The sequence below is a fragment of the Triturus cristatus genome, chromosome 1_2 (genome assembly GCF_964204655.1).
Source record: "Triturus cristatus chromosome 1_2, aTriCri1.1, whole genome shotgun sequence".
NCBI classification, from domain to species: domain Eukaryota; kingdom Metazoa; phylum Chordata; class Amphibia; order Caudata; family Salamandridae; genus Triturus; species Triturus cristatus.
This window is the reverse complement of record NC_140580.1, coordinates 337,865,020-337,937,108: the sequence shown is the minus strand read 5'-3', so window position 1 is coordinate 337,937,108 and position 72,089 is coordinate 337,865,020. Positions and strand designations below refer to the sequence as shown.

At 45.0% G+C, this 72,089-nt stretch overlaps 1 protein-coding gene across 1 annotated transcript; it reads right to left on the bottom strand.

Moving 5' to 3' along the window:
• Window positions 1-14,925: 14,925 nt before the first annotated feature.
• On the bottom strand, window positions 14,926-66,873 carry LOC146867277 (guanylin-like). The gene is made up of 3 exons (XM_085603945.1): window positions 66,587-66,873; window positions 40,641-40,794; window positions 14,926-15,390 (listed from the first exon to the last, which is right to left on the bottom strand). The coding sequence occupies exons 1-3, from the start codon at window positions 66,656-66,658 to the stop codon at window positions 15,314-15,316; spliced, it is 303 nt and encodes a 100-aa protein (XP_085460071.1). The 5' UTR covers window positions 66,659-66,873; the 3' UTR covers window positions 14,926-15,313.
• Window positions 66,874-72,089: the final 5,216 nt, after the last annotated feature.

The window sequence follows — 72,089 nt, the reverse complement described above, 5'->3', positions numbered from 1 at the left end:
TTACTATTCCCACTCCAGAGAATGCAATAGTAGGGAAAGTGTTGGATAGCGTAAGGGTAAAAATGACTCTTCCCACTTCAGACAGTGCAACAGTAGAGAAAAGGTTGGATAGCGTAGGGGTAAAAATTACTATTCCAACTCCAAAGAGTGCAACAGTAATACATTAATTAGCAATAACAACAAATAAAATACAATTATAAATTATTTATATTTACTATATTTAACTAATAACAATTAATTAATAATAATTACAAATAAATAAAAAATATCATTATTTATTTTATTTTAATTACATCCCACCCTATTCCCCTATAAACCCACAACCCACTACACATAAAAATTCACATAATTCATTTAATTATCAATTAATCACTTAATAAAATTAAATCACCAATTAATTACTAATTAACAATTAATTAATTAACAATAACAATAAATAGATATTAATAATAAACTAATTATAATGTATATAATTACCAATTCATAAAATATTTTTACAATTAATAATTATTTAACAATTAATTAATCAATTAATATAATTAATTACCAATTATTAATTAATTACATATTAATTAATCCTAAATACCAATTGAACAATACATATTAATTCATTAATTATAATTAAATTACTTCCCACCCTATTCCCCTATAAACCCACAACCCACTACACATAAACATTCACATAATTAATTTAATTATCAATTAATCACTTAATAAAATTCAATCACAAATTAATGACTAATTAACAATTAATTAATTAACAATAACAATAAATAAATATTAATATCAAACTAGTTATAATGTATATAATTAACCAATTAATAAATTATTTTACTATTAATAATTAATTACCAATTAATTAATCAATTAATATAATTAATTACCAATTATTAATTAATTACCAATTAATTAATCATAAATACCAATTAAACAATACATATTAATTCATTAATTATAATTAAATTACTTCCCACCCTATTCCCCTATAAACCCACAACCCGCTCTGATACTAAAACGCTAAATTAAATTTAAAATAATTATTAATCTCTAAACATTTATTTTTAAATGTATTAAAATACATTACAATAATGTTTAACATACAAATAAAATACATATTAAATTACATTACACTAAATAAATATCGATATTATTGACATCGAAATTTTTGCTTACGATATTACTTACATCGATATTAATTACTTCGATATTATTAACTTCGATATTACTTACCTTGGGATCGATATTCTGTCCATCGATATTCTTGACTTCGATATTCTGTACCTACGATATTAAAAACACGATATTATTGTAGGTCGAAATTTAAAACTCGATATTTTGGCTAAACACCGTCAGACTGAGAGGTGTAAAATATGCATTATTTTGAAGTAAGCCAACAAAATGAGATGGGAAAGAAGAGCAATATAAGCTGTAGGAAGTGTGCAATCTGTATAATGGAAGTGAGGGACATTCAGACTTGGGCCATACAAATGGGAACTTCTGCAGTCTAGACAAGATTGGTACACAGTGTTGACTGGACTCATGAAGAATGGAAGTTCAGTACTGATAGTCTGAACAGACAATGCACCCAGACGGGCCAGTGGCATGGTGTTCCACCTGAATCATTGTGAAGATTCAGTCATCGGACTTGGAAGTGTGTTGACCATTGTTCACATCTGAAAATGGTGAGCCTATTACAACGTGCACAACATTCTGGTTCATCTTCATGACACTGTGCATAGATGACACAAGACAGTGTGCCACACACCTCTCACCCTAGCTATGCCGACTACCTTGGTGAATCCTCAATTATAGTCAGTTGTGTGACCCAACAGTAGATAACCTTAGTTACAGGAGAAATGAACACAACCACTGTTATTTGTATGCAGGACTCATTCAATGACCACGCCAGTTTAAGATTTGACAAGGATGTCATTTGACCTGTGACATTGGAGCCAATGTTTCCCAATTTGATGTGCAGGGATTGCAGAATGGGTAACATGCCTAAATTCAAGTGTGTGTATCCTATTCCCATTGTGAGCTCTGAACTCCCTTGCAGGAGATGAGACAGGTATGTCATGACACAAGACCGTCAGGTGCAAAAGATGATACATCACCTGCTACATAGTGAAGTACTTGACATTGTGGTTGTGGCATTTGATGTTGATACACGCAATATTGCAGATACCATCATGTGTGAGGGAGCAATGGTTAACTTGCTGACTGACAAGTGCCATGTATATAAATGTATCAAAAGATGATAGCACAAGTCAGCATGATATTGTATTTAATACTGTGTTGATCTGTGATGTTACCTATGTGTCAAGTACATACAGATGACTTATGTGATTCTGTTTCAATTTTGTTCACAGCATCAGCACCGGCCAGTGTAGGAGGCAGTGCCACAGATGTACGGGGTGTAGTTCACCAGACTGGGTCCAGTGCGGAGTTGGACGTGGAGGGATCCACTGGTGGGAGGATGAGGGGAGCCACACTGAGGGGAGATCTGCAACAACATCTGCAGAGTCTGAAAAACAGTCAAGCTCCTGTGATGACACCTTGGTGGTGGAGGAGACAGGGGATGATTCCTCAATATCAGAGTCTACCACCACCACTACCATCTCCACCCTCACAGCTGCTCGCAGGCCCAGTGTCCTTGGCCAGTCCCATGGCAGGGGACCCATGTCCTTCATGCCAGCCACCTCCCCCACCCCTGTCTCCCCTGCTGCCCTCAGTGTGGAGGCCATCGTCATCCTGAGGCAGATCTCTGTGGGGCAGACAGCAGTGCTGAATGTCCTCCAGTTGCATACCAACCATCTTACACAAATGGTATCATTCCTGGAGGGCATTCACTCGGACATGTCTGCCCTATTCAGAACCAATCAGGCTCTGGCCTCCACAGTGACTCCAGGCGAACAAAGCAAACACAAAGAGATGATGAACGGAGTATTGAAACTTTTCAAACACTCACCCCCAGTCACAAATCTGGGTTGAATCCATCATCATTTTTTAGCACAATTTGCCACCCCAGTTCAGACACACCTCTATGCAAATCAGTCTTGAACCTGTGCCTCATGGGAACAGTCCAGCCCGAACTGCCGAGCCATGTCTTTCCTGGACCGTAAACGAGCATCCTGGGACCGGTTTTGGGCTAACAGCCCTCATCAGCCAGGTTAGCTTGAATCCAGTGGCAAAGTGAGCAAGGGACCCACGTCTGGGCATACCCTGCCAACTTAGGGCAAACAAAGCAAACACAAAGAGATGATGGACGGAGTGTTGAAACTTTTCAAACACTCACCTCCAGTCACAGATCTGGGTTGAATCCATCATCATTATTTAGCTATCTTTGCCACCCAAGTTCAGACACAGCTATATGCAAATCAGTCTTGACCCTGTGCCTCATGGGAACAGTCCAGCTCGAGCTGCCATGCCTTGTCTTCCATGGACCGGAAACAAGCATCCTGGGACTGGTTTCAGGCTAACAGCCAACATCAGCCAGGCTAGCTCGAATCCAGGGGTAAAGTGAGCAAGGGACCCACGTCTGGGCATACCCTGCCAACGTAGGGCGAACAAAGCAAACACAAAGAGATGATGGACGGAGTGTTGAAACTTTTTAAATGCTCACCCTCATTCACAGATCTGGGTTGAATCCATCATCATTCTTTAGCTCACTTTGCCACCCCAGTTCAGACACAGCTATGTGCAAATCAGTCTTGAGCCTGTGCCTCATGTGAACAGTCCAGCCCAAACAGCAATATCCCAGCTCCAGCAGTCCCTCCCCCTCCTGCCTCTTCCCCATCCACAGTCCCAACTACCCTCCCTGACCCAAGTGCACACATGCACACATCTCAGCAGCCACACGTAGCACACAAACACACAGGCACAAGTTAAAACCCACAGACATGCATACTTTGGAGACAGACAGCACACTCACCACCATGGACATCCCACCAGATGACACACACATCCACAGACACTCCACAGACCTTAGAACCATCTGCCTCCAAAACTTCCACCCTTTCCTCTCCTGTTCCCCCTCTGCCCAGAATCTCTTCCTATGTGACCATGGCCTCTTCCCTACTGACCCATCCAAACTCACTCCCAAGAAGAAGAGGCAACCCACCCCCCAGCCCTGACATCTAACTCTGCCACCCCCTCTAAAAAGACAAGCCCAACTCTCTGCAAATCCTCCCGGTCTCACAAGTCCAAAACCCCACCACCAACTACGACTACCCTAGCCCAGACCAGTACCTCCGGCCCAAAAAAACCCTCCCAAATAGTCTGAGTCCCTTCCTTTTGCTGTATCTTCCATTAAGGGTTATACCATCCCCAAAATGATAAAATCAATCCCATCCCACAGTCTATTGAGCCCTCACACTACAGCCGTACCCCCCCAGTCTGAGACTACCAGTGCAGTGGGCCCACTCCCCCCTCAGTCTGACCCAACCACGGCAGTGGACCCACACACCCCTCAATCTGAACCAACCACTGCAGTGGACCCAACACCCCCCATCTGACCCAACCACTGCAGTGGACCCACACACCCCTCCTGATCCCATCCCTCCTAAAACCCAACCCAGTCCTCCCTAGTTTTGTCCCTTTGGTGCCTGGCATGCCTCCCAGGGGAAGCAACCCCTTGCAGTTTCGGTGCAGGTAAGAGTCTATGGACAAGTTGTTCGGGCCCATTGGGCATATGAAAAATTATGGACTGGACATTGGCCTTCTGTTAACTTATGTTTCATCCTTTTCCTGCTGAATAAAGCCTGTTTCAAGTGTTTAATTGGTGATCTCTGTATCCCACAAATTGTTTTTTAGTTAACTGTGAATCATGCACGATTAGTAGTGTAAGTATACAATGATGTTAGTAAGGCATGTATTGCATATGGTCCATGGAGCATGTGCACTTTGACAGTATTTATTCAAGATTAAGTTGTCTACATTTGCTGGGTGTCATCATCCACATCAGTTTTGGCTATGAGTGTGGGATGAAGTCACAAAGCTTTACTTTTTATCATCACAATTGCACATAGATAATACTTTCATGTGTCAACATAGCACAAGTGTTTCAAAGTGCAACAGTTTAGGAGGAGCATTCTGCATATGTTTGTGATGCACAGTAAGACACCAGCCTCATCGATGCACCTGGGTACATATGGATTTTGACTCGATGGTAGTGACTTTGGGCACACCCATGTACACAGAGTAATGATACAATACATGTATGTGACTTGATAGTGGTGTACCCATGTCTGCGTCTTCTTTAGATCTGGTAGACTAGTGGCAATGACAACCTTGCCATAGGTGGGATGCCACTGTAGGCAACACCTTTCATGGCTGTGTAATCATCTGAGACATTTCCTGAGCACATGGTGAGTGTAAGATGAGCAGTATTCTCACAGTCTTCAGACCCTGTTGCCTTCAAGGACTCCACTTTCTTCAGGGATTCATGTTAGGCAAGGTGTGTGTAGTCTTAATAGTCCATTGCTTTCACATTTATATGTCAGTCATACCATCCTGCTTTTGTCTGGGGACATCACATATATGGTTTTTTTTGTCTGTCTAAGTTTAGATTTAATATTTACAACCACACACCAGTAGCAGTTGAGCATATAAATTGCGTGCATTTTTATCATTTGTGGATGACTGACAATGGGGTCCTTTTAAGCTATGATTGCTGCTGTTCCAGGTCACACAGAGCTGAACTAGGAATGCTGTTATGTCTGTTGGATTCCCGAGTGCTACATGTAGTAAGTCAAGTGGACAGTGAGTGTACAGATGTGATGTGTGTATGCCTACTGTGTAGATGATACAGGAGCCAGTGTCTCATCCATGCTCTAGTTGCCATACAGGGGAGGATGTGTTTCTTTGAATGTGAGGCATAGCTGAAGATGTGTTATTCAAGGTTAAGTTTGCATGTGCTGAGCTCGATTAAAGAAGGGTATAGGTGAGAGTGACTAGTCTTCCAATTTTGGAGATGGAGTAGAGAGTCATACGTCATGTTGGCAGAACAAATTTAGTGATCGTCAGTGAGTGTAAAGTATGAGTTAAGTTCATAGGCAGTTCTTGTGTAGAAGACATGAGGTATCCACATTCACACAATGTGAGTGGTTAAACATATGAGGGTGTGAATCAGAGTATGCAAGATTGTTAGACTGGTTAAATCCTGCACAAGGTGTGGTAGGAATAGGTAGATGTGATAGGAGTATGACCAGGTGGACAATGTTTGATTCTGGTAGGAGATGTGAGCTGTGGTCTCTGTCACTACGGTGAGAGATGACTGTAGCAGGTCATTTTCATTGAGTGAAAATTGTTGTTACTGTGCATAAGTCAATGGTGGTATGGAGCATAGAAGTCATATGTGGAATTGACAGGGCCACAGTGAGAAAAGGTTAAACTTGTCATTTGTTACAAATTGCATAAGTGTATGTCAAGGGTATACACCAGTTGTGAAAATTAGGGTACTAAACGGTGACATATGAGGTGTTGTATAGTTGATGTATGTTGTGTTTGAATCTGTGGATGCATTGGTTTTTTAAATGACTATCTGTAGAACTTAAGCAGAGTAGGGTGGGTGTATGTTTATATACAAATGGCTAAGGACATATTCATTGAGCAATGTAAGTGTCTTGTAAGATGTGGTGAGGAGTTAAATGAGCATGTCAGAGTGGGCTGTGATGCTGCACGTTGTGATGTGAGTACAGTTCAATACATTACTGAGGGTGCAACTGGTGATGAGAGATTGGTCCATTCAACATACTACTTTTGATGTCTGCTGAGGAGGTGATGAGTACAGTACATGGTGCACATGTCATGTATGTGATAGGTGATGAAGAGTTGTTCAGTGAATGTAGGTATGGATGTAAGAAGGGCATGGCAAGTGTGAGATATTTCTAATCAGTTTGGAAGAGTTTGAGTACAATGCTTGAGCTTGTGGGGCAGACATACTTTTCCGTTTAGATGCACCAGAGGGTGCTTATGACATGCTTGTGTGTGTCTGATAGTTTTGAGAGATAAGCATGTACTTTGAGGTGGATGTGAGGGGGTCATAGCCAAGTGGAGATCATGCAGGCCATGAGGTAATGTTGAAATGAACACACATGTAGATTATGTGTATGTAAGTAGGCAAAAATAGTAGCCAGAGTAAATAGGAAGATGTGGAATGTGTTTGCTGCAGCTCGTTGTCTGCCACTGAATGCTCATGACTGATTGTTGTAAAGTCCGCTCTGAGTACAGTGGCATATGCAAAACATATTGTCCTCAAAGGACAATTTGCCTCCATCTAGCCTTGCCTTGTCTGAGTTGTGTGTGGGCAGCTGTGTGGAGTTACCCTTTGTAGGTAATTGTAGTCACTGATTGCTCATTCTTGCCCTTGCTTACTACCTTTTAATGGAGCTGGTAATTGCTTGTATTGTAATGTCATGATGATGGAACATTGGATGACAGTACATTGCTTAGAGGGCTATAGCCCCCTCAAGTGGGAAGTCAATGATGTGTGTTGTTGTGCCACCTGGTATTCAGACTACTCCAGAAACGCATTCCCACACTTCCCAGTAGACTACAAATGCATGGTTATTATTGGCATACTAACTTTGAATGTTCAAGGTATGGGGACACCAAGGGAGTTGGACTAATTGTGATGATATATCTGGTTGTGCTGATGAAAACACATTGCACTATATGCAAACACACATGTGACACTAGAACATTACTCCCAGTTCCAATGAGTGTTTTCATTGTCAATATTTTGCAACCTCAAATCTGGTTTGGCAAGGGTTGCCCTTGTGTGTGTCCATGGGGGCTCCCATTTAGCACATCAAACTAGAGCATAATGGCAAAATGTCTTTGTGGAAGGTCTCCTTGATGTTTTTATAGATTTGGAGACAGTGTTTTAGCGCCAAATGTAGACAGAACAGACTTCATTCTGCACATATCCCTCGTCCTCACAAGATGTACCCCTATCCCCTGGCTTGAGGATGGCTATGTCAATTGTGTTTGGGAGCCACAGAATTAGCCACCCTCCCTGGCATTCTCACCAGTACTGGCAGCTCATTTTACCCAATAGGCTGTAAACTAGACCCTACAAAATTGTTGGGGGGTCCTACGTCCTGAGACTCATGCATAGTCCTACTACTCTGCAGGACACAATATGCACATTCATCATGGGATATTTATTTACAGCACACACTACAGCCTGAGGACGTTGATGCAGAATTGCTGTGAGTGACATTCTCCAAAGATGACAGTGTACACATACAGATTGGGAGTTGTGTGCAGCGCCCACAGTTCACACCTGGTGACTGTATCCCACATTGTTGTTGGTGTATGCTTCTTTCCAAACCAAGATGGACAGAACCACTTCTAGGTTGTTGTATTGGGAGGTACTGAAATCAGTACAGAGTGGCAGGGGCTGTGTAGTAGTGTGTTGTCTGGGCCAATATAATCTGGGATTTAATGTACATAGAGGCATCACAATGTCATACTTTTAAGTGCACATTGGAGTTCTGTTTTCCTGCAATGTTTCAGTTTGTGTTGTGGTTGACTCATGCATTGACTCTGTGATACATACATATTTGTGGTTATGGCAATTCCTGTTCCACCGTCAAAAGTGTGTTTCTAATATCATTTTGCCAGGCTAAGTGTACCTGCTTGATGATGACATTCCCTCATTGGACAGCCACAACATGCTAGGGACCCATGTTCGGATTGGGATCAGAATGATGTTTAGGCACTCTGAAAGTAATTGGCAAACATTTTGTGATCATGTGTTTCATTGTAGGCTCTGTGCTTTTACCTGTCAAGGGAGGTTTCACAAAGGCACACTGCTGCTGATCAAGATGATGGTGTTTAAGTTAGACTGTCCTAATGAAACTTGCCTCCCTGTAAGGCCCCTACATACAACCTCCCTGCACCTGCCATGACTTGAAAGTGATGGACGGGTGGGGGAGATGACACTGTTTCACTCAAGGCATGCAAGGCAGTGCGCAAAGGTGAGTATGCTCCAAAGGCTGTCCCCCAGCCTCAATTTACAGCACAGCTGGTGAGCGGAAAACATACTTGCTCCACATTGCAGTGGCCTGGTGGGGACTGGTGAAGTAAGTCAGTCCCTTGGTGTGTTTTGCAGAGGCCCCCAAACCGTGGCCCACGGGTGACCATGGTGCCCTGGACCATCAACCAAGGTCCAATTTCACACATAGCCAATCCAAGCCTATGCAGAACACTTTCTGATAAAAGTCAACACCCATGGGACTCTATGGGCTTCAGCCCCCACTATCGTTTTTTTCAGCCCAAGCTGAGGCAGCTTCCATACACACACAGTCCTGGAGCTGCTGTGTGAGGCTGGTCTGTCATGTTTGTGCCTCAGCAGCTGAGTATTTCTCATGTTTTTAAGGGACCATTTACTAGAAGATGAGGATTTATTAGTTTTTCAACAGTCTCTAGAGCACCAGCATCTCCACTCTGCCCATTCCTCAAAGTTGCCAGTTACTTTTGCTGCCACAGTGGGAATGCATTTCTGGCAAAATGACCTTTGGGTATTTTTTTTAGTTAATTCCTGCAGCATGTACTCCACCTGTAGGTATTGAGGCACTTTGCATGAGCACTAGTTGCATTGTTCAGACACACATTGCTTGGGGTATTAGCCCCCAAAAATCCCAGATGTGCCTCAACATTGCTGGGGTATTAGCCCCTCAGCCCCAGGTTAGCGTCTACATTGCTGGGGGCATTAACCCCCACACCCATGTTTGCCTCTACAGTGCTTGGAGTATTAGCCCCCAAGCCCCAGGTTTTAATCAACATTGCTGGGGGTATTTACCCCCAAACCCTTGTTTGCCTGTACATTGCTTGGGGCATTAGCCCCCCAGCCCCCCTTTGGGTCAGAATTGCTGGGGGTATTAACTCCCCCAAACCCATTTTTGCCTCTACATTGCTTGGGGTATTGGCCCCCCAGCTCCCCTTTTGTTCAGAATTGCTTGGGGGATTAGCATCCCAGCTCCAGGTTTGTCTCTACATTGCTGGGGGTATTTACCCCTAAACCCATGTTTGCCTCTACATTGCTTGAGATATTAGTCCCCCCTTTGGGTCTGAATTGCTCGAGGTATTAGCCCCCCAGCCCCAGGTTTGCCTCTACATTACTTGGGGTATTAGCCCCCCAATCCCCCTATGGGTCAGAATTACTGGAAGTATTAGCCCCCCAGAACATTGCCTCTACATTGATGGAGGTACCCCCCTTCAATTTGGCTGTATTTGTGCCCTGCTTTCTCTTGTATAGTCTTTCATGGGGTAGTTGCGTTATTGTGTAGGGGTAGGTGTCGGACTTACCGTCTACGATGACCGCGCTGGTTGTAGTTGTAGTAGTGATCGTAGATGTAGAGTATATGGATGACATGCACGATGGGATACATGGCTGCACCGTCTTGTTCGCAGGAATCTTGTTAGGTTGAGAATCGGACCTGAAATACTCACCTTCAGGATGCTCTGAAGTATTGATTGTGGCAACCGATTTGGCGCATGGGAAGTATGCATCGTACTTGTCTGGTTGGATTCGGTCTGGGAAATAGCTTCAGACGACTCCATTCTGCGTTTCCAGAGGCTTCTCGTTTGGAAAATGAAGACAGATTCAGAGTGACCGGGACGTTCGGTAAGTAAAGGGTTTCGGGCATCGTACAGTGTCGTTTGGTATAACCGGATCCATGTACGAATCGGTTGGAAGGTCTGACTCCGGACGGCTCTGGGATGGTCTTCCTGAAGACATCGGAATCGGCCCCTGATTAGTTATAGTTAGGTCAGCATTTCCGTAGGAAATGTTTTTTGTGATGTTAATAACTTTGGCCCAGTTAGACGAATCTCCACAAAATGTTTCAAAAAGGTTCTACTTTTAGATTATTTTGTTCTTAGAAAGTTTCGGGGTTACCGTCAAGCGAGGACAAAGAAAAAATCGGGGACCTAAAATGCAAAATCCCCATGCATTTTCCACTGATTTCATCAAGAAGCACTACTTCAAAAATTGCTGATTGGAATTACACTAAATTCGGCAGGAAGTTAGATTTTGGTACACAGTTTGAGTTTTTATGATTTTGTGTAGATCTATTCAGTAGTTTTGAGTAATGAAGGCTCACAAATATATGTATAACTGCACAATTGGGTTCGAGATACTCTCACAAGAGTCCCTCAAACCCAATTTAAAAAAACAGAGCATTCTTATTGGCTCAGGGAGCTTTTCTCCTTTGGGCCATCTCACTCCTGCAGTTGCCAGTCTCTCATGGGAGCAAGCGCTCTGATAGGCTGCCAGTAACATGAGACATTGCTGGCAGCCATCACAAAACTCGGGGACTTACTCCCCTGTCCTGAACTTGTATTAAAAAATTATATAAGGGGGCTGGGTGGGGATACCCTGCTCCCTTAAGCCCCATGGGGGGGACACAGAGTGATCCTCCCTGGGGCAAAAAAAAAAAAAGAAACCAGTAATATTTGTCGTGATCCTGCTGGACTCCCGTGGGATTGAAGCAAAAAAAAATGGCAGCACAGGACTGCATTCTTAAATTAAGACCAAATATCAGCCCCGAGATCGATTTAATTTGGGGAGGGGGCATTCGACCTCCCTTCCCAAGCTGTTTTTGGCCCTGGGGAGCCTATCTTGCAGTGCCCAATTTATCAATATGGGGAGGGGGCGTGCAGCCACCCTACCCGAGCCATATTTGGCCCAGAGACCTCATCCCTCGGAGGCCAATTTATTAATTTAGGGGCACTGCCCCACTTCAGGAGCTGTATTCGGCCTTTGGGATCAAATCACCTAGGACCGTCACTTTTATAAAAAGGGAGGGGGCTGTGTGGCCCCCTCCCTAAGCCTTTAATAGCCCTTGGCCCTGGGGATCCCATCCCCTAGGGCCGGCTTACTTGCTGTGTTCCAGGGAGCCCACCCTGGGACACAGCACTTTCCCTGCCTGCACTGGCACAGACAGGGAAACATGCGTGCTCCCGGCTGGGGGGAACATTTTTAGAACTCCCACCAAAAGGGAGCAAAAACAAAGTCTTTAAAATTGCTCCCACCGGCTGGGAGCAGACTTGAGATCTGTTCCTCTGCCTGCACTGATGCGAGCAGGGAAACAGATCAACATATTGCTCCTGGCTGGAGGAAGAAGCATAACTAGCTGCTCCTTATGTGCAGGAGCAATGCCGGCTCCCGCAGCATGCGGGGAGCTGGCTGGGGCAGCAGTACCCCGGGGCACCCCGACATCTCCTAATGTGTGCTTAGGGGTTGCTTGGGGTGGGCACTGGTCACCCATGTGTTTTAAAAGAAGACACTGGGGGATGGGGTCCTTGGGGCCAAATAGGCTCAGAGAGGGGGGCTGCAGAATTCCCCTCCCTTTTTAAATACAGAAGGCCCTGGAGGATGGGTTCTCGTGGGTCGAATGAGGCTTGGGGAGGGGGGCCACACATCCCCCTCCTCTTTAAAATACCTAAGGCCCTAGGGAATGGAGTCCCCAGTGCCTAATGAGGCTTGGAGAGGGAGGCCACATGACCCCTTTCACTTTAAAATACATAATGCCCTGGGGTCCCCAGGGCTTAATGAGGGTTGGGGAGTGGGCCATGTGCTCCCCCTCCCCTTTAAAATATATACAGCCCTGGGGATAGGGTCCCCAGAGCCTAACGAGGCTCAGGTAGGGAGATCATGAAACACCCTTTAAAATAAATAAGGCCCTGACAGATCGTGTCCCCAGGGACAAATGAGGCTGGGGGGCACACGACTAACTATAACTTGCCTTCTCACCATGCACTGCTTATGATCTCACATATTACATCACTCATGACATGTTCTATGACATCATTTTTAGGTCTAGCCTAGAGTCAGCGCGCAAGCGCTGCTGTAGTTAAGTACATGAGGGAAGCCCTGCCCACTCCCTGCCCATATTTTTAATTGGCTTGTGTCTTTGTCCTTTGTAAATGCTGCCTTCAGATTTGTTTATAGGCTTATTAGTCCCTCCTCATTACGGCCATGTCATAATTTGTATCCTCCCTTGGCTACTGGCCCCTTTACTTCGAGTGTTACATGGTACTTGTTTTTTAGACTGTCAATACTATTTTCTTTAATGATGTTTTCCTACTGCCTTCTCTACTCCCCCTCGCTCCCGTTGTCTGTGCCTTCTCAACCTTCCGCCCACACTCCCGTTGTTTGTTCCTTCTCGCCCCCTTCTCCCCACTACCCCCATCCGCACTCCCGTTGTCCGTGACTTCTCTCACCCTCCCCCACCCACACTCCCATTGTCCATGCCTTCTCCCCCCTCCCGTTGTCCATGCCTTCCCCGTCTTCCATCCCGTTGTCCGTGATGACTACCATTTGCAATGCAATAGGACTCGGTTTTACGCACGACCTATTGCATTGCAAACGTAGTCATCACGGACACTCTCCTTATCACGCGGCGCATCATTTTTGGCTGCTGCACTGCATGGGAAGTTGGTAAATATACCACTTAATGTCTACTAATACTATTGGAAACTTTTTCTGTCTTACTAAAAGAATTGTGTGGAACATACTGGACACAAGTCATCAATTGTCATCTACACACAGAGTTACTCTTCAATACAAACATTTACAACATGTTCAATATCTCTACATACCTATGATGCATTAGGAGCACATGCGTTTTGTAAACACTTACACTCATTAGCTGGACACACCCTGTACAAAGTTAGTTAGAAAAGTAATATGTAGCTACCCTCCACTATGTAAAATATGAAACAAACTAACACGCTCATTGGATGATTTCATCAGTGACATTATGTCATCAATGATGTAATTTGAGATGTCATAAATGATGTCATAGAACATGTCACGAATGATGTAACATAAGAGGCTATAAGAAGTTTATTGCAGGGTCCCAAGTTGTAGTTAGCTCTGCTAACTATAACTGGTGAATTTCTGTGTTTTGTTTAGTATTAATGTTGTCACTGACTTTAACCTTTAGTTTTTTCAGTGAACTTCTAAGGTTCTTTTTTTAAAAACAAAACAGATCTATTTAACGTACCTAAATATAATGTCACTTTAACCTTTGTTTTTTCAGTGAAAATATATATAGATATATATAGAGAGATTTATACTCATGTTTATATGCATACACACTTGTGTTTGTAGTTACTGCTAGTTGTTGACTATATTCTTCAGGGAATGGTATTGGTTACAAAATCTGCTACATGTGGGCTTTTGGTTGCAGTTTGACAAGGAGAGATATGTATAAAGCTTAGAATGTCCATCTATAACTGTCCCCTCCTTTTCAGAATGTGTGGTGAGTCCACAGTCAAACCACTGTGAACAGTTTTTTAGTGACTGAAGTTTTATAAAGCATGGTTTAAACTTTTGAAAGTGTTGATCCAGGGCTGTTGAAATGATTGAGTTAAAAATGAGCGATAATAAGGGTGAGAGGATAATCCCTTTACTGGGAATCCTTGTCTTTGAAAAAGTCCTTAAGATTCAGTAACTTAAGTACTTGGATTACATATTTTGGGAAGGGCATAAATCGACAACAATTTTTTTTCTTCAGAAAATCAGACGATCCTACGTGGAATTTCATCCTGAGTTTATTTTTGATTTAATGTGAAATTGTCACCGTAAAAAGAAGCCTGTGAGTCCCATGACATATATCAAAGAATCAGTGGTTTATGAATGTGCATTAGCCACTTGGCAGAAAGTGATCGATTCAAATTATGTTGCAGTTCTTTGGGAACTGATTATGGGCACTTGTTTTCCTGGGAGACTACAAGTCCCATTGTTCTCCACTTGACCAGCTGTGTCCCTTGAAACTACCAATAAGCACTGCATCTACTAAAACCTCTGGAAATATTTGATGACAGTTAAGGAAAATCTGATACTCGGGTAACCATTAGGTGTAGGGATTAAAGACATATACAATTGTAAAATGGTGTAAAACAAGTATATTCAAAGTGAAAGACAATTTATTGTAGATTTGTTAAAATCATTATATTCATACAATGAAATAATGAACAATCACTATGTCATGGATCATACATACAATAAAACAACCATAATAAAACTAAAATACTGTATTACATTCAGTTGTTTGCTGCTAGATGCAAGCATTTGTCAACTCTGTTTAAAATCTGCTGTTCACTAGTATTCAAGCTAAAAGTTACAGTGCTGCAAAGACCTGAGATATTCATTAACGTTCCTTTTAGATGTGACGTGTTTCTTTCTAAAGCACAATCAATTAATTGATAAGATCAAGCCTACTTTCATATTTGGGCAATTTAAAATATTTTTATAAATTCTAACAAATTTGTTCAGCAACAAAGATCCTCAAGCAGTTCAGTTGGTGCTCCAACAGCCAAAGCAGGCAGCGTATGCACAGACTTCACACTTGTCTGGATGACTAGCCACTTGTGCTGTTAACAAAGAAAACACATTTTATGAGATGATAGTCACAATTCAATTCAATATGCTTTATTCGATTTTTTACAAAAGATCATAAAAGCAGAAACAATAAAAACCAGTATGTATCCTCATACACATTTCATATATAATAAAAACACACGTATTTATAAATGATTATAAACAGTGATCTAATCAAACTGAAATCTTATACTGAATCCTAAAAACGTTCATTTTTAAAACATGATATAAATTTAAAAAATGTAAAAATTGCTAAAACAATAGTTCAGGTTGGCATTGCCTAAAATCCAATATCTTTAAAATTGGTAAAGTCCATCTCTTTCCTTGTACTAAGTAACATTTACAAAAAAGCACCACGTGAATTGTAGATTGGACTGACACGTCATCACATGGACACTTACATAGCATTTTTGCCCAATCGTTCATTGTAGGAAAAGATGTTATACGGTGGAAGATACCAAACCTAAATTGGGGCAGGATAAATCTATCCTGTATATCTCCCATGTTTTTTAGGTATGGTTGCATGTCATATGTAGTAAGTGTCAGTTGATTGGACTGGACTGTTGGACTCCCTATTTCTGCAGAGAATCTGCAGGACTCTAAAAGAGTGATACACTTTTAAAATCTTTTCTAGTAACCTTGAGTGTAGAACTTGGCTCCTCAAAGTATTCCGGGTGTCCTAAATCATGCATAAAATCTTTTATATATTTCAATCATGGAATGTTGGAAGCCCAGTCAAGTTTAATACAATCTCTTTTAATCTCCCTGTTGAGATTGGTTTTCGTGTTAGTCCATATTCTGTGCCGTAAGAGGACTGGTTGGATTTTTATTAAATCGGTTATGTATGGTAACCCCAATTGTGCATGACCAATATAATTGGAGGAACTATCCAGGACTGCTAGGAGACATCTTAGAAAAGGGTTTTCCACCATCTGTAGGAGATGGGCATTAGCATAACCCCATATACCTGCCCCATATATAGCTGTGGTAACACATTTTTCCCTATATATGTCTATCAGTTCATCAGGGGGTCTTTCTCCCGGTTTCCATGCAAAACTCGATAGGGCTGCTGTAGATTTAAAGAATGAGAGCTTCCTGGCTTTAACTGCCTGGGACCATGTTGCCTTATGATCAAAAAGAATTACTAAGTAGGGAAATGTCTTTGTGGAGTCTATTATTGTTATTGGTTTTTCTATATATATATGTCTCTGCACTTAGTCCTTCCTCTTCCACACTTAATAATAAATGTCTTTGCTATATTTACTCGGAGATCCAGCTTCTGCATAAAAATGGTGAAAGAGGTTAACACCCATTGAAGCCCCAATTGTGTGCGTGATATAAAAACTGCGTCATCGGCAAAGAGAAGGGCCGGTATAGAGCGTCTGTCAATTTGTGGCAAGTCCTAGCACTGATCCACCAATGCTTGTCCTAATCTGTTGGTGTAGAGCGTAAATAAAAATGGGGCCAGGACGCAGCCCTATCTTACCCCCTTCTCCACGCTAAATGTAGGCGTGCATTCACCTTTTACCCCATAATGTACCCTAGTTCTCATATTTGCGTAAAGCTGTCTAAAAAAATGTAAAAGTGGGGGTTCCACACCCATATTGACTAGTATGATCCACAACTTATCGTGTTCCACGCAGTCGAATGCTGCAGTTAGGTCAACAAAGGCCAGATATAATCTGCCCTGCTTTGGCCACTGCAAACTTTGCGATTAACAAGTTTAGGTTTAATCCCTGCTCGACCGTACGCAGGCCTTCCTGGAAACTAAACTGCAACTCTGATATTATATTATTGTCCTCAGCCCAATCCTGGAGTCTGTTAGATACTATGCGGCCTACCACCTTAACCAGGGAACCAAGAAGTGATATTGGCCGGTAACAAGCCAGGTTTTGCTGATCCCCTTTCTTAAAGATCTGAACCAGGTGTGATTTCGACCATGTTGTAATGAACCCTGAGGAGCAACAAGCCTCTATCACTTGGGTCAACAACGAGACCCATAGTGGCAACTTGGCTTTAAATAGGTCTATAGGCACACCGTCCGGTCCGAGTGCCTTAACTCCCTTACTAGACTTAATTGCTGTGATTACTTCCTCTAAGTTGAACCCCGCACTAACTGGGTTTGATCAATGACTGGCTTATCTGGTGTGGCTTTTTAAATGCCTGTAAAGTGTTTTACCCATTCATCTTCCCCAATGGCGATTTCTATAGTGGGCGCATCATGAAATGACAGGAATGGAGCGTTGACCTCCCTCCAAATGGCCATATTATCTCTGGCCGTTGATGCTTCATGTAGCGCTGTCCATTCTTTCCTCTTTACATCCACCTTACTCTCTATGAAGGCCTGTTTATATTCCAATCCACATTCTTTTATCTCACTGCTGTCTCTTGGTGTCTTATGTACGGTGGAGAAGTGTGGCTCAATGATTAGACCGGCAGACCCTGATGCAGAGGTCTAGCCCGGGACCAGGGTTCAATTCCCCACCTCGGCGGGTCTTGGGCTCAAAAATTCCACGGACCTGATAATTCTCGCCTCGGTGCCATTCCAATCATGGAGTCCCACTCTGCAACTCTGGGCAATAGCTTGCTTAATCTCCACAACGGCCCCCACAACGCTAAGGATGCCTGGCCTCCACCTTGGGGGTGCCCAGGAGTGGACGCCTCACAGGGAAAGCCAGGATGGGTTTCACAGCGGTATTCGTACAAGCGCCTTGAGACCCTTGCGGGTGAGTAGTGCGCTATACAAGTATCAATTTTATGTATAACATGTTTCAGCTTAGTGTATGCTTTCATACATCTAGCGTTAAACCAAGCTTGGGGTTTTTTGTGCTCCTTTTTATTTTTTCATTGTTAGTCCCTCGTTAACTCCTCTAGTAATCATTGTGAAGGCTTCTAAAATTTCCAAATCATAGGATGCCTCATCAAGACAAACTGCAAAGGCTGGTTGATATTTTCTCACTATTTTTCTAGTGACTTCTGATGGGTCCACCTTCAACCACCGTAGGGCATAACCATTAATTTTATTGACCGTAATATCTTGTACTAGGTGTGTAGTACCCCTAGTGCTTATCGACTTTATTGGCATTTGGATAGCTACACTCAGGGAAAAATGATCGCTTAAAGCATTTTTTAAGAGTTTTGAAACCTTTGAGTCTAGTTAGATGTCTATTTGAAATGGTTATGTAATCAATAATTGATTTAGAACCTCTCCATTAAAGGTGAAATCAAAAGACACCAAGGGGGTACATAAATCATTTGCAAAACCTAAGTCAAATCTAGACATGATCTCATTTAAATAATCCCCATAGTGTGAGTGTGGGAAGTGGGTGTAAGGCTCATTATCGTCAGATACTATATCACAATGTTTCCTCCCGTTGAGAGCACACAACCCAATATTAAAATCTCCACCCCAGAGTACTAATGTATATTTTACCATTATGAAGATCAGCACTCATTTTCCCTAAGACCCCCAAAATTTGGCCAGGCAAAGCATTATGTTAGAAATTAATCACAACTGTGCAATGATGTTTACCTGTTTCAATAATAATTAGTTGGTAATGGGTATCAGAGATTGCCAGAGTTAATCAATCCGTGTTCATATAATTAAATACATACGTAGTTAGTCTTCCTTTAGATCTCCCATGTACTGATGGTATTGCTGCGATATGGTAGGTCTTGTACCCATTAACATGCATAGGGTCTTCTGCTCAAGTCTCCTGGAGACAAAGGGTCCGATTTACAGAACCAGTCTGAGACAAAATCCTAAACTTACTACTCATGGTACTCAAAGAATGTACTTACGACTGTCCTAAATTTATGTCCGCACTCAGGCCGGAATTTCCGCACTCGGAGCGGAAGCTCCGCACCCAGAGTGGAAGCTCCACACCCTGAGCGGAATTTCCACCATCGGGCCGCAATCTCCACTTCCGGGCCGGAATACCCACAATATGGTGTTAATTGACTATATCTGATGCATTGTGGGTATTACGGCCCAGAAGCGGAGATTCCGGCCCGATGGTGGGAGTTTCCCTCCGGGTGTGGAAATTTTGGCCCGAGCGCGGACGTAAACTTGGGAAAGTCGTAAGTGTATTCTGTCAATACCATGAGTAGTAAGTTTAGGATTTTGTCTCAGACTGGTTCTGTGAATGGGGCCCAAAGAATATTAAATTTCTCTACCAAGCCTAGCCAGAGGGGATCTGTTATTTTCCTCTGTAAGCCCGCGACATTCCAGATTAATACTCTTGCTTGTTCATCTTTACTGTTACTTATTTCCACCAGCCATTAGAAGGGGTGGCGAGGTAATAAGTCGAGGTTGCAAGTTTAAGTCTATTTCTCCATCAACAGGATTGCTCCTTGAGATATTATGTGATGAGGAAATAACATTCTAGGTGGTGTGTCTAGTTTTATACCCTTGTGTGAAGTCATCTCTGTCTCAAATCTACTCTCTTGTGGATCTAGGCCTATATCTAGCATATGTGCGTTGGATAAAACTCCCCCAATGTCAGTCCTACTCAGTCAGTCTACTTCGTCAAGTACTGGGAGACCGTGAAATCGGTTACTGACGGGGATATTATAGGCATACTGTGTGTTTTCACCTATCTCCCCATACCCATTTCTGGGTCTTGTGCTTAGGTTAACTTGGGAATGATAGAAAAAACCCAACTGCAAAAGGTTAATACCGTTACTAGTAATTGTTTGGCTACCCGATCTTCTAAGACAGTGATTTAAAAGATAATACCACACAGTCACCATGCAAAATTTTAGGTTCTCTGCCAATTCAGCTAAGTCTTCTCACCATATTGAAATCTGAAAAGAGTGGCTGGGATAGGCCTGTTTTCATACCTATCCAATGCAGTGCCTTATTTCCTAAGGTATTCCAAGATTCTGTTTCATGATCCGCTAACCTCTGTACATTTGCAAGACCTACTGTGTAGGGAGTGGCTGCTGGAGGGAGATCCAAGCAATCCCAATTGGACAAATGTCTATTTTGGTGCTCACAAGGTTTAGGTTTAGGCTGTTTGTTATTATTTGGAGGTGGAATACTAAGAAGTTGTGGTCTTACCCCCCTGTGTCATGTCAAGTTGGGTAGATTGCACAGTGAGCATTATGATTTCTACTTGCGCTTGACCTCGGCATATCCTTTATTACAATGTCATTCTCTAATGTAGTTCTCTAACTTAGGGGCCACCTGAGGGTCTATTGTTGTCTCTATATTGCTGGGCTTAATTGCCCCCCTTTGCTTATGGGATTATAGCGGGCTTGGCTAAGTAACTACACTGGCCATTCTTCTGAGGATATTTTTTAATAGCTCCTCGATCGAAGCTACTCTGGTCATTAAGGTATCTAGCACATCCCGAAAGAATCTGCCCAGTTCTTCCACTGTTGTCAGTAATTTGGTAGGTTCTAATTGTGGGTTTTGAAGTTGCTTTTTCCGGCAGGATTTTGCTATGGGACCAGTGGCTGACGTAGCTGCTGTTGTAACATGCTTTATATTTTTACTTGTTATTTTCTTTTTGGAAGCAAAACTCAAGGTTTCTGGGGCGTATCGCTGGTGGCTGGGTGTCACACTCCGGATTGCAAACAATAATATGATCTGGCACGTTTTAAACACATCAGTTCCGGTCTTGTGTTGCCTTATGGGACTCTATGGTTGTTATCCCATCTATCGCTTCCACCCAGCTCATTGAAGCTACTGCCCCCAGCCCGCCTGAGTTTATTGATTCGTCCACGACCGTAATTTGTTTCTCTATTGCTCCCATCACCCCAGTGAGGTATTTCATCAATGTTAGAGAAGGGGCCCCTAATACTTTTTTCTTTGGGAGGGATTGACTATTTATCGCCTTCCTTTGCACATCGCACCCACAAATGAACCAAGAATGAATGAAAGGTGCAGTGTATAATCAATTGGGGATGAAATAGGAACCACAAAACGTCTCAAGTTTGTGAAGAGTCTACGTAATTGTTACGTGCTTGCTGCCGGAAGCTATTGCTGTGTAACTCCCGGAAAAGAAGAAGAGCATACAGTCTCGGTCTTAGTGAAAAACAAAATATGCCAAAGTTTTAAAATAACTTACAGAGATCCCAGCAGTTTTACCCAGTCAATTGTAAACGCAAGATCCATGGGGGTGGCCCTGCCCTGCCTCTTCCTGCCAATGACGGGCAAGGACGGGCCCGCCCTTGGCCCGGGCAGCGGGGCTCCTGTGCTGGTAATAAGCACCTCCTGGTGCGAAAAGGATGACGTGTCCTGGATGCGGCCGTTCCCTGTGGTGCCTGGGGTTTGAAGTCCTCGCCCGGTTCTGCAGAATGGAGTCCAGCGCAGTGTGCTCCTGTGCTGGTAATAAGCGCCCCCTGGTGAGAAAAAGATGACACAACCTGGATGTGGCCATTTCCTGTGGTGCCTGGGGGCTGAAGTCTGCGCCAGTCGCTGCAGAATGGAGTCCCACGCAGCGGGTCTCCTGTGCTGGTAATAAGCTCCTCCTTGTGCGTAAAGGATGACACGGCCTGGATGCGGCCGTTCCCTGTGGTACTTGGGGGATGAAGTGCTTGCCCGGCTCCTGAGGAGGTGTCCGATAACAAAAAGTCAATTGGAGGTTGCGGGACGCGGTTGGTGAACAAGCTGCAGTCTGTTCAATTATGGGGGATGGCTCCTGGGTATTGGGGGAGATACCCCAGTTGTGAGCGGTGACCTTCCGTCTTGGCGTTGGTGCTGTCATGCTGTGATCCACGTAATTGGCGAGCCTGGGAAGTGTAGACTCAAGGAGGGTCAAAGTACCCTGACGTGAGATGATAGTCACATTACACTCTTTCTGCAGGTGCCAATAACAAAACCTACATTTTATAGCCACTAAACTAGCATATGATTAATTACAATCTAAAAAGTATCTTCAAAGTTATTAAAAGTAAACATTACTATTTTCCACATGCAAAACTTTGATTTGAAAGAGTAAAAACGTCTCATAAAAACATATTGTTTGAATGAAGCCAACACAATAAAATACAGAATAATTATGCCAATTTTCAATATATTAATTGGTTGGCATCTACAACAGCTTAATACAAATATTCAAACATATTAAAAAAATATAACAAACACTGTGAAGACTTGGGCAATAGCATTTGTACAACCTCAAATTACACAAATTGTGTTATTGCTATTGGTCATTTGCCTAGCACGCCTCTGTCACAAGTGTGGTTTTCCAGTGCTGCCGCACTGGCAAATTAGTTGCAAGATGGAGTAAACATAACTTGTGTGAGAGGTTGCACTCAGGGCATGCATGCTTCTTAGGGACTGGTAGCAAGTTAGAACATAGTTGCAAGGGTGGAAGAACGTATTGGTGGAATAAGAAATTTTGGAATTTCAGGTGTGCATATGACTCTAAGCAGTTTGCTGAAGATGAAGATTGGTTCAATGCTTATACGTGGAGAGTTCATCAAGAGTTTGAGGATTCTAAATCGTGTATTTTTCATACGGTATTACGCTCTTACAATACGTCTGACAGTTAGGAGATTTTAGGATTCATGGAAGGATATAGTTTCGGAGTAGCAAGGGTTTTTTAGGGTTCAGGGATGGGTAGTGTTTAGAGGTAGTAAGGGGCTTTAGAATTCAGGGAGGGGTTGTGTTATGGGGTATCAAGGGTTTTTAGTGTTCGATTAATGGTTGCATTAAGGAGTATTACATTTTTTTAGATTTCATGAACGGGTAGCATTGAGAGGTAGGAGTGGTTTTTAAGATTCAGCGAAGGATAGCGTTAAGGGATAGTATGGGGTTTTTGTGTTCAAGGATAGGTAGCATTAAGGGGTATAAGGACTTTTTGGGGCTCATGAAATGGTAGAGTAAGTAGGATTTCAAGTCTACTGGAGACAAAAAATACAAAGTCAACCAGAATTTCAGGAGCTCACACTTGTCCGCAGTTTTTATTGTAGTTCTGATGTGTAGTAACCACAACTTTGCACGGAGGCAGACATGATGGAGGGTGTGTCATCCTCCTGGAAATTCTGCAGCAAACAGTACACATTACCCTTTACTCCCACCAGATATGTAAGGTGAACACGGAACATTTGTAAGCAACTATGTCACAAGGGAATGAGTCTGCCCCACTATCAATGTTGCTGGAACACTTTTTTTGTTTCACTGGGGCTGTGTAGGGAACTCATTAGTCATTCAAAAAAATGCAAGCATTGATCTAGTATTCTGAAGAGCGTTAGGAAAAACATCAGAGCTTGCTAAACCCTACTATGGTGTGGGGATCGTAATTACCACAACCAACCCCAAATGGTGACCAAAGAGCGCCCTCCAATGGAATGTCTTCACAAGCCTCATATTTCAACACTTTTATTTCTATCTGGCCCTCCAGTGAAGGGCCTGGCAGAAAATGTGAAACACCTGCCAAATGGTCTGCTGAACAATCTGCCTGGGTAGAGCAAAATTTCTTTCTGTAAAACTTTTCTGTTTGGCTCTAATTTAAGAGGATAGAAATAAGTCATTCACACATTAAGGTTGTCATTATTTCCATGATGCAATTTCTATAACCATTAACAGAAAAAAATAAATGCTGTCTGGTGTATTGTCTTGTGAGTTAAAAAAGACGAAACCCCTATGGCACCTGATGAACTCCGTAGAGCTATGATATAATGGCTAGAGTGTATTGCAGTGTAGGTTGTTTTTTAATGTTGAGTTCACAGTTACACGCAGATAAATAAAGACGTGTAATACCAAGCTCCGTGTGTGGCATAGTCTTTGGAGGGTAGCCAAGCTGGGAACAGGCTACAAATGGCGATGAGATAGGGGATATGTAACCCGAAGATTAACACTGCTCCCTTAGAGAGTTTGCTGTGGTCCAGGCAAAATATTCTTGGCTGCCATGTGTGCCATCGTTTTAGTATAGAATCAAAGCTTAATGCATGTGGAGTTAAAGCGCAATTCCAGGCACTGTGAAATAGTTTAAAACTAAACCATTTACAGAGAATCTACATGTTGGTGGTCGAAAACCTGTTGGTCAAGCCATACATAAAGGTACCGCACTACTACGCAACATAGAGCCACACCAAGTAGGGAGTGATCACGCTGCAATTGTAAGTGCTGCCAAGCAGAGATCAATCTGGTATCAAAAAGTGCAAAGTGACAGCCAAGCACAAGATAACACTGTGATTACAAGTGCTGTAAGGCAGAGATCAAACAGGTGTAAGCAAGTGCACAGAGACGTCGAAAGCGAAGCTCCTTAAATGCAAGAAACAGTTGTCTGCTTACTAGAAATAATTAAAGAGAGTCTTCATACCGCAGCACTGGACACAGCAGCCCCAAGGAGAAGTTCCCAGGGTTGTGCTTAAAATGCCGCCAAAACCCGAAGAGGTGCACCACCAAAACTGTTGGGGCTCAGAACAAGTCCACAGGTCTTTGAAGAATGGAAAGTCAAGAACGACGAATGGAACAGCGCAAGTCCTCAATGGCAGGGAAGAAAGAACTGAAGTCTCTCGTCAGTGTCAATGATGACCCCGAAGCTAGTACATCGCAAGGCCCCAGAGATGGTTTGCATGAACAAGATCACCACATCGTGACAGAGAAAACATTACTCTCAACTTCAGTAAGTTCCACAAATGGTTGGAATGCTGCTGCCTTCTTGAAACTACCATCATCCATCAATACTGCCAAAAAAGCGAAATATTGGCAACCAAAGGACTACGTGGATAGAGACATTTGAAGATTTCATTGAGGTACTTAAAGAGACTGATAACAAAAAGATTTTCCAATATACCTCAAAAATCTTGCTGGTGATGGTATAAAGGAAGTTATAAAGAAAATGCAACAAATTGATGAAGAAATCACATACCGTCAGATTAAAGAAACCTTGAATCTCAAGTTCAATCCAATGTCCATTGTTGACTATGAAACATATATTGTCAGTCAAGAATTACAGAAAGTTGGCAAAACCATTGATGAATTTGTAGAAAGACACTCACCAAACACTGTAAGTTCAATTAATTTAATGACGAATAAGCCATACGGCTTAGGGTCATTGATGAATACTTGTCCGATTCATTCAGACGGCGAGTGCTGAGAGAAACTTTGAGACTGGAACAAGTGTTAATGGCTGCTAGAGCTGAAGAGCATACCAATCAAAGCCACTGACATGGAGGCCAGAGATGCCCAGAATGAATCAGTCATGAGTGTAAAAATTAAGCCAAAGCAAAAGACCGAAGGACACAAGGTAATGGCTACATGTAAAAAGAAGTTATGTTTTAGATGTGGGTTTTCATTTCCACATCAAGACAAATGTCCAACTCTTGGATAGATATGTAAAGGCTTTGGGAAGGAGAACCATTTTGTGATGGTTTGCAAAGCACAGGGACAAACAAGTGCATCATGTGTGAAGACTAAGTGCCCATCAGAACGTTTCAGAAGCAACATTCAACGCGCACCCACAAAGCCCAATGGTGATGCCAGGTATGACAAATTAACGCTGAACTTAGTTGAGTGTCATCTAAATCATCCTCAAACAGTTCTTTTTTATCAGTATCAAGTGAAAGTGAAGAAGATGATTGTGCCATGCCAATGTTAACCTCAGAAAATCATGTACATGTTGGATAGGTCACACATGAAGAAAAATACCACTCAAAGAAAAGTCGACATGCCAAAGCACCAAAATCATTCAAACATTGTGTGAAAATTACACTGAAAGTAAATGGTTGTTCGATAACTGTCATCATCGACAGTGATGCGACGATAAACATTATGACTGAGGAGAAATATAATGAATTGCATCCCTTACCACAATTTATGCCATTGAAAACCAAAGAGTATACATCGCTTGCATCGACACCCTTAAAAAGTCAAGGTTCATTTTTTGCGACAGTGAAACACAAGAAAACAAATGCGCAAACACCCATCCATGTGCTTCAGAGGGCAGCGTCAAATGCCTGGATACTCAGTTTCAGTTCAACTGCTGATATGGGACTGATTTCCGTGAACTACAACATGAATGCTCACCATAAAATAGTAAGTCATTTCCCTTTATTGTTTCATGGTTTGGGGAAGCTTAAGACTATGAAAGTAAAGTTGCATATTAGTATTTTTTTACAGATAAGAAACCTTCCCTACTCTTGAACCATCCATCCTCCTGCTCCCTGCTTAAAAAGTTACTGAGAAGAAGGGAACATCTAATGCAACAGGCATCAGTGTTATAATCATCATTCACTTTTAAAGGATACGAGTGAGACTTACAAGTACCTCCCCTGTGAAGTCGATTTCAACAATCTTAATGACCTAGTACATCCCAAACCCATCCCCTTGTCCTTCATCAGAACTTGCCACTTTCAAATTTATGGCCCATGCGTAGGAGCCTCTATATTAGCTTCTCCATGCCAATCAACGTCCTTAGCTTTCCTGCCCAGTCTTGGACAGATGGAATGGTTGGGGACCTCCATCTTAACGCTAGTAATTGCTTTATAGCTAAAAGCCCTTTGCAGATAAGTCTCCAGTGCACATGGGCCATTTGTTTGCAATTGCTGAGTTGATGATCCAGAATGATAGTTGTGCGGTCAGGCCATAGTGGGTATCCAATTACCCCTTTAATATGACCAAAGATCTCTTTCCATAACAGTGTTAACCTTGGACATGACCACCACACATGCAATACATCACCATCTTCACCTCAACATCTCTAACACAGAGTCTGAGACTAACGCTTCATGTAAAACCAATCCAGATCGGGTGTCACCTCAGCTAAGAGGGCATAGATATTGAAAATAAGATATCTGGGTCCAACATAGATGGTAAACAATTTTTTGCAACATGTTAAAGGCCTATTGATTGTTAGTTTGCTCTTGGGTGAGAGAACCCAGTGACACAACTGGAAGTAGTGCATACAGTCTTTTTCATGGACCCTAAAGTCACTTTTACATTGGTTGAATTCTTTGATGGTTCCCCCTGAAAAAGGTTGTGCAGCATCATACAACCATCATTAGCTCACCTCGAACAGTCATCCTTTATGGTACCCAGAAAAAAATCCAAGTTTACCTGCAAGGGGGAAAATAGTAAGCTTATGAATTCTGATGAGGGCATCCCAGACATCTAATGTCGATTTGAGAATTTCAGAGAAGTGGCAAACCAAAGGCTTTGCATATTTTTGGAGCCACGGTATCGGCCAGGTTGCCCGGCCATTACTGCAGTGTCCATGTGTACTCAACCATGTTCATTTTCACATAACGACCATTCAACAGGAATTCTGAGCTGCCTGATAACTTCAAATGTCTAGAAGACCCAGCCCCCCTCGCCCCCCAAAACATCTTCGAAGCTCTTATTACATTCCTGGAAACTCATGGTCCTTTCCCACCCCAGATAAAGTGATCATTTGAATTCTGTAGGACCTTTATTTCATTCTCTTGGAACTTAACGGGGAGCGTCTGTATGATGTAAACCCTCAGGTACCTAAGTATTTCATGTGTGCGCCATTGAAGTGGAAGCATGTTCACCAGTTTAGCTTTAATCTCCAATGGCAAGAACACTCTGAGCATTTCCAATTTTCTAGGTTCACCTTAAAACCTGAAACCCTATTGTAGGCCTAGTGAAGTTCTATCACCTTGGGAATTGAGCGTGGTGTCTCTGTCAGCATCAGGGGGATATCGTCAATGAATAAATGTACAATGAGTTGAACACCCTCTAAAGGAATACCCACAGTATCCAAATGCTGTCCGATATCTGCAGCCAGTGGTTCAATAGTGACCACAAAAGGCGCCTGAAACAGTGGACAGCCCTGTCTCATTCCGCTGGACAGAGATGTTACTCCCGACCTACCCCTGTTGTCACAAACCCATGACATCGGGAATTTATAACTGCTGCAGTGCTATTCTGTACATTGTACGTGATGCACGGCCTATTACCTCCAAAACTTTAATGAGAAAAACCCAGTTGACCCTGATGAAGACCTTTTCGGTGTCCATTGATAAAATCACCATGGGAGTAGTTTGGTAGTTGGCCTTCTCTATAAGAAGTAACACATTTCTGATGTTGTCTGCCCGCTGCCTTTGCAGGACAAATCCTCACTGGGCTGGGTCGATTAGGTACAGTAAGTGGGTCCTGAGTCTATTTGCCAGAATATTTGTAAAGAATTTTGTGTTAGAGTTTAACAGGGCAATGGGCTGGTAGGAGCAACATTTGTCAGCAGATTTACCAGGATTGTGTATCAGGTTAATATTTACTTCGGCCATCAATCGGAATACTGTTTGGGAGGATAGAAAAGAGTTAATTAGGGAAACCAATTGGGGGGCCACCACATCTTTGAAATGCTTATAAAACCAATTTGTAAGTCTTTCTGGAACAGGGGACTTGTCTGGGTGATGGTGTGAAATTGCAGCAGGGACCTCTTTCTCCGTTATTAATTCCTCTAGCTTATCTATAATAGTTTCCGCGGCCTGCTCCATCAAAGAAAGACTATGCTTCAACAGAAAGTAATGGATCCTTCTGATACAAGGCCACAAAAAGTTCCCTGGAGGCTATCATCAGATTCACTACTATAAGGGTGACATCCCTGCTTACCTGAAAGGAGGGAATCTCCCTAGAGGCCGTCTGAGCTCCGAGTCTTCTCACCAGTAGCGAGCCGGTCTTGTTGCCCTGTCATAAAATTTCTGGTGGTGGCAAAGCAAAGCTTTTTTGGATTTCTCTGAGACAAGAAGATCAATTTTCCATTTAAGGGAAATAAACTCAAGAAATCCTCCAGGGAGCCCAATTGTCTATGGTGGTTCAAGGCTTACTCAAACACTGTTTCCAGGGATACTGTTCAGTCCCATAGATCTGGTGTTGCCGCATTCTTTCAACAATACACTGTCCTCTAAAGATTGTGTTAAAACCTCCCATACTACATTAGGGTGAATCACTGCTGCATTTTTTCCAAAATATAGTGCTTCCAGGAATACTAAAGTGTTCGATCTGGTTTCCCAGGCCATGCAACCCTCTGTTCAATTTCCTAAATGAAACCCCATCTGATTTGAAAACATGAAAAGAGTCAGAATCAAAACATAAGAATAATCTATTGAAAAAGCTAATGGCTATTCAGGTAAATATATTTCACATAAATCAGACTTGGTTAAGGTCAAAGCAAATCAGCTTGTATGGATGATTGCAGACATTGGGGCTGATTGAGAAAGGTAGTTTACAGTTTCGAGTGAGGTCAGACTTTTGAGTAAGTTTTTTATTTTTCATTATTCACAAGCTCTGAGACTATGTTACTACTAAATAAAAAAAAAACACCAGTAAGTCCAGCGCTACATATGGCCAGCAACTGGTTCTAAAACACCCTTCCATAGACAATAATTGAAGTAGGGTCTTAAAATAATTGGTGCGACGCGGAAGAGTAAAGCAATCTAGATTCTACCAGTGAAGCTACTCCCTTGGCGTAGATGTGCCAACAGGGAAGCATCTTCTCCCTCTAAGCCGATGGGGGCCCTATAAAGCAACATTGTAAGGTTTTGCTTCAATGGTCAGGTAGGAGAGCCTTATGCCTCTTTCGGGCCCACATACCCCTAGGAATAAAAAAGGGTAGACATTGCCTCCGAAGGCAGACGCAGCAAGGAAAACATGCATCAGGCGGCCGGCCTTAAATATGGCTGGCCTCTCCTCACCTCAAAGGTGGCGACCTTGTGTCAGGTGTCAATGACTGACTTCCGCAGAGCCAGGAAAGGCATCATCTCTTGTTAATCTTGAGTTCTCCAAACTCCAAATGTGGTGGGGAGGCCACAGTTTGGTGGAGCAGAAGCCACCCTGATTTACTGAAGTGCCACCCGCTCCACATATTCTGTGTGCAAGTATGCATATGTATTTGTATTTATGAATCACAAACGTATCTAACGGAGAACAACTAAGCATTGTACATGATAGTGGTATTAGGAGCTAAAAGGAGTTTGTGTACATCTCTCACCGATCCCCTCAGTGGTCATACCCCATACCATCATTTTGGGCGGCTGTGAACTGCCATTCACCCAAGATTCTTGTGAATTCTCTTTTCAGGACATTTCCATGTAATCTCATGATGAAACAAACACTCATCCTATTGACTTCTTACCATATTTGTCACAGTATGAATTATCATCAGTACGTTTTTTTACAATTAAGAATATTTAGATTAATTTAAACCTTTTGGGATGAAACCATCTAAGTAATTGATCCACACGCACTTCTGGTGAAGTAACCACAGTGCAGAAGAGGAGTAGCACAGGCGTACAGTTTGTGGCAGAGGAGCAGGCTCTAATAAATGAGTAGTCGACAGACACAGGCGCAGCAGCAATCAAAGCCGAGGTAAGCACAAGCAGCAGAACAGTCAAGGCAGGCGCGTAGCTAGGGGGGGGCGGTGGGGGCGGTCCGCCCCAGGCGGCACTATTTTTGGGGCGGCAGCCACGCGGCACTGGTGGCCCGTTGCGGCGGCCTTTATAATTTATTTGGGGACACTGACACTACTGTTAGAGTAGCGTCAGTCAGTGTCCCCAAATAAATTATAAATGCCGCCGCAACGGGCCACCAGTGCCGCGCGCGCGGCCCTCTTTGAAATGCAAGCGCATGCGCATCGCCACCACCTAGCATAGGCCCGTGACGTCGAAGGACACGAGCGCTTCTGCTACTGCTAGGTTGACACGATCCGGGCGGAGGTGGTGGCAGGCCGACGGCGACGGAGCTGCAGGCAGAGAGGAGATACAATACAAATCTGCGAGTCTAGGTAAAGCGATGTACCGCCCTAGGCTCGAAGCAGTTAATTGTTCGGGGACGACGGGACGTGGACTACAGGCAGGGCAGAGACCAGAGGACCCTCCACGGCACTTTCTGAGAACACCGGGCGCAAGTAAGTGATGTTAGATGAAGGGGAGAGGATGTGGTCCGTCGGCCGGACTAAACTGCCGCCTTTGGTCATCACATTGGTTGATTGTAAATGCCGCGTTTTTAGAAAATAAATAATATGACAACATTGAAAGGTAGCTGACAATCGATTTATGAAATGCCGCAAATGGCCACAATGCTCCACTGTTCGTTTTGCTAGATGCGCTGCAAAGTACAGAGCCAGAGGTGTGCTCACTAGAACACAAGTGGCCGATTACATCCTGCAGGTGCTGGAAACTAGAGTTCGAGCCTCGAGGTCACCACACCAGGTGCTGCTGGCTTCCTGGGGGCGCCGTGTTTGTAAGTTTATTGCTTTTGAAGCACCTGCTGCAGCGTTTCTCTTTCTCCCCCCCTGTCCCCCAATTACCAGGCCTCACATAAATGTCAAGATAACTCGTGTGATTAATTACCTTCCTGGCGAGAGATCCGCATTTTGTATAGTTGAGGTTTTGATTTAGGTGGTTAGTGCAGAGGGTTAATATGCCTGCTGCAAATAACGTGTACCAAGTAGATTACAGAGTGGGTATGATGTAAACAGATCAGCAGGTTACTGCTTTCAAAAGAGACATCCTTTTGTTACTTGCAATTTATAACTTAAAGTCCTAATATAGAACAGTGAGATATTAACTTTCATCCTGGAACTGCATACAGACTGCAAAGTATACATTATTAGAACATTAATTAATGTTGCAAAAAGGGTTAATTTGGCTTGAAATCGATTCTTATTATTAAAGAAAACTCCCAACTATGCGGTTTCATTTTCGCCTCGGAGTTTGTACTTCTCCACACCAAGATCTCTTAAACTATACTACCTATCAGTATGGATGACATGTGACTCCTACACTTTTAGTCCTTTGGCTTATGTAACATTTCCTACACTGATTTACACGCGTATGATTGATTGTCTCTGTGTAATGTGTGTGTGATGCAAAGTGCTCGGACAGCCTACACTGGTATGAGTGGCGCTATAACTAATTCAGTGCATCTGAGAGAGTGTGGTTATGGAGACTTGGTCACTGTTAAAGGGTGCTAGCGAGAGATACCTCTGGTGGTGGAGGTGGTCATTGGGGCGGCGCCAACAAACATTGTCGCACAGGGCGCCACCAGCACATAAGCCGGCCCTGGCTCTAATACCTTCGGGTCGAGTTTGCGCTATATAAATATGCCAAAAAAAAAAAAATACGTTTTGTGAGTTCTGCTATAAGCACAGTTGCTCCAATGTGCTTCCGTGTTCACACTCCACTGAGTGGGGGTGAAGGAGGGTGTGTTTGTGATATGTTTATAGCTTCTTTAGTTTCTTGAATTAAACTTGCCATGGGTTTATGGTGAACCCGTGTGTCAGTGTTGAGCTGTGATATCTAGCAACCATATGCATGACGTTACACATTCTGCAGTAAACATGTGGTAGGTGCATAACATCTTGAAATAGTTTTTCACGTGTGATGCACTGGACAGTCCATGAACTGATTGGCTACAGACCGCCACTGTTTCACAGCCTAGCTAATGCATGCAGCAGATGACCCGAGGCCTGGTGATTGTGTGCGAGCAGGTGATTGCTTGGAAGTGAGATCACAGAGAGCCATCACTGGGTCAGATCTGTGGAAGTTCTGCATGCTTTCACAGATACACAGCACCAAGTGACAATGGCTGTCTCTTCAAAGCACCAGCCATAGTCTGTGCCTACCTGCTCCACAGGGTTGTATGTGATTTCATAGGAAAACGGTTAAATGCCACCTAAACTGACTGTTGGAAACTTTCGGGAGGAATTGCATTCACCATTTCATAGAAACCGATGAATAGATTTAGCATGCTTATTGTTTAAGGTGTAAATCAAACCCTTCAGGATGTCATGATTGCAAAAAAAATCACAATATCAACACTTTTGTAAAAATGCCTCGCATTTTACAAAAGTGCCTGTGAAATTTTGATAATGCTTAAACTTTTGCCCTCCCCACCGCCCACTCGTGAGGTTGGATCACTGCATTGCTAAAATGTTTTAGTGGCGCAGGCCCTGCGCCTTCTGCAGCAAAGCAACTCTTTCTCTCCTCTTCAGCGCGAATATCCAAAACCAGCCTTACCCCAGCTAATTTAGCAGCAGAAGTAGGCTCCAGCCCCTGAAGGTGGGGCTAATATGTGCGTTCTCTCTTTTTAGTAATATAAAACCTGCGGGACTGTGAAACTGAATAGCTCCTCCACACTTCTTTCTGGACTGATTAGTTATGTTTCAAAATGTGCACACACTGCACTACGATGCGGAAGGAGTGGGTGGAGGAGTGGTAATACGTCCGCAGCCAGCAAGAAGGCCCAGCAAGTTAAGACCTCTAGTTTTACCTACAGGTCAGAAGTTTGAATCGCAGTAAAGTGGATCTTAGCCTTTCATCCTTTCAAGGTTGATAACCAGAGCACTCTGTAAGTAATTATAGAATATGTTATTTAATTTGAAAAAAAATCCAATTTACTGTTATTGTAGTAATGCTTCAGGTGCCAATAACTCTTATTTATTTGAAGTTTTTGAAAAGTGCTCTTACAATTGTCCTTTCTCACATTCTCCATGTATCCAAGGCTGACATTCAGTTCTCCAGTGTGCAGCATTGAAGTAACAATTACCATGCAGCACTGTACCCTGCCTTCTCATCACACCTCATTCCACCCTGGCCCACTCCTTCCTGTCCCACCCTATACCACAACCCTACCCTGTCCCATCAAACCAAACCCCCACCATGCCCATCTCATCCCTTACCCTCACATCTCATTTCTTCCCTCACATCTCACCCCACCCCATCCCATTTGCATCAAATCCCACCTCACCATCTTCTCAATCCATCCCATCCGAACGCTAAAAGATCAAACCCCAACCCCACCTACCCTCTCCTCATCTCATCACATCACCTCGCATCATAGCCCATCCCAAAGACCACCCCTTCCCTTTTACTTTCCCATCCCCTATCCCATTGCATTCCATCCCACCATTCTCCCATCACATTCCATCCATTACACTTCAGTCACCATTGCATCTCCCTTCCCCACCCTCCCTTTTCCCATTTCATCCCATCTTCTCACGCCCCATCTCACTCACCTGATTCCAGGAGCGTAGCTAAGAGGGGGGCGGTCCGCCCCAGGCGGCACTATTTTTGGGGTGGCGGTCGCGCAGCACTGGTGGCCCGTTGCGGCGGTCTTTATAATTTATTTGGGGAATCTGACACTACTGTTACAGTAGTGTCAGTGTCCCCAAATAAATTATAAAGGCCACTGCAATGGGCCACCAGTGCCACTCGCGCGACCATGTTTGAAGTACGAGCGCATGCGCACCGCCACCTGTTGCTTGCAACTGCTGCCTGCAGCGTACGCACGCCGCCACCACCACCTAGCATAGGCCCGTGACGTCGCACGAGCTTCTGCAAGGTTGACTGCACGCTGGGCGGAGGCGTCCGGGTTCATTGTGCGCGCCGCCTGGGGTCTGGTCCGGGTCGGGACACAAAATAGTGCTTGCACTTCCTGTGGCCGGCGCTGTGCAGCGGAGCTTGGGGTGCCTTGGCTTGGGGTCTCCTGGTGCTTGCGAGGACGGGACATTTAAACCTGGAGCACTGTTTGTGGAATGTAGCGTGAGGGGAGCTTCATTCAAACAGGTAAGCCCCGGCGCAGTTCTTGTCTATTAGGTTCCTCTTGTGAGAGAAATGGGGACAGAGACAGGAAACGTTTATCCTTGCACACAAAGGCTTTCTTCGTTACTTTTTAATATAATTATGTGAAATGGTGACAGGCTGTGCCCTTACAGCCCTAGATGATGCAGACTTGATACATACAACAGTGTATTCCTGGTGTACCTACATAGAAGTTTGATTCAAACTGTTTGAACGTCAATATTCAAGCTTAATTTGGGAAATGTTATTAAAAAAATAATGGAAACACAATTGTAAGCAGCTAAATATAAAACAAAATTGACAAGGACAGTCATTTTGATTTCTTTTTTTTTTTAAGTGGAACGGTCTCTTAAAGCTTCGCTAATTCACACACAGCATAGGGACAGTATGGACAGCTGGTATGCAACGTTTCCAAACACACAGAGAAGAGGTTTAGCATGTGTAGCAGCAGTTCTGTTATGTTGACCTGCCAGATATGGTTCAGAGTTAGCCAATTACTTGGCCTCGGCACTTTATGCAGACATCAGTCTGCGTTTGTGATTCATCCGTCAGAGGTTTTCCAGTAGAGGAACTGAATCACATTAATGTGAGTGGCTGGCTTGGAAGACATTGGTTATCCTCATAGAGCTGTTCTATAAATGGAGTTGGGGGGGAGGAGAGACTCTTGACACTTTCCAGCCTAACCTGTGTTAATGTTGAGTGTGTTTGGGGGTTCTGCATGGTGGTTCACAGTGGAGGTTAGGGCCTTGAATCCTTCCCCCTAATTAGTGTCAGCTATGGTAGTGTTGTTTGAACATAATGCCATGTGCCCTTCTAAATGACACAGGTGGTTGATGTAAGAGTCATTCTAGTGCAATATTTGTGGATTTTATGTTTCTCCTTTGGTATGCATTGTTCCTCATCTAGGTTCAAATTCAAACATTCTACCCTAGATTCTTATTTGCCTGTATCCTTGTAGTTGGAACTGGCCTGTCTCTTGCTTTCATTGTCTCTGTTGTCTTGTTCTAGCCTTCCATTTCTACTCTGCCTGATGTTTCCCAGCCTAAAGCCGCTCAATATTGAGGTCTGTCTGTCTCCAAGTATTGCGTCTCCCGGTTCCTTTGTTTTACCTGTCCCACTAAAGTATGAGAGTCTCTCTTTCTCCAAACGCCATCCTGAAAGCATTAGTTCCCGAACCCCTCTTGTTCACTGGTTCCCTGTTCCCTAGTTGCTTAGACACCGTGCGGACAGATTGTCAGAAGGACAATCACCTATCCAGGGATAGCTCAGCTGGTATTAAGGCATAGTTTTGCTCCCTGTAACTTGTTTGGGAATGCTCTGTTGTCTGGTGAGAGTAGCTCTGCTGACAAAAACCTTAAAGGATAGATTTGCTGTTTGTACTGAGTAAGAAATTAACCAGAAGAGCAAGGCAATGATCAGATGAATGGTACTAATCAGCTGCCTTTGACATGTGATGATAGCTGTGGTCACTGTGGCACGTAAGTAGTACTTTTGCTATCTGTGACATATGAGTGATACTTGTACTATAAGCGCTGAGTGTGGAATAAGTCTTCATCTGAGCAAGTGGTGTCTGTGCTGTTAGCGCCAGTTAGACATGTGGGCTATTGCACCTGTCTCTGGGTAAATGTCAGTCTGTACCCTGCCCTTATGTTGATGTCTTCTTGTAATTCTCCTCAGGAAACAGCAGGGATAAACTGACCTCTCTGCTTCCATTCTCTCATTGATACATTTACCTGCGAGCACAGGCAAGCCTTTCATCTCTCTCTTCCTAAATAATGCATTCATCTGTAGAGCCTAGAGTTCTAGAGAGAGTTGAATGTTGTGTGAGCTATTTACCTTAAGCATTTTGGCTTGTGAGAGGAAAGGAACACAAAAGATTGAGATACAAGATACAAGAGAAGAACCTGGTATTCTCTGATCCCAGGGCACCAGGGTCTAGGTTACGAGAGCTCCAGTTGTGATTGCAGGTTGCCAGTGTGATTGCTCCAGTTAGTCAGCAGTTGTCTAGGCGCATCCAGGTCTGTGTCCACTAAGGTTATGAACCTTTTGAAATGCGTAAGGGATCTGATGAAGGGCTTTATTCCCGGATGTCTGTGAGTAGAGCGATACCAGTAGTAGCAAGCTACCACTGTCCAATGATTGAGCCGTGGACATTTTGAAACACACATGCGTAAAAGCACACATAACTTACTTCATATCCGGACTTCTTTTAAGTGGTTATTTTTCTCCAGACCTTGGTTCTGCCATGCCTACATTCGGGTCTGGGAGGCAGCTGAAGACGTGTGTTACAGGGACGTGTGTTACACAGCCTTGGCGTTCCATACTAGACACGTTATTATGATTCTACTGTTCTTGCGGACTTTTAACACTTGGTTACCATGAAAGTAATGTGAAAACAAAATTGCAGAAAAATGTAATGTTTCTTGTTTCTTCTGATTATTCACGGAGTCCCTGGATAGGGTTGAACATATTCCCATGGCCCCTACAGCTGTGTTTAAGGATTGTGATGACAATGTGTCTCCACTCCCTGTATTTTAGCTTTGGGCCCCCTGGGTAGGCTGTGCACCATGTGTGTGCTGAGGCTGCTCTGAAGGAGAGATGCACTATTACAAGCTGGCTTTGGGTCCCAGGGAGTTGGTTGCTGCTGCTTAGAAGTAATGACAGGGCGTGATCCCTGGTTGTTGCCATTGGGCCACCAGAGCGGGCTTTGTATCTGGTCTGTGTTGGCAAGGTTGTGGAGCTGACTGACCCCTTTGTGCTGAGTTTAGTTCTAAGGGCACACAGTGAGTCATTCCCTGTGAATAATTAATTTGCTGTTTTTGAAAGATAACGAATTACAGGCTTCGACACTGTTAAGTTGGCTCTGGGTCCTCAGAGCACATCACGTTTGTGCACGTCCCCACTGCTTTAATGGGGGGGGGCCATGATGTTTGGACATTTATTGTCAGCTGTAAATGACGGATCCCCGAACAGTGTCATGTATGTGCATGTTTACATTGTGCTGAGGTGATTACCAGGTAATCGTTCACGCAGCTTTCTGATAGATGTCGCATGTGGTTTTTCTGAGTCCCCAGATAGATCATGCAGTCTGTGTGTCCTCCTTTGTACTGCCGGTCACTGGTGCATTCAACTGTGTAGCCTTGGACTGTGTCATGTATGTGCATGTAACTTGCATGATCGAGGTAACTATTAGCGGCGATACTACGTGTCTCTCGGACCTCTTTCAAGTGCGTGCTGTCCTTTCTTCCCCCCCCCCTCCGCCCCCCCCACCGGGGCGGCAATCTGAGGGATAGCCCCGGGCGCCACAAGCTCTAGCTACGCCACTGAGTCAAGGAACACAGGCAGAGAAGCAGACATGAACCATCAGTAGAGAGCAAGCTGAGGAGCTGCCGCTGGATATTAATAGAAGCAAAAAGGTAGCAAGCAGCCTGACTGCATCTGGCAAACAACCAGCGGCCACATAGAGCAGCAAAAAGAAGCCAGGAAGACCGATAGCAGCAAAGAACCAAGTAGCAGGCACTGACTGCAGTTGTGAGCTCATGAAAGGCACTCTGCGCACATAGGCAGCAGACTAACCAATAATTTGTGCCAGCAGCGTGAGAGGCAGCAAGGGACCATGGTCTGTGCACATTTAAACATTCTGGGTCTGTAGGATATTTCTGTTGACTCACGAGTAGGGTGACCAACCGTCCGTAAATTTCACGGACCGTCCGTGATTTGGACCTCATGTCCGTTGTCCGTGAGGATCCTTTAACGGACGCCTTTTGGCCGTAATTTTGGGCATTGCAGGGAACAGCACTGTTCCCCTGTATGAAGCCTCAGCTCCATGATAGGGCCGCCTCGCACTCCTCCTCGGGGCACAAGAGCAGCCCCACCCTGCCCTTTGTCTTTCTGTATGTGGCTGATTACCACATACAGAATGACAATGGGCCAGTCTGGGCCTCCCCCGGCCTCTGTCTAGGGCAGGGCATTCTGTCAGAAGGAAGAAATGTGCAAAAACGCCAATGCTGCTACGAGAGAATCCAGTTCAAGAAAAGAAGCTGTTGAAAGAAGTTAAAAAGAAGGGGCTAGAGTTCTTTCACAGTCTCATCATTTTAGAACTGATGAATTTTCAATATTATATTCAAGGAAGCTATGTTTGCTGCTTTTTTATTTTATACAACTAACAACCATTGACAAAGTCAATAGTTCTGGCTTGTTGCAGGTGTAACGTTACTTGTTGCGTTACATATCTGGATACAATGACGAGCCAAATACCAGTCGGGCGGTACACTATTCTAAGCACAGATTTTTAGCTTAGGTGTTTTAAGTCACACCTTTAATTACATCGAACACCCCCTTTGGGGAGACCCCCCAGTTTTTTCATCCCACTTAAAGCCCTGGAAACAACACCATGTCACAGTCACCTCATGGCCTGGGACTGTGCATCATGCATGACTCATGTCTTCAACTTTTTCAGATTGCCTATGTGCATGGGCATAGAGAACCTCACCCCCATCCCTTGCTGTAGGAACTACAGCAAGGGTGGAATTCTTGATGGGCCTCTTCTGTCTACAACTCTGCAGACAAAGGCTCAGCTCATAATTAATATGAAAAGGTGGGCGAGTGAGTACGTGAAGGGATGGGTGGATGGCTGGATAGATTAGTGAAATGGTGAATTGATGAATGTAAGGGTGAATGGATGGATACTGAGAGAAAGGATGGATAGATGAGTGAGTGGAAGGATGGATGAGAGAAAAGGTAAATAGATGGATGTATGGGTGGAGGAGTAGATGAATGGGTAAATGGGTGGATGGATGAGTGAAAGGATGGATGGATGAGTGAAAGGGTGGATGATGGGCGAGTTAATGGGTGGGTGGATGAGTGAAATGATGGATGGATTGATGAATTGATAAGTGAAAGGGTGAATGGATGGACGGATGAGTGAAAGCATGGATGTAAGGATGGATGAGTGAGTGAAAGGGAGGGTAGATGGACAAAAGGATGGATAGATGAGTGAAGGATTGAAAGGGAGGATGGATGAGAGAAAGGTTGTATGAGTAATATGGTCAATGGATGGATTCATGACTGGATGAGTAGATGGATGGGTGGAAGGATGGCTAAGTGAAAGGGTCGATGGAGAGAAACGGTAGGATGGATGGATGACTGAAAGGGTGAATGGGTGGAAGGATGAGTGACTGGGTGGATGGATGAGTAAGTGACTGGATGGATGGGTGGAAGAGTGGATGGATGAGTGTACCGATGGATAAGGTGAAAGGGTGGATGGATGGATAATGCATGGATGAGTGAAAGGGTGGATGGAGGGATGGATGAGTGAAATGATGGAAGGAAGGATACATGATGGATGGGTTTGCAAATGGTTGAATATGTTTGGATATGGATGAGCTTAATTATATACTATTGTGCGACCTCCTCTGATGCGTCTGCAAAACTTTTGGCCCAAATTCTTGTCCTTAATTTTGACCTCCTGTCCTGAATTATTGTCCTGAATGTTGACCCTTTGTCCTGAATTTTTACACTCACCGTCCTGAATTTGCACATATGCCAGTTGGCGGCCCTACTCACGAGGAGGACATGGTTGGGATGGAGCACCTTTTTATTGCTCATAAACACCCCACCCCACCCTGACAAAAATGTAATCATTTCACAGAAAACCACTGAACAAGTAGTTCACCTGGATCACTCTAGACCAGATCACTCTCACGCAAAGCTCAGACCCAGCTTATACACTAAATTATCTTACTTAGTACTTTATAGGCTTCTCCAGGGTTGGTGTCACACACGTCTTTGAGCTTCGCAGGAAGGCCTTTGCACCAAGCGCCATAGTTTCTTGGACTTATCCTGGGTGTGTATTTCAATTCCATCACCTCATCCAGGGTAAAGGAGCGCCCTCCAACCTGCATGTAATAAGAAACCATGAAGTACGCGATGCAAACTGGCTGAGGTTTTTAAAATCATGCTTCAGCAAACCCAGCAAAACTCCCGCCCTCCACCATTGCAACTTATAAAGTAGAGTCCTCCGATGATGTAGTCAACGACTTTGCCTTGGGCTCCATTATACTCATGGAGTTTATGGGGCCGATGGGAAAAATGTCCCATATTCAGATTACAGGACATTTTTCTCACTTTGCACTATTATTAAAACATCCCCAATATTTTCGGGGATTGCAGTGCATTTACTCCAGCAGCACCGGGCATCTCCTGGTAATTCTCGGCGATGTTTCTAACAACCATTTGCTGCTGAAGAAAGCTGAGGGAATTAACAACGGAAGAAATGTTTTATTTTCCAAACCTAGGTGTCCAGGCTGACGCATTGGGAACACAGTAGCTGGGAGAGGAATTACCAGGGCAGCCTTAACGATTTATTTACCAGCCAACTTTAAAATCGGGAAATTATTTCTTTCCTAAATGTTCTTGATAAATCAGTTGCTCCGACTGTGTAAAAAGACCCACAATGTCCTAAATATATGGGTGGAAATTAGACTGAGGCGTTTATTAAATGAAAAAGATAATTCTTCCTTCTTTGTTTGAACGTGCACAAGTTAACATTACAGAACATACATACACATAAATTGTCTCCTTTTTGTGCACGAGGTGTCCTTAGAACAACATAAATTTAAGAGTCAGTGAGTATTTAGTGGTTATTACAGCAATTTACATTGAAAGGTCATATGATCCTGAAACGCAATTAAACGGAGCGAGCGCAGCCAGTTTAACGCAGAAGGATCGTGACTTCGAAACAGAGGGGCTGTCCTGTCCAAAACTCTTGCATATAAGGGTGGAAGGAAGGTCTTTCTCCACTCCATCTCATGGCCGCTCATCCATCTATCTATCTATCTATCTATCTATCTATCTATCTATCTATCTATCTATCTATCTATCTATCTATCTATCTATCTATCTATCTATCTATCTATCTATCTATCTATCTATCTATCTATCTATCTATCTATCTATCTATCTATCTATCTATCTATCTATCTATCTATCTATCTATCTATCTATCTATCTGTCATCATTACTGTTAGACCTGGCATCATTGGCATGAGTCTCTCCTCTTTTTTTTCTGTTTGCCTCCTCTATTTACGATGTTTTTGCTGGATTATTGCTTTGGGCACTGTGCCACTGCTGATCAGTGCCACAGTGCAAGTGCTCCCTATGTTAAATTGTTACATTGATTGGTGTTACCATGATTGGCTTGGTTGACTTACTGTTCAGACCCTAGTCTAGTGCACTGCGTGTGCCAAGGGCGTGTAAGTTAACTGCTGCTGGTGGGCTTGCAGCACTGGTTGTGCCACCCACAGAAGCAGCGTGTAAAATGTGTCTCAGGCCTGCCACCGCAGCGCCTGCGTGCAGTCCCTGACTGCCATGTCGACTTGGTAAGGAAACCTACTTACCAGTCTCTAAACCTTCACTTTGCCACATTTCAGACACCTCTATGGTAGGCCCTAGGGCAGGGTGCATTGTTGGTAAAAGGTAGGTCATGCCCTGATGTGTGTGGCATGACCTAATAGTGAATTACAGCCATTTTCGTTTTTCACTATTGAAGGGCTACCTGCCTCCAATAGGCCAGACTGGGCAGACTGATTATTAACTCCATTATAATCTATCTGACTCAGGGAGCATGGTAGCAAGTCGAGTTTAGTATCCCTGAACTCAGAATTTCATAACACACCCTTTAGGATGGATGGTTTTTAAATTCTATGTTTGAAAATAGCACTTTTAGAAAGTGGCTATTTTCTTGTCCAACTATCTACCGGTCTCTGCTGGTTTGGTGTGTGTGTCAGGGGCTGGGTGGCTCCAGAGGTCTGAATGAGTCAGTGTGGGGTGAATGGGGCGTTTACACATAGAGTGAGGGAAGAGTAGCCTGCCCTGCCTGACACAATACTGGCTCCGCCTCCTGCTGGGCGACTGATAGCCCTGCTCCTGTCAGTGACAATACTGGCTCCGCCTCCTGCTGGGCGGCTGAGGACTCTGCCCTGCTCAGTGAATAGGCCAGGTGCCACTGCCTGGCAACACCCCCAACAAACCTGAGCTGGTGGGAATCTCCCTGCTTGGACAAAGGGAACAAAGGGAAAAAGGGGTATAAGAGAAGGACCCCTGAACCAAGAACTCAGATCACTTCTGACAAGGAAACCTGTACCAAGGACAAGAAGCCTGCTGATCTAAGGACTTGCCTCCCCTTTCTGCCAGAGTGCTGTTTTGCTGTGGAGGAACCTGAAAGCTGCTTCTTTATTTTTGCCAAGGAACAAGGAGAGAGGAACTTGGTGTGTACTCTCTGAACACTTGCTAGGAAATCTCCAAGGGCTGGAAGAGTGCCAGTCTCCTGCTGAAGTCACAGGGCCAAAGGACTTCACCATCTACTGAATTGCTGAATTGCTGGAAAGTGTTGTTTCCAGTACACAAGGGAAAATCTGCAGTCTCGACGCCAGCAGCAACGCCAGTGAGCAGTGGGTATCGGCCCCGGCTCCAAGTGACCCCGTCTCGACGCCGGTATCGACGCCAGTGAGGAGTGAGTATCGGCTCTGCCTCCAAGCGACCCCGTCCCGACGCCGCTGCTGATCGCATCGACTCGACGCCCTTCTCGACGCCGTGAGCGCTGCTCCGGCCCGACATCCCTCGACGCCGCTGCGGATTGACCCGACTCCGAGGCACGATCGACGCCGACCCCGACGCCGACATCTCGACGCCGTGGATCATCGTTTTCTTCGTTTCTCAAGGTACTGTACTTGTGGGGTCTGTTGCAACTCCAGGCTCGACGTAGCGCTCCTCGCGGTCGACGCCGAACCTTGGGAATCTTGTAGACTCGACGTCGTGTGACTCCTGTGGGGGTTACATTGTTGCCAAAGAACTGTGCTCAGAAGAATACTTTGCTAAAGAACTATTTGCCAAGAAGAAACCTTACTTGAACTATTATTTTTCCTTCCAAAGAGTATTTATTAAGACTGTGGTATATTTTTGTCGTTATTTGGTCTTGTGCTAAGCCTTATATAAAAATACTATTTTTATAATAACTTCTGTGTCGTGTCCATCTGTAGTGTATTCACTTTATTACTGTATGTGGTCATAAATGCTTAACACACTGCCTCTGAGATAAGCCTGTCTGCTCTGCCAAGCTACCAAGGGGGTAGCAGGGGTTATCTGAGTGTGTAATCCCCTTCCCCTGACTAGAGTTGGTTGGTCCCTATTTGTCAGAAGTGTATACCTCTGCCAACTAGAGACCGCCGGTTCTAACATTGGTGGTCAGCGGTGAGGATTGAACTTTGCATTTATGACTCATGTGCAGTGATTAGTGTACGCTACATAGTGAAAGCAGACCATAACGCAGCCACAATCTGTTTTTGGTAGGATATTCTATTTTTGTTCTCCGCTTTCCTGGAGCTTATTTTTTTAAACACTGCCAGTTTTGACCATGGAGAATGCCGGAGCTGCTACACCTGTGGAGAATGTTGTGGGGGAATTCGATAAGGAGAAGATAGATTCCTACACGCTAAAAGATCTAAAAGGATTTTGCAAGCAGTTTAAAGTTCCTACCACAGGTGTCTCAAAGAAAGAGGGCTTCCTCAAAGCGCTTAAGGCCTGGTTAGAGGCCAGAAATCCCTCTGATCCGGTGGTGGTACCGGAAGAGGAAGAAGAAGAGGAAGAGGAAGAGCCCACAGGTGGGCCAGTGTCATCTCCAGGCAGTAGTGCGTCCTCTAGGAGCCTTTCCCCCGAAGAATTAGAAGACAGGGAGAAGGAGAGGGGGTACAAGTTAGAAATGGCAAAACTTAAATTAGGAGGGCAGTTGGAATTAGAGAATGCAAGAAGCAAGAGAGAAGCTGAAATGGAGAGCAAAAGATTAGATTTTGAGAGAGAGAAATTAGCGTTTGAACGTGAGAAGATGGTGAGGGAGATGGAGCTTAAAACTAAGAGTTTAGAGTTGAATCCCTCTGGTGGCAGCACTCCATCTGTGCCTGCAGAAAGTAGGTTTTATTTTCCTAAAGATGTGATCAAAGATTACAGTAAGAATGAAGATATTAGCCAATGGTTTAAAGCATATGAGTTAGCGTTATTGGCCCACCGGGTCCCTGAGAAGGATTGGGGAACGGGGTTGTGGAGCCGCTTTACAAACGAGGGGAGAGATACCTTGTTGAGCCTTCCTGCTGAGGATAGGATGTCTTATACTCATATGAAAGATGCTTTAATGCTGAGATATGGCTTAGCTCCAGAAAAGTACAGACAAACCTTTAGAGAATGTAAGAAGTTGCCTGGTACTACGTGGGTTGAATATGTGTCTTTTTTCTGCAGAACCATGGATGGTTGGATAAAGGGTAGCAAGGTTGATAGTTATGATGCTCTTTATGATTTGTTTGCTTGGGAGCACTTGTCTAATAACTGTTTTCCAGAGCTACGCCAGCACCTTGTTGATAGCAAGATATCTAACCCTAGAAAACTTGCTGAGGAGGCGGACCGCTGGGTCAGTACCAGGGTCCACAAGGGTCCAGTGGGAGACTCAGCCAAAGGTGGGTAGGGTCCCCAGCAGAAGAGTGGGGGGGACAGGGGTAAACAGAGGGAGTTTCAGAAAGGGCCCCAAAGTAGTCCCCAAGGGAACCAAGGGAAGGGTTCCCAGCCTCTCCCTGTAAAGAAGCCAGAGGCCCCGACAGGTAAACCTGTTCACAGGGGCCCCATGACCTGCTATGCCTGTAAGCAGGTGGGACACCGTTATTATGATCCCCAGTGTCCCATGAAGGATTCGAATGCACCGCCGCGTGCACCCCCTCGGCAGGTAGCGAGTGTAGCCCTGGGAGGGGAGGAGATGGGTGCCCCCGGTGGGTGGGGTCCCGCAGAAATGTCCCTGGTCTCTTTAGGAGACGTGGAAATGGTCCCTCCAACCCCTCTGCCTAGTAACACTAAGAAATATAGGCAGTGGGTGACCATTAATGGCCATAGGGTGGAAGCTCTCAGAGACACCGGAGCGAGTGTGACAGCTGTCAAGTGTCACTTGGTGTCCAGAGAGCAGGTGGTCCCGCATGCATTCTACCCCGTTGTAGCTGCTGACAACTCACAGAGTCAGTGTGAGGTAGCTCAAGTTCCTTTTGAGTGGGGGGGGGTCTCAGGTACTCTTCAGGTTGCTGTGAGGCCCGCCATGCCTGTTGATTGTCTCTTGGGCAATGATTTGGAGGACTCCCCTTGGGCTCAGGTGGAGAGAAAATCGCATCTGGAAATGTTGGGTCTGCCTGAGTGGGTGTGTGCGACCACCCGGTCCATGTCAGTCAGTAAGGGTGTTGATGGGGCCCTGGAGCCTGAAAGTATGGCCCAGGTCCCAACCGTGAAGAGAAGAGGCAGGGGGCGCGGGAAACCGTCCCCCATCGTTCCCGCGGTCCAGGAGGGAGCAGACCCTGAGGGGGATGCCCTGGAACCGACAGGAGAACAAGTGGCCGAACTGGGAGACCTGCCCGAGCTGACCCATTGGCAGCAGGATGGTGGTCCCTCCAGGGAGGAATTTCGTGCTGAGCAGAAAGTGTGCCCTTCTCTTGTGGGTATGAGGCAGCAGGCCTCAGCCCAAACGACAGGTGATCAGTCAGGATCACATTGGGTCTACTGGGAGAACGACCTCCTGTATAGCGAGCCTAAGGCTGCTGAACCTGGGTCAGCCCGTGTGCTGGTGGTACCCCAGCGCTTCAGAGCCTTCCTACTGGGGTTGGCTCATGACGTTCCGTTAGCTGGACATCTGGGGCAGGACAAGACCTATGACAGGCTTGTCACCCATTTTTATTGGCCCCAGATGAGAAGGGATTCAGATATCCATTGTAGGACCTGTCAAACTTGCCAGGCAAGTGGGAAAAGTGGGCGGAAGCAGAAGGCTCCCCTCCAACCTTTTCCCGTCGTCAGTACCCCCTTTGAGCGAGTGGGAATTGACATTGTGGGGCCACTGGACCCCAAGACAGCCATGGGCAACAGGTTTATCCTGGTCTTGGTGGACCATGCCACCCGGTACCCGGAAGCCATCCCTCTCCGAACAGTGACGGCCCCCGTGGTGGGACGGGCACTGATGGGTGTTTTCTCCCACATGGGGTTCCCCAGAGAGGTGGTGTCAGACCGGGGCACCAACTTCATTTCGAATTATATGAAGTCTCTGTGGAAGGAGTGTGGGGTAACCTACAAGTTTACCACTCCTTACCACCCTCAAGGTAATGGGCTGGTTGAGAGATTCAACCGGACCCTAAAAGGCATGATCATGGGTCTTGAAGAACCAATGAGGCGTAAATGGGACGTCCTCTTGCCATGCCTGCTGTTTGCTTACCGTGAGGTGCCACAGAAGTCTCTAGGGTTCAGCCCCTTTGAGCTTTTGTATGGTCACCCGGTAAGAGGACCTTTGAGTCTGGTCAAAGAAGGCTGGGAGCAATCTCCCAGGAAACCTCCCCAGGATGTATATAGTTACATGCTGGCCTTTAGGAACCAGACTCGGCGCTTCAGAGATCTTGCTCAGGCAAATCTGGAGGCCAGCCAGGAAGAGATGAAGCGGTGGTACGATCAGAATGCCACTCTGGTTGAGCTTCAACCTGGTCAGAAAGTTTGGGTCATGGCCCCTGTGGAACCTTGTGCGCTCAAGGACAGGTGGACTGGACCATTTGAGGTTGTGGAGAAAAAGAGCGATGTCACCTACTTGGTGGACTTGAAGTCTCCCAGGAACCCCTTAAGGGTCCTGCATGTCAACCGGTTAAAGCCCCACTTAGAAAGGTCCGAAGTGGGCATGCTCCTTGCCACAGATGCTGGGATGGAGGAGGAGAGTGAGCCTCTTCCTGACCTCCTGTGTGCAAAAGAAAAAGATGGGTCAGTGGATGGTGTTGTCCTCTCTGACACACTGACCCCTGAGCAGCAGCAAGATTGTCGCCATCTGTTGGTACAATTCCCTGATCTGTTCTCCTTAATCCCTGGTGTCACTCAGTGGTGTGTCCATGATGTGGACACTGGGGACAGCACTCCTGTGAGGCACAAGGCCTACAGGGTGACTGAAAAGGTCAGAGCATATATCAAGGAGGAGGTCTCCAAGATGTTTGCCTTAGGGGTGGTTGAGTCCTCTAGCAGTCCTTGGGCCAGCCCAGTGGTCTTGGTCCCAAAGGCTGCAGCGCCTGGTGCTTCACCAGAACTTTGGTTCTGTGTGGATTACCGAGGACTCAATTCGGTCACCAAGACTGACGCGCACCCCATCCCCAGAGCTGATGAGCTCATCGATCGGTTGGGGGCTGCCCGGTACCTTAGTACGTTTGATCTAACGTCTGGGTACTGGCAGATCGCCTTGACTGATGGGGCAAAAGAGAGGTCTGCATTCTCCACACCAGATGGGCACTACCAAGTTCCGTGTGATGCCCTTTGGGATGAAGAATGCCCCTGCCACATTCCAGAGGTTGGTTAACCAGGTATTGGCCGGGCTGGAAGATTTCAGCGCCGCCTACCTGGACGATATAGCAGTGTTCAGCGCCAGCTGGGAGGAACACTTGCGCCACCTCCAGGAAGTGTTGTTGGCCCTGCGCAGAGCAGGCCTCACAATCAAGGCTAGTAAGTGCCAGATTGGGCAGGGTTCAGTGGTGTACTTGGGGCACCAAGTAGGGAGTGGCAAGGTGGCCCCCCTGCAACCCAAGATAGATACTATCCTGGCTTGGGAACCGCCCAAAACCCAGACTCAGGTGAGAGCCTTCTTGGGTCTCACGGGTTACTACAGGAGGTTTGTCAAGGGGTATGGCAACATTGTGCACCCCTTGACCTCGCTGACTTCCAGGAAGCAGCCGAGACTTGTGATCTGGACTGACGCCTGTCAGAACGCCTTTGACACCCTGAAAACTGCAATGTGTACAGCACCGGTCCTCCAGGCACCCGACTTTTCAAAAGAATTCATTGTCCAGACAGACGCTTCAGAGCATGGTGTGGGGGCTGTTCTAGCACAGATGAATGAGGAGGGCCGAGACTTACCTGTAGCCTTCATCAGCCGGAGGTTACTTCCCAGGGAACAAAGGTGGAGTGCGATAGAGCGTGAGGCATTTGCTGTGGTCTGGGCGCTGAAGAAGCTAAGACCCTACCTGTTTGGGACTCACTTCCGGGTTCAGACAGACCACAGGCCCCTCAGATGGTTAATGCAGATGAGGGGTGAGAACCCAAAGCTGTTGAGGTGGTCCATTTCCCTACAGGGGATGGACTTTACGGTGGAACACCGCCCTGGTACAGATCACGCCAATGCTGATGGTCTGTCCAGATTTTTCCGCCTTAGTGATGAGGACTCCCTGGGTGAAGGGTAGTTCTCCCCACATTTCAGCTGGAGGGGACACGTGTTAGACCTGGCATCATTGGCATGAGTCTCTCCTCCATTTTTTTCTGTTTGCCTCCTCTGTTTACGATGTTTTTGCTGGATTATTGCTTTGGGCACTGTGCCACTGCTGATCAGTGCCACAGTGCAAGTGCTCCCTATGTTAAATTGTTACATTGATTGGTGTTACCATGATTGGCTTGGTTGACTTACTGTTCAGACCCTAGTCTAGTGCACTGCGTGTGCCAAGGGCGTGTAAGTTAACTGCTGCTGGTGGGCTTGCAGCACTGGTTGTGCCACCCACAGAAGCAGCGTGTAAAATGTGTCTCAGGCCTGCCACCGCAGCGCCTGCGTGCAGTCCCTGACTGCCATGTCGACTTGGTAAGGAAACCTACTTACCAGTCTCTAAACCTTCACTTTGCCACATTTCAGACACCTCTATGGTAGGCCCTAGGGCAGGGTGCATTGTTGGTAAAAGGTAGGTCATGCCCTGATGTGTGTGGCATGACCTAATAGTGAATTACAGCCATTTTCGTTTTTCACTATTGAAGGGCTACCTGCCTCCAATAGGCCAGACTGGGCAGACTGATTATTAACTCCATTATAATCTATCTGACTCAGGGAGCATGGTAGCAAGTCGAGTTTAGTATCCCTGAACTCAGAATTTAATAACACACCCTTTAGGATGGATGGTTTTTAAATTCTATGTTTGAAAATAGCACTTTTAGAAAGTGGCTATTTTCTTGTCCAACTATCTACCGGTCTCTGCTGGTTTGGTGTGTGTGTCAGGGGCTGGGTGGCTCCAGAGGTCTGAATGAGTCAGTGTGGGGTGAATGGGGCGTTTACACATAGAGTGAGGGAAGAGTAGCCTGCCCTGCCTGACACAATACTGGCTCCGCCTCCTGCTGGGCGACTGATAGCCCTGCTCCTGCCAGTGACAATACTGGCTCCGCCTCCTGCTGGGCGGCTGAGGACTCTGCCCTGCTCAGTGAATAGGCCAGGTGCCTCTGCCTGGCAACACCCCCAACAAACCTGAGCTGGTGGGAATCTCCCTGCTTGGACAAAGGGAACAAAGGGAAAAAGGGGTATAAGAGAAGGACCCCTGAACCAAGAACTCAGATCACTTCTGACAAGGAAACCTGTACCAAGGACAAGAAGCCTGCTGATCTAAGGACTTGCCTCCCCTTTCTGCCAGAGTGCTGTTTTGCTGTGGAGGAACCTGAAAGCTGCTTCTTTATTTTTGCCAAGGAACAAGGAGAGAGGAACTTGGTGTGTACTCTCTGAACACTTGCTAGGAAATCTCCAAGGGCTGGAAGAGTGCCAGTCTCCTGCTGAAGTCACAGGGCCAAAGGACTTCACCATCTACTGAATTGCTGAATTGCTGGAAAGTGTTGTTTCCAGTACACAAGGGAAAATCTGCAGTCTCGACGCCAGCAGCAACGCCAGTGAGCAGTGGGTATCGGCCCCGGCTCCAAGTGACCCCGTCTCGACGCCGGTATCGACGCCAGTGAGGAGTGAGTATCGGCTCTGCCTCCAAGTGACCCCGTCCCGACGCCGCTGCTGATCGCATCGACTCGACGCCCTTCTCGACGCCGTGAGCGCTGCTCCGGCCCGACATCCCTCGACGCCGCTGCGGATTGACCCGACTCCGAGGCACGATCGACGCCGACCCCGACGCCGACATCTCGACGCCGTGGATCATCGTTTTCTTCGTTTCTCAAGGTACTGTACTTGTGGGGTCTGTTGCAACTCCAGGCTCGACGTAGCGCTCCTCGCGGTCGACGCCGAACCTTGGGAATCTTGTAGACTCGACGTCGTGTGACTCCTGTGGGGGTTACATTGTTGCCAAAGAACTGTGCTCAGAAGAATACTTTGCTAAAGAACTATTTGCCAAGAAGAAACCTTACTTGAACTATTATTTTTCCTTCCAAAGAGTATTTATTAAGACTGTGGTATATTTTTGTCGTTATTTGGTCTTGTGCTAAGCCTTATATAAAAATACTATTTTTATAATAACTTCTGTGTCGTGTCCATCTGTAGTGTATTCACTTTATTACTGTATGTGGTCATAAATGCTTAACACACTGCCTCTGAGATAAGCCTGTCTGCTCTGCCAAGCTACCAAGGGGGTAGCAGGGGTTATCTGAGTGTGTAATCCCCTTTCCCTGACTAGAGTTGGTTGGTCCCTATTTGTCAGAAGTGTATACCTCTGCCAACTAGAGACCGCCGGTTCTAACAATTACTGAAAACAAGCACTGGCATAGCCAATAGGTCTCGCATTAGGGATCTGATTAGTTTTTAGCCATGCAGCACATTATCCTGGGTGCTACAACATCTACTGTTCTTTAACATGAACACTTTGACACTAATAGGCATATCATAGGACTGCATTGTGAAGTACCTAATTAAAGTGTTTGTTTTTGTACAAATAATATTAGCTTTGTGCTGTCAAGGTAGGGTAGCTCAGTTGTGTAATGCCATAGTTGGAGAGATTTGTTTAACTCGTAATTTGGAGGTCATTTTTTGCCAGACTAGCTCGGCCTTACATAGTGTTAAGGTTGATAACATGAGTAGAACTATATAAGGTGAAACAACATTGCAATGCATCAAGGACTAAGCGGTGGGATAGTAAGCAGTATGTAAACCACTAGCCCTTCTAAAAACAATCCACCTCTAATTAAATACCATTCAATGTTATTACGAAAATGAAACAACAGCTTGAGTAAGCATGTCTGAAGCAAACGAGGCTTTAATATACAGGGCCACCTGCAGGAGACAACACAACATGACTCTGGCCCGGGACCCGCTACTCCAGCTCAAACTGCATTCTGGTCAATGTATTTTTTACCCACCAGATTTTTGCAGATGTACAACGAGCAGCTCATCAACTAACCCTTTGTCGCTGCCTCCAAAATCCAAGATGAGCTTCTTGATGGCCACTGCACAATGTCCATGCCGGCAACGGCCTGATCAGCCCACCACCCTCTACCAGCGAGGCTGCAGTGCCTTGGAAGGAGGCGAGACGCAGTGGGAAGTAGTAGCAGCTTTTGCATATCAGAAGAATAAACCGCAAATGTTTGACAGAAACGTACAAAACATAGCTGCCAAGGTTTCAGATTGCTATGTGTGACATTTTCATAATTTTAACTGGCTGAAGGATGTGACCAGCTGCAAAGATGAACTGTGCTTTTCAATTCAACTTTAAACTTAAAATTATGAAGCCGCAAGCGTGACCGGAAAATTAATATTTTCGCAACAGACACAAAAGCTAATATGAGCCCCTCCCTCAGTTGAGCCAGTAGCGCAGCACATCAGACACGTCGGCACCTGGGAAATCACTGCCTACGCAATAGCAATACATATCTCGCAATTCAGAATTAAAGCAGATTGAATATTTTAGCTGCTCTAGCTTTGCCCGCGGATACTGACAAACCCAGGTAGGTTCTCAAAGCCGACACACAGTTCCCACACATACATATAAAACATCTGCTGAAAGAAACTATTTTTTCGAACCCTTGCCCCCGTAGTAGCTGCACGCTTTTCCGACAGGTCTCGTTAAGAAGTGTAATTAAATCAATAGATGCGCACTGCCCCCGGGGTCTGGTGTGCGGACGCCCGAAATTATTAACGAGATGCACAACCCTCTACCAACCCAGCACTTACCATGCAGTCAAAATTCAAATTCACATTCAAAATCACTTTATTCGATTAATACAGAATTAATCATAAAAGTTCACAAATCACATAAAAACAATAAAAAACAATTCATGTCAGCAAATAATCATTTTCCTAGTTCGCAGTGACACTAAAATTGGTTAAAGGATCAGGCAGCATTCGTAAAAAATATAAGGCCGGGCGACATTGTCTAAAACTAAGCTTACATAAAAGATGAATTAAAAACCTTTCTGGTGATTTGAATAAAATTTACAAAAGAACAAGATGTGCAAACCAGTTTGGAGCAAAAGCTCATCACAGGGGCAACAAGCAAGAAAAAACAGGTCCTGCAGAGAACTCACTAACTTTCGTTTCGAGCGACTCCATCGGAATAGCAGGGCATGACCGCGGGAAAGGACAAGGCCAGGGGACAGCAGCACATCGGGGATGCTGTAGAGGAAGTGGAGAGAACGGCACAAGCACCCTCTGCGGCTCTTGCTTACTACTACAGCCAAATTGCCAGGCAAACTTACCAACAATGAAATTACAGAAAAACGCGTTTAAACTGGTGTGCTGCTCTTTGCTGGGGAACTTCGCGGGAGCACCAGAGGGGCTAATTTAAATGCCGGACATGGAAACTGTGGAAGCCGCCATCTTAGGAGAGAAGAGCTGCTGCTGCCTTCCGCTTCCCCGTGGCACCCGCTTGTCTGTTAGCAACATAGGCAACACAGACAATGGGAGGGTGCGGGAGAAAAGGCAACCCACCACACATGAGTGGGGAGGGAACAACCTACTGAAGAGCTCGCGTGCAAGCAGTGCATTTCCAACGAGCCATCATACCGGCATGCGCACATTACCAAGCGCTGAAAATAAATAAAGAAAAAAAATGTAGGTGCCAAGTGGAGACAACGGGAGGGGCGGGAGCATGGGCAGCGCTAGTAGACAGGAGCAGATCACAAACACCCGAACGAGAAGCCACAGGCAAGCAAGAAACATCGCGGGACCACTCAATTAAACAAGCAAAAGCGTGGACAGCATGTCCAGGACACCTCGGCCTGGAAGGTCAGTGTGAGGCTAGCGCCAATTAGTACATGAGCCTTCAAGGGAAAGGGTAATCTGGTAGCCCACGAGTGGTGCGCACGCACTGTAAGGAATGTAAGGAATGCAGCCGCCACCCTGCACGCCGCTGCTCGCTCCTGGAAGCAAAACACTGTGGGAGTGAACCTTTGCCAAAGAGGTGGGACATGCGCCCGCCTTTAGCCATTTGCAGCCTACAAAAAATAAATGACACAGGCAACAACCAACCCTAATGCCTCGGGGGAGTCAGACACACACAGAGAAGTTTGGAGTGCTCATAAGAAGCCTCCCAGAGGGCAGTAAATGCGCGCTGCGCTAGGCTCGACCTAAAAACAAAGGTTAAAGGGAAGTTATAGTTAGGTTCACACACATAGAAATTCAGCATTTATAGTTATCTCAAGTAACTATAACTCGTGCCCTCAGGTAACTATAACTCGCCCACCAAGCACAGTTTTCTCATCAATATTTTTACTGCAAATTTTGCAGTGATATTATCAATGATGTGATAGATGTTATCAGTGATGTAATATTTGAGTTAATTAGCAGTGCATGGGGAGGGCGCGAGCTACAGTTACCTTAGTGCCCGAGTTATAGTTACTTGAGATAACTATAACTGCTGAATTTCTATAGTTTTGTGTGTGTAAAATCTCAACCCAACTATAATGTTCCTGTAACCTTCACTTTTTGAAAACATTTCCACAGTTTTATTTTATTTTCTATGTATAATGTCTCTTTGTATTTTTCAGTGGATTTTATGTTTTTTAAATGCTATTTCCTAACTGTAACGTCCTTGTAACCTTTGATTGTGTGCGAGTGTGTGAATGAATGTGTGAGTGGGTGTGTAAGTGGCTGGATGTGTGTGTAAGTGGGGATGTGAGTGTTAGACCTGGCATAGCTTGGCGTGATTACCCCTGACTTTTTGCCTCTATCTCCTTTGTATTTAGATGCTTGGGTACTTTGCCACTGCTGGTCAGTGTCAAAGTACAAGGGTTCCCTATGTAAAGTGTAGTGGTAATTGGTTGGCCATGATTAGTATGTTGGCCTTACTAGGAAAGACCCTAGTGATGTGCACTGTGTGTGCAGGGGCTAGTAATACAAAGGTGTGCAGAGAAGGGAACTCAGGCCTTCAGTGTAGGGCCAGCACGCAGGGTGCTAAGTTAGCATGTTGTCCTGACAAGTGCAACCACTTGTCAGGCCTTACTTTCCCTTTTGCATATGGCACCCCTGTGGTAGGTCCCAGGTAACCCCTGGGCAGGCAGGGTGCAGTGTGGGTAAAAGACAGGACATCTACTGAGGTGTGTGTTATGTTCTGACAGTGAAAAACACTCCATTTCGTTTTTCACTGGTGAAAGGCCATTCTGCCCATAGAATACAATGGGGGAGGCTGGGTGTTGTGTTTGTTAGCCTAGCTTCCTATAAGTTTAAAATGGAGAGGTGAAGTTTAGTATGTATGAACTCACAGTGTCATAACACATCTTTCTGTGAAAGTGGTTTTGTCACTGTGTGTTCATAAACCACTCTTTTAGAAAGTGGCTGAGTTTGTGCTTTAAGCATTTCTGTGTGTATCTGCTGAATGTGGATTAACTGTCTGGATCTGTGAGGTGAGAGGAGCTGGGACAGGTCTTGACCCAGGGAGGGGTTGAGATGGCACCAGGCTGCCCTGCATCTGGAGAGTCAGGGGAGGAGAAGCTCGGGAGGTGAAAAGGCCTGGACTGCTGCTATAAACCAATTGACCCTTCTCCAGCTGAGTGATTAAGGATCCAGACCCCCAGTATCTAAGGGAGAAAGGTGACACTGGGAGGGAGATACCCAGAACTGATCTAGGGAGGGGTCAGGGACCCCTGAGCACAAAGAACTTCAAAGACATGAAGGGGTATAACTAAGAGAACTGAAACCCCTAGAATTTGGTGTAGTTTGAATGGCGAAATGGATAGGTCGAGTCTGCAAAGGCTTTGGCCTCTTTCATGATCAAGAAGAACCTCTGCCATGGAAGGAGTTGCTGAAGAGACTGCTGGATAGGATTGACCCTTGCTTCGTGATCTGGGGCTGGCCTGCAGTTTGTAACTTTTACTAAAGAAGAGACTGAAGGGTCATTGCAGTGCTTTGTGCTGCGTCCTGAACCCCAAGGGCCCGAGGTGAGCTGGCTCCCTGTTTGGAAACACAGGAACATAAAAGTTTACGGAGAAGTCCCAAGCAACGCGGTGTGTGCGTGCTTTTGCAGTTTGAGACTCTCAGAAACCGTGCCTTGTGATTGTGGGCACACAGGAGTAAACTGAGTCGCGGATGCGCAAGGAGCTTGTCGGGGTGCAGCCAGGGCGTTGGTGAAGAGCGCCTGGTCATTGTGTGCACCGAGCGAGGAAGTGACACTCGGACGCGCAAGGAGCGTGTCATGGTGCAGCCGAGGTGTTGGTGAGGAGCGCCTGGTCGTTGTGTGCACCGGGAGAAGAAGTGAAACGTGCATGGTGCATGTCGTGGTACCAGCTAATGTTTTGGGGAAGAGCACCTGGTCATCATGTACACCGGGAGAAGAGGTGAGACTCAGACGCGCAGGGTGCGTGTCGTGGTGCAAGCTGAGGCGTTGGTGAAAAGCGCCTGGTCATCGTGTGCACCGGGAGAAGAGGTGAGACTCGGACGCACAGGGTGCGTGTCCAGGTGCAAGTCGAGGCATTGGTGAAGAGCGCCTGGTCATCGTGTGCACCAGAGAAGAGGCGAGTCTCGGACGCGCAGAGTGTGTGTCGCGGTGCAACCACAGGCACTGGTGAGGAGTGCCTGGGTGGTGTGTGTACTGAAATCGAAGTAGGTCTCCACAGTGCTGAGGATGGGTCTCGGTGTCTGCTCAGACAGCCGGAAAGAGGGCCAGGTCATCGGGCCCTCGGAGTGAAGCAGTAGCGGCCCGGACCGGCAGCCCCAGAGGAGCTGAGCTGCCGGCCCGAGCTTGCCGTGCCCATTAGACGGAGCTCTGGATCAAGGCCAAAGTTGCTGAAGGAGGAGAGGAGAGTGGGGTCGCGCCACCCCAGGTAACGTGGATCACCACCTGGGGTGGGGTGCGGGCCCGAAGGGACACTCTCTCGGCCTCTCGCTTCTGTCAGCTGCGTGAACCTGTTGCTTCGGCTCGGATCTAGGCCCATGCTGCCCCAAGGAGGTGCAGTACTGGAGCCGGAGTGAAAAGCGGTACTTTTGTGTCATCATTGATCCAATATTGGGGCCAACTGTTAACGGAGCACCTAAACTGTCGTATTACACTTTGACTTACTGCTGCTAACGAACTCTCGAACTGTCGTATGACACCTGAACTTAATTTTGCCTGATGAACTTCATGCTGGGTGCGCTATGCACTGCGTTATTTTTCCCTTGCAGAGTACATGATTGTAACGAGGCGCATTGCATTATTTCTTCATCGCATAGTCCAGGATTATTACGTGGCACCTTGCATTGTTTTTCCATTGCACAATTACATGATTGTAGCGTGAAGCATTGCTTTGTTTCTTCCTTGCACAGGGCCTGCTGGCAGTGATACGCATTGCATTATTCCTTCTGTTGCAAAGTACATGATTGTGGTGCTACGTATGGCATTGTTTCTCTAGTGCACAGTACGGGGGTATATCATTATGCATTGCAGTATTTCTTTTCTTTTGCAACATGTGTGATTCTAGCAATACGACCTGCCTAACCTTTGGGAACGGTTAGAAGTAAACTTAACTGTTGGTTAGAAGCGATGGTTGGGATTAGAACCTACCAATCCACCTGAAGGAATACTACCCATTATTATATGTTGGTATTGTAGCGTGTGGTCATATCGTATATCTTCTTAAATAAAAATTATACTCGTTTTATAAAAACTAGTGCGGATTATATTTGTAGTGACATCAGTGGGTTGCTGTGAGTGTGGTTGTACATACTGTACACTCATGCCTTGGAGATAAGCCTGGCTACTCATGCCAAGCTACTAAGGGGGTGAGCAGGGCTATCTCAGATGGTGTCCTTACTTAGCCTAACGTTGAAACGAGGGGTCCGAATCTCCCACCTGACAACAGCGGTGTGGGACAGGGACTCCCGCCTCCAGCATTTGGTGGCGACAGTGAGGGCCAAGGACCCCCACTACCAACAGTGTGTGTGTGAATGGGTGCATGAGTGGCTGTGTGGGTCTGTGAGTGGATGTGGGAGTGGAGTTGTGGGTCTGTGAGTAGGTGTGTGAGTAGTTGTGTGGGTGTGTGAATGTGTGATTGGGTGTATATGCGGGTGTGCAAGTGGCTGTGTGGGTCTCTGAGTAGGCGTGTGAGTGGTTTTGTTGGTCTGTGAGTAGGTGTGTGAGTGGCTGTATGGGTGTATAATTGGTTGTGTGGGTGTGCAAGTGTGTGTTTGTTAGACTTGGTGTACTTGGCGTGGTTTCCCTGACATTTTTGCCTCTACCACCTGTATTTTTGAAGGCATGCTGCATTTTGTTTTTGCTGGCTTAGATGCTTTGTGCACTTTGCCACTACTGTTCAGTGTCAAAGTGCTAGTGCGCCCTAGGAAAATTGTTATTCTGATTGGTTATCCATGATTGGCATATTTGATTTACTGGTAAGACCCTAGTCAAGTGTACTGTGCCTGCCCAGGCCCTGGTAATCAAATGCTACCAATGGGTCTGCAGCACTCATCGTGCCACGCACATGAATAGCCCTGTAAGTGTATCTCAGATCTGCCTCTGAAATATCTGTGTGCGCAGTTTTAAACTACCACATCGACCTGGCAAGTTTAACCACATGCCAGGCCCAAGCCTTCCTTTTCCTTACATGTAAGGCACCTCTAAGGTAGGCCCAAGGTACCCCCATGGACAGGTTGCAGTGTATGTGAAAGGTAGGACATGTACTGGTATGTGTGACATGTCCTGATAGTGAAATACTGCCAATTTCGTTTTTCACTATTAAAAGGCTATATATCCCATAGGCTAACATGGGAGTTACTTTGTAACATCTTACAAGTATAACCTTCCATTGGGACAAGATCGAGAAATGGAGTTTAGGCTCTCCGAACTCAGAATTTAATAACACATCATCTTAGGGAGATGGTTTTTACATATTGTGTTTGAAAATGCCACTTTTAGAAAGTAGACATTTTCTTGTTTAACCATTCTGTTTGCCTCAGCTGTTTTGTGTATTGACTGTCTGATTTGGGAGTGACATGGGCTGGGGTGTGCCATCAATAAAGACAGCCACAAGGGGGGTTGAGGTGTGTCCTGGATTTCCTGGGTGACTCATAGCTGAGCTGAATAGTCCTTGGTGACATTTAGAGTGGTGGGAGGAGTTTCACTTGCACCTGAATAGGCAGTGTCTCCTTTGCACAATGCTGTCTCCATCTCCTGTGGTCATGCTTCACCACAGAGGACAGAGCCACACAGAGAACACAGAGAAAATGGGGTATAAGTATTGGACCTTAAACCCCAGCGAAATAGATCACCTCAGACTCAAGAGAAACCTCTGCCAAGAAGAAGAGCTGGAGAGCTGTAAGGAGGAGAACTGCCCCTTTGCTGTGTATGATTTGCTGGGTGGGCCTGCAGTTGTTGCTTCTACAAAGAGAGGACAAAGACTGGAATTTTGCTGCGAATCTACTAGAAGAAGAATATCCAAGGGCCTGTGTGTGCTGGCTTCCTGTTCTGAAGTCCCAGGGCCACAAAGATTTCACCTGCAACCCACTGACCAAAACCTGGACTCCTGTGTGGACTCCTGCATTAAAAAAGGGTGCCAATTCCAGTTCCTGGGCCCTGAGAATTTTGTGGTTCATGTTATAAAGCAAGAAGAACAACTCCGACACAGTCAGTGCTTCCATCAGCGACCTGCATCAAGGCCAGGGGCACCGCTCGTGAAGGGAATGATGCTCCGCCCTGCCTGCACTGCAGCTCCGATGCCCTTCGACGCCTGCTGATGCCTGCAGTTATCAGCCTTCCCAGTGCCAGCGCTCACTCCGACGCCATCACTGCCAGTTCCTGCATCCCGTTATCAGCTGATAACTAACTAGGGTGACTTCACAAACTCTTCGACTTTGCATCGACTCTCTGGAAACAATGCCTCAACGCCCATGCCCCCTAGATTCTCCTGTCCTGGAGTCCATGCCTCATCTCCTCACGGCCTCGACGCCTCACCTCTCACGTAGCAACCAGGGAACCTGTTTCCCCTCAGCACTGACACCACACCTCCACAATGCTGTGCATCACCCACAGACTTTGTTTCCAAGGTACTGTTGCTTGGGGGTCCCTCTGACTCCAAGCCCGACGCAACCCACCTCGCAGTCAATGCCATACTTATAAGCCAGCGATGCTATCTAAGGGTGATTACGTACACTAATAGCTATCATGTGAAAAGAGTAAATGTAATGGGGTCTACATGTTTCATGCCTTATTTGCCAGAATGGTCAGCAGTGCCCTCGACCTACCTAGGTTGGCAGATGAGGGTAGGGCAAGGGCACTTCTCCCAAAAGGATCGCTCTCTCCATAGGTGAGCCACAGTCCCTCTGCCTCACCTAAGGGGAACTTCCTCCCGTAATCGTTGGTGGAACCATCCCCACTGCCTCAAAACAGGTGTAGTATCTTTAACCTCTAGAGGGTACAGGTTAAAATTTATTGACCCCTGGAAATTAATACATAGGGTAGGTAATGTCTAGGCCATGAAGAAATGCTGTCTGACCGTTCTGGCAAATAAGGCATGAAACAGGTGGACCCCATTACATTTACTCTTTTCACATGATCGCTATTAGCGTACATAATCACCCTTAGTTAGCATAGCTGGTTTTTATTGTGTCAAGGGATCCCAACAGAATTAAAACTTTTCTGGATTCCTTTAGACCTTTTTATGTCACCCCCATCACCACCCTATTCTTAGCCCCCCACGTGCACTCACCGTACGGCTTTAAACAGATCAAAAGTTCTCAGAAAAAGAGCCCACTGTTCCGTTAGGCATTGCAGTGCTGGCTTGACGAGGCGCACACTATGATGAAGCATGACACCATACCAGGTGTGTGAGGGCATCAATATCTGACGACTCAGAACTCCCTGATCCACTAGGTCAGAACAGGCTGATTTCATCATAATACAGGGTCTAATAAGCTCCCGCAGAGGAACTACCTTCTCTTGTTGCACAAGATGATGTAAACAGGACAGAGTAGGATCGGGTGACGTGCTTCCACCTTGCACTAGCTGGTCACGTCATGGTGTTGTACCTTTTAAAAGGACTGGGTGATACCTCTCAAGGGAGTAGAATTTGGCGCACCTCAGGAGACCAATAGTTGATGTGCCTCACAATATCAAAGGTAATGTGCCTCATGAGAAGACCTGATGTCCTGAATCAGGGGGTACTTTGAGTACTGAATGATGCAAACACTGAGCATCATTCTGAATGATGCAACAACTTGTGGATAAAATAATGCTAGGTGATGTGCACTTCAGAGGCAAAGCAAGTCAAGTCAAATATTCTTTATTCGGTTACTTAAAACCATAAAAGCACACACTCATAATACAATAGCATAAAAATACTCTGAAAAGGTGTACAGAAAAACTGATATTTTTGTCATAAAAATAATTTAAAAATATATTAAAAATGTATTTTATAAAACTGATAGCCCTTGTTTCACAGACCCAGATCACAAACAATTCTTGATAGCACAGAAATTACACAAGTTGTCTCTTTCTGTTTTTAAGGGCACCTGCAAGAAAACTTGCATCAACAGATTAAAGGACTCAACAGGATCAGGAGATAGGTTAGAGCGGGTCTTACTTATACAAAGCAGTACTCTTTCAGAAGATGCACTAAAAAGAGTTGCTGCAAGAGACAGTAATGATCACAGAGCATCGCAAAATGCATAGTATCATGTGGTGAAAAATTGACACAAGTGCAGGGGCCCAAATCCTCCACTTTATGCCGCCCCTGAGATTCTGCAAGTAACCAGTGCAAAAGTTTTAACCTGAACCTAGTCTGCAGAAAGCAATAGTGAGGGATAGTGACCAAAGCTAAATAGGACTCATGTTAAGGGCAGGATTTGTAGAGTATATAGGCCCGTACTGTGGGTGTGGTAAACTCAATCCCTTCCCTCTCTCTCATTATGAGATTATAGGGCAACATGCAGTAGGGGACATAGAGTGATGTCCATTGAGGGCACATTATGATGTACATCAGGGGCACATGACAGTATCCAGCAACAGACTAAAGTTGGACAGGTCAACAATTGTCCAATGGTAGACATGAACAGCTCATCCAGTGGAGTTTTATGTTTCTTTTAGATTCCATTCTGTGAATTGTAATTGTTTTTTCTATTGCAGATGAAGAATTATACTATCAGAAGACAATGAAGAAGAGGTTTTCCTAATGCATTTGAGACATTGATGTAGAGGGGCAGGAAGCTATTTGTGAGCAAATAGTATGGCCCAGATTTATCAAAGGATTGCGTTGCCATTCCATCACGCAGGTTGTCCCAAGAGCAACACAATTCTCAATTCAGATTTACCAAGTAACGCAAAGCCACCTTGCGTGGCCCTGCATGGCATGGTAAATACAAAGCAACGCAGGACAGCACAAGTCGCTGCCTGCATTTCTCAGCATTACATGAGTGGTGGGTGTGTGTTCATAAGCATCCATCCATGCATTTTGGTGCATTTCCAGATTTACCAAGAATAATAAATGCGGGAAGGCGTCAAAATGGTAGGTCTTTACGATAGAAGCGCAAAGAGGAGAAAAATCTTTATTTCTCCTCGTTTTCAATTTCTAAGTGTGCTACAGTCTGCATCACACTTAGGAAGAGGAAAACACCTCTAAAAATTGTTTTTGTGCAGGAAGGCATACCTTCCTGCACAAAAATAATCGTGCCTGCAACGCACCATGGTGCAAGGATCCCTGCCTTGGTGCTAGGCAGCCACAGGGGCCCCAACGCAAGGGGAGGTGGGAATGCACTACATCTTGATAGATATGGCACATTCATGCCCTATTCAATTGAAGCAGCAAAGAAAGGTGTCTTGCTGCGTTGCGCTGTGTCAAAATGTGATACATCTTGGCCCTTCTTTAAAACCCCCCTACTTGGTAAATGAACCTATATAAAAAAATAACACAAAGCGATAAACATATTCTGGCCCACTTCAATCCTACAACTTCAAAGCTAGGAGAGACTCTACACCCCGTGATCCTTTCAGTCAGTTCTGGGATTTTTATTAGCAGTATGTTTGAGGCTGGTATTTGAAGCATACAGGTAGAAAGGTTACAACAAAACTACATATACATATTAGCAACTCACTGTGCTCAAAAAGTCATAACTCTCTGATAAAGTTTCAGTTGCCATTTAGACATGTGGAGAAGCCACAGGCACACACATTTCTAATAATTGTATTAAAAAATGTGACAAGTACTTGGCTTGCTGCTTAAAGTGTGCTTTAAGGTAAATCGTGCTGGTTTTTATGCAGGGAAATGAGGAAAAACCTTGTGGTAGGTCCCTGCCCCTTCAATTTTAATAGCCAGGCAGTTGTTTTAATTTCAGTGCCGCGGGGAATCCCCCTTTGTCAGGCATGGCCTGTGAACGTCGGATTTTCTTTCAATTGCGCAGAAATGTGAAGTAGGATTTAGACCGTGCAGAAGCTAAACTTCATTCTTTAAGCACGATGCTGGGCCCTCAACACGTCACAAAACAAAAGCAGCAATTCCGCGTGCAGCCAAGATAGTCCCTTATTCTTATGTCTCCAAAATGATTGGGCTCATGAATGTTGCAGGCGATATTAATTAGGCCAGTCGTACAGCTAGAGAAACAATGCACAATGTATTTATTTCATAGAGCATCATGGGTAGCAGAGCACACTTCATTGTAACTGGCCTACCTCCGACATGGTGTGAGTACCTCAGACATGGTGTGAGTATCTCAGGCATGGGGTGAGTATCTCAGGTATGGTGTGAGTATCTCGGGTACGGGCATGGTGTGAGTATCTCAGGTATGGTGTGAGTATCTCAGACATGGTGTGAGTAACGCAGGCATGATGTGAGTATCTCAGGTATGGTGTGAGTATCTCAGGTATGGTGTGAGTATCTCAGACATGGTGTGAGTATCTCAGGCATGGGCATGGTTTGAATATCTCAGGTATGGTGTGAGTATCTCAGGCATGTTGTGAGTATCTCAGGCATGGTGTGAGTATCTCAGGTATGGTGTGAGTCTCTCAGACATGGTGTGAGTTTCTCAGGCAATGGCATGGTGTGAGTATCTCAGGCATGGTGTCAGTATCTCAGGCATAGTGTAAGTATCTCAGGTATGGTGTGAGTATCTCGGGTATGGTGTGAGTATCTCAGGCATAGTGTAGGTATCTCAGGTGTGGTGTGAGTATCTCAGGGATAGTGTAAGTATCTCAGGTATGGTGTGAGTATCTCAGGTATGGTGTGAGTATCTCAGGCATAGTGTAAGTATCTCAGGTGTGGTGTGAGTATCTCAGGCATAGTGTAAGTATCTCAGGTGTGGTGTGAGTATCTCAGGCATAGTGTCAGTATCTCAGGCATGGTGTGAGTATCTCAGGCATGGTGGTGTAAAAAACTAGTATTACGCCTGGGGTTCTGGTTGAAAACAAAATGTGATGTGGAGGTGGGTATGGTAACACAGAAAAAGGATGTTATTTTTTGGCACGTGTGTTATTTATCTCATACGTTTAATATTGAGGCACTGGGGCATAAATAAAAGTGCTCCGCATCACGTGCATTTTAGTTAAGTGGAAAGGACTCTGGGATCAATGAGAACAATTATAGCCTGATGCACAATTCCCATGGAAGATAACTCAGACATTTGTCCCCATAAGATCACATGAATGTTTTGATCAAATTGATCACTTTTCATGGACTCAAAAAATATAACGGAAACACTCCTAAAACGTTATCAGTTTTCAAGGTCTACACATGTACGTAAACCGAGTGCAGAACTTATTAAATATTTTCATATTTAAATTTGCATCTTTTACCTTTTTTTAAAAAATTTCTTTGTGGAGAAATATTTTAACCCTGTTTCCAATTAAGTTTAGAACTGTTCACTGAGAAACAACATTTGGTATTATGGAAATTTCAACGCAATGGCAGAAATTAGACATTTTCCAGCGCCCTTTGTGAGTTAAATATAATTTTCCCACCTTGATTGAACCAAGATGCACAAAAACGTTTGAAATCAGGCCTTTAGAAACGAAGGGGATATGTGCAAGAAAAGGCTGGAGCACAATTTATTTTACCACAAATTTGGCAACGCCATGCTCCGACATTTTCAAAATGCTGGGATGCGCCGTATTGACAAAAATACAGTGAATACCTGTGTTTCTCCTAGCTCTGGAGCTAAAAAAGCAACCTAGTGCCAGCACAGGCACCCCGCTGCCATGTTACAAGGGTGCTTGCGCTGCAGGGGTAAATGTTTACGTGCATGAAGAGACACCTTCCTGCACATAAACAAATAATGGCGATTTGCTCTTTCTATGTGTGTTGCAGAAAGCAGCACACATTCATTTCTCCTCGTATCACCATTTTAAGACCAGGTATTCTCTGTCTTTATTTTTTGGCCCTGCCCCCAGCCTTGTAAAGCTGGAGCAGCGTAAAAAATGTAATGGGTGTTGCTGTGGACGCCCACAGCAACACACTTTGCATGCCCCATTCATGCTAAGTTGTGCATGAAAAGGGGCTTTATTTTCAAGGCAGCGTCAAGCCACATAAAAAGTTGCTTAACTCCTCTTTGCAATTATGTAGGAGGGTATATCGCCATCAGAATGTCGCTAAATGTGACATTCTTGTGGTCATATCCCCTTCTACATATGCCCCTATATGTCCTCCTAATGCTATAGGTTATATTAATCTATACACCACACAGTCCTAGCCAACCATTCACAAGAAAATGTAGGTTCAGAATCAGCGCAATACAGCAACTATTGGCATGCAAAATTGAAAAAAATTGACTGAAATGAAAAAAAAAAAATTAATGGAATGGAATAAACATAGGATGCAATTTTTTACGTTTCATAGAACTGGGAATTTGAGAGAGGAGGTACCTTAATCAACGAGTCTTAACTAAAGCACAATAAAAGTGACTTTGTAGCAATGGAGTGGTTCTACCGTACCTAGTAGTACAGCACGCTGTTTCGGAACCACTGTTTTGCAGCTGGAATGGCCAGCAAGCGATATTACTGACAATTTGTGCATAATTCTCTGAAGTATGGGCCCTTTTCCAGGCATGTATTCTACCAGCTTAAAGCAACTGGATATGTACCCAGAAATGCTGGGCAGCTTATAATGCACTTAACTTAACTTGTGACTGCACTTAACTTGTGACTGCAAGTTGTGAGCACTGTCACTCCTTTTTGGGGACCGGAAAATATTTTCACATGGTTGACCCAGAGCAAGAGAGAAAGGCAAAAATGAGAAAAGAGGCATTAAGAGAAATACAGGACAAGAGAGACAAAGAGAGAAAGTAGGGATTGTAATAGAACCTGAGAGGGAGAAATAAACCAACAGGAACTGCAGGGAGCTGGAAGAAAGAGGCATGGGGTAGAATCAAAACTAAGCAGCACGGGCTTTCAGCAACTCTGGCATTCTGCAAAGCTTGCAGCGGGCTCCTAGGAAAAACATTGGGACCCTAGAATTACTTCTGTTTTTTTACTAACTGAAACAGCGCATGCAGCGCAGTTTGGACCCTTTGGAAAGACAGACACCTACCTGGACGTTTACACTGCTGCAAATGTTTGCTAACAGCAGAAAAATGGCGGCCGTGGTCACAAACGACTTCATGCTGGACGGAGTTAGATTCTTCAGCCCTTTGCCTGCTTCGACTTGACTTTACTTTGAAGTTGGGGCTTGGGGTTTGCTTTTAAAGACTCTTGGGGGTTATTAAACAGAAATTAGTCATTCATTGCTGCTTGCTCCCCAATCAAAAGCCTGTAGGATGGTAAAGAGCTTCAGAGACAATAGAACAGACACTTCTTTGTGTGTCCAGGCATCAAACAGCGCTGCGTTTGTTGATCCTGTCCTTTGTAGTACAGCATTGGAATATTCTCCAGCTGTCAGGAAAGTCAAATACCAGCTTGATTACAAACTCGAACTGCACCTAGCTGCAAAATTATGTCTTAAAGTTAAACATAATTTATATGGGTAAACAAAAAAAATGCAAAGTACTTTTTATTACTCTTCCAAAGAACAGGATCATGTATTTTACAGGGCCAAATAGAAATTAGAAAAAACAAACAATTTAACATCAGTTGCGACAAAAGTTATTTGATCTTCCATGGACCCACACGCACTTGTGAATGGCTATTTCACTAGTAAGCAGAACAAATTCTGGGAAAGCAAATGGCTGGGTATTTGTTTGAGGGGCCCACTTCCTATTCAGTTTTGGGTTTATATATGCCAAAATGTACCACGCCTTTCATCCACAGCATCTCGTCTTTGGGACCGTTTGCTGTTTGTTTGACCATAATGTCACACTGTCCTGTATTTGTGATACATTTTGTTTGATTCTCTTGTTAGACCTGATATCCTTGGTGTGTTTTCCCCCCAACCTTTTGCCTTGAATCCTCCTCCTTTTTGCTGGACTTAGGACTCTGCACCCTTTACAACTGGTAACCTGTGCTAAAGTGAATGTGCTCTTTCTCTAAAACGTGGTAGCATTAGCTTATACCCGAGTGGCATATTTCATTTTCTTAAAAGTAAACGGCCCACCAGAGTACCTGAACACAGGTTGCCTCCCCAAGTTTCTCCTCAGTCCATACGCTGTGGGTTAGGGCAGTAGAGTCCAGGACCACTAGCAGGTCAGTCCCTCCTCCCCGCCTACCCACTGCACACATGAAATCTACCCTCTCCTGGGGTCCATCGAATTGCTGCACCTCCATTGTTGTGCATCCCCCTTTGTTGTTAACTGCCAGTGCTCCGCCGTCAGTGCTCCACCCCGTGAAATCTTGCACTTCGGCCGGGTGGGTGGGTGGTCGAAGACGCTCCTGTAGCTAGCCTGGAGTCTGAGGGGGCAAAGAGAACAAAATCCCTGGGGCACAGCCTTAAATAACCTTCTAGGTTTCTCTGCGCTGCCTGATGACGTCACCTAGGCCAGCCCTTCCTCATCCAGCCCCCGCTTTTCTGGAGGGCCCCGGGGAGGTTCAGCCACATGGCGCTACTAAGGGCACTCCTCTCCTATTGCAGCCCTCGCGGCACAGCACCTGCTTTATAGTTTGCGGCAGGGTGTTTCTTGAGGTGTGGCTGGTGTGCACGTAAAGTGCTCTAAACCCTAAGCTGGGTTACCAGCACATTGGTTCCTTTGCTTGTTTCTAGTCAAACCTGTTCAGCCACTGCTGTTGCTACTTAAAGAAACCGCATGGGAGGAAAGAGCGATGTTTAGATATATCAAACCACTATCTGGGGTCTCAGTTTTGTCATGCTGCTTTGTTTTTAGAGGTGGTAACCTATTTGCAATAAGTAGGGGTGGGCGGAATTTGCGAAAGTGACTTTCGCAAATTATCTCGAAAATGTTAAAAATCTCCGCAAACACGCGGAAATATCGCGAAGATGCGGAAGTTTTTTTCCTGCCCGTTCGCGGTATTTTCTGCGTGGTCGCGGCTCGCCAACTAACCCATGTGGTTGCTCGCGGGCGCGGCCATCTTGTTTTCGCTCTACTCGCGGTGCATGATCGCGAGAAGAAAGACGTGATCGCGCGACCAATGACATTACTGCGGGCGCGAACTGTCGCAAGACAGCGCAAATGGCTACCAACAATCCAACATCTCGTGGAGAACGCGACCGGATCGGGAAAACTTGTCGGCGAACGCGGGAATTCAGGTAAGGCGATCGCGCGCGCGTGAGAATGTATTATTTTACAGCGCGAGCAAGAAGCAAGAAACAAATTATCGCTAAGCTGCGGAATGCGGAAATTTTGACATTTTTGCGCTCTCCGCGGAACGCAAAAATTTCAAATTATCTCAATTTCCGCGAGCGGAACGGAAATTTAGCCCAGGCCTAGCAATAAGATGTATTCACGCAGAACAAAAGACCCTCTCCACAGTGTCCTCAATTGCACTGTATGACACCTAATTGTCACAAAGAAAAAAGTCGGAAAATTACAAACAGAATTTTATTTTGCATTCCTCAAGATCATCATGTTGCTCAGTGCCATGTGATACCATCAATTAGTGTTGACTTTCTTTGTAGTCAACAGAATGGCGCATTCTGGAACTTGTCGTATGACTTTTAACAGCCAAACAAGCTTTATTTAGGTTAGAAATGATAAAAGCACATAAAAGCAACATAAGAAATATATGTAAAAATACAATGTGTCGCCTTCACTCTACATTAGACAAAGATATATTCAATACGTACAACCACCAAGGCACTTTGTGCAAAGGTGTATAACATTTACATAAAAGACATTCCTTGGCTACATTGCATTAGTCAAAAAATACAGCTCCAGCGTAAAAAAAGCTAACGATACCTAGCTTTCCCACATTGCTTTAATTTACCCCCTGGTTGGCAGGCTAGCTAGTTCCACCCAATTAAAGAACTCCATACTACTGGGAGAACAATATGTAGAATAAAATACTTGATTTTGGTAATAAATGCCCCCAAAAAATCAAAAACATTATAAAATAATCTATAGAGCAGCAAAACACATGGTACCAATGTTTGTGGCAAAAACGAATCTAGCTATAAAGACAGCGAAGAGGGGCTGGCAACAAGTCCTTTTCCTAGGGTGAGCAGACAACAAAAACCCTCAAGGTCCGCCCTGTTAGACCTACCCCTCTACCTGGCTTAAGGCTTTCCTGCAATGACACTCGTTCCTCTCCCCAGTAGATAAAATTGAGCAGCCTTTGCATTGTACATTAAAATCATAACTCTATTCTGGAGCTATTAGTTGCCAGGAGTCTGCCTCTGGTCCGCAATGCACACCCAAGAAATTTCACCATAGCGTAGATGATAGTGCTTCCAGTGTCTGTTTTTAAGATTCTCAGGGCCTCTATGTGCTCTCTTACTCTCAAATTATGGCAGATTGGTATTACCACTTCCACCAGGTAGAAAAACAGAAAGTGTGCAGTCGATTCCTCTGATGTAAGGCAGTACAGGTAACTAGAATCGTGGGTGGAAGGCAATCTCCATCCAGAACACAAAGTGTTTAAGGGAAGGGAACCACCCTAAACTAAATAAAAATCTTCCTGTCTGATGGATTGCTAATCATATCCAAGTATAGTTCATAGAAATAGTTTGCTTTATGTTCAAGGAATGCTTCCGTACACCGCATATGACCGTAGCTTCCTTGTTCACCATGGCATCCCAATAGGAAGCCTAAAGTTCCTGCTTTGTGATGGATATCCAGGGCGATCAACTCCTTCAGGGCTACAGACTAAATACCAACATTAGAAGTAGTTGCTAGTCTTCTTAAATATAGCAGCAGTGTAAGCCCAGCCTTGTACTTAATGGATTTGAGACCCAAATCCAATCTGATTGGCAATGTCGGGGTACTCGGTGGTCATATCTAATAATAATTTCACCCCAAGGTAGTCGAAATTGATGATCTTTTCCAACAGACACCCCAGAAACGTCTTGGTTATGTTTGAAAGAACCATAGGGATTCAGACACATGAACTTTGTTTTTGCGACGCTTACTGCTAAACCATGTGTATTGCAAAAGTCTGCCAAGGAATAAATATATTATTCTGGAGGCCCATAGGAGTCTTTGACACTAGTAATGTATGGTCTGAGAAGAGCTTCATGGACACAACCCTTCAGATGTGAAAATGCACACTTCAAAAATAGCGTGAACAGGGTCGGTGCCATATAGGGAACTCCTCTTTTAATTGGCCCTCTGCTTTCCAACGTACGTGTGCTGACATATTCTGATGGAGACACATGGTAAGATGCAAGATATTGTCCGGAATCTCCATGTTCCTGAGAACAGACCACGTCTCCCGGGGCCCAGATCGAAGGCTGATTTTAAGACCACGAATGCCACAAAAAGGTGGCCTCCACCCAATTTAACAGTTTTCCAATGAAGGGTCAAAAATCGCAATATCTGATCGATTGTGCTGGTGTTACCCCTGAAGCCAGTCCAGCAAGGAGATAAGATGCTATTATCCTCAACCCAGCTGATAAGCTTGTCCAGGACCTGGCGACAAAATATTTTGTCCAATCAATTGATCAGGCTAATCGGTTTGTAATTAGATGGAATATCATGAGACCCTTTTCTTGAAGACTGAAACTAATTCTGTGCCCTGCCATGACGCAGGCATTAGGGCATCCCTAGAAAGGGCATTCGTGATGAAATTTATATGAAGCACCCAATTTTCTATCTCATACTGAGATACGTCCCCTACGATACCATCTGGTCTGGCTGACTCCCCGGGATTAATGCTATTTATTGTCCTGGTTGTGTCTGCTATGTCAAATAGTAGGGGCTCAGATTTTCCCAGAGTCATGGCTAGGTCTGCCCTGTTGAATGGGGAGTCAGGTGAGGTATGTTACACAGAGTAGACAGTGAAAAAATGTTTATACCAGACAGACGGCTGGATGGAGTTTCCAACTGCCTCATGCTGGGTTGAATGATTATTGGCTACAGTCTGCCAGAAAGCTTGTGTGTCCCTTCTCAAGTCTGCCTCCATGTGTCTGCCCCATAAGGTGTCATCCAACTCTTTTTTGTATTCCCCCAGTGTTACCTTATAGTTCTTCCTAGCTAGTGCAACTCGGGGTAGACATCTGGAAATGATTGCTACAAAAGTTTTATTTTGGCCATCCAGCAGTTTTTATTGAACCATGTGTTGATCATCCCCTGGGATTTTACTCTTCTGCCCGGTGTCACCCCAAAATTGTGATTCTAAATTATTAAAAAAATCTGGGCGGGCAACCATTATAGCAGACAAGTTACCTCCCTCTCTCTCTATTTTATTGAGAAACTGATCAATGCTTCCCAAGTAATATTCCTTATGCCCTTAATTACCCGTGCACTATGGACAACTTTATTCCATTTGAGCATACGCCGATTGTTTGTAGAGCTAACCTCCCTTGTGTTTAGCAGATTATGAGGCCCCGGGATTATGTTGGTAACCCCCTTCAAAGATAGCTAAGGGCATATGTTCCCTATTGCCCCTTAGTATTACCTCCATATCTAACACTTGTGGCCAAAGCTGGACTTTCAATATAATATAATCAATCCTACTAGTTTTATTGATTTCACACTCTCAAGTCTTTA

Excerpts from the sequence above, each read along its gene's own strand:
- LOC146867277 (XM_085603945.1), bottom strand. The coding sequence starts at position 66,658 with ATGAAGTCGTTTGTGACCACGGCCGCCATTTTTCTGCTGTTAGCAAAC. Across the intron at positions 40,795-66,586 it reads GCAGCAGTGTAAACGTCCAG|GTTGGAGGGCGCTCCTTTAC; the intron begins GTAGGTGTCTGT and ends TATTACATGCAG. Across the intron at positions 15,391-40,640 it reads AGAAGCCTATAAAGTACTAA|CACAAGTGGCTAGTCATCCA; the intron begins GTAAGATAATTT and ends CTTTGTTAACAG.